This window comes from Vulpes lagopus, chromosome 16 (assembly GCF_018345385.1).
Source record: "Vulpes lagopus strain Blue_001 chromosome 16, ASM1834538v1, whole genome shotgun sequence".
In the NCBI taxonomy this organism is placed as follows: Eukaryota; Metazoa; Chordata; class Mammalia; order Carnivora; family Canidae; genus Vulpes; species Vulpes lagopus.
The window spans coordinates 6,683,514-6,755,602 of NC_054839.1; positions in this window are offsets into that span (position 1 = coordinate 6,683,514).

A 72,089-nucleotide genomic window follows, 5' to 3' on the forward strand; every position below is an offset into this window, starting at 1 on the left:
GAATTTTTTTTTTTTTTAACAGATCCTGCACTACTAAATGGGCTAGAAGCTTCTACTTCCCTGACTTTTCCTACCTATTATCTGAAGCTATGACACTGCATTCAAAAGCCACTATATTCTGTTCTTTTTTTGTGATAACACATTATAAAGGACAGACTCTCTAAACCTTAGAATAACTGAGAAAACAAAATACAAAATATTTATTATGAAGCTGAATTGTCACTTTTTACTCAATATGCTGCTGCAAATAAACCAGAGTCATTTGGTCAATGTAGATAATTTGTTATGCCTCAATATTTCTTATAAACGTTCACTGAATGTCTATGACTGTTTCCCTAAGAGTAGAATAATGAGAGAAGATGACTAAAAACCACTTTCTTCTGTTCCTTTTCTTTATAATTTTCCTCTTTCATAGACTAATTTGACTTTTTATTTTTTTTTGTAAGAATAACCATTTAAGTTTTGAGTAGTTATGAAGTTACAGAAAAATCACAAGAGTACAGAAAGCTCTCACACCCCAACCTGGCTTCCAGTATTAACATCTTACATTAGTATGGTACACTTATTCTAATTAATGTACCCATATTGATACATGATTTTTAACTGAAGTCCATATTTTACTCAGATTTCTTTACACTTTTACCTAATATTTTATGTTTCTAATGTTGTTCCAGGTTTCCATACAGGATACCACAGGACTTATAATCGTCTTGTGTCATTAGGCTCCTCTTGGCCATGACAGTTCCTAAATTTTTTCTTTTTTTTTTTTTTTTCTATGACCTACAGTTTTCACGAGGGTTGGTCAGGGTTTTTTGTTTTTTTTTTTTTTTTTTAAAGATTATTTATTTATTTATTCATGAGAGACACAAAGAGAGAAAGAGAGGCAGAGACACAGGCAGAAGGAGAAGCAGGCTCCAAGCAGGGAGCCTGACGTGGGACTCAATCCTGGGACTCAAGGACCACACCCTGGGCTGAACTGCTGAACCACCTGGGCTGCCCTGGATTTTTTTTTTTTTTTTTGCATACTTTTGTCACTATGAGATTAGGCTTAGAGATTCTGGAGAGGAAAATCAATGAGGCGGAGTACCATTTTCATCAGATCATATCACAGATGCACATTATCAACATGGATCACAGCTACTGATGTTAATGTTAATCTCCTGGTTGAGGTGGTGTTTCTCATGTGTTTCTACTATTATTAGTTCTCATTTCCATTCTGTAGTTTTTTGGAAGAAGTCACTATGAGCACCCATACTTAAGGAGTAGAAAATTATGCTCCATATTCTTGAGAACAAAGTATCAATATAAGTTATTTGGAATTCATCTTAATGAGAGATTTATCCTTTCTCCCCAATTTATTTACTTACTGAATCATTTGCTTATATTAATCTGGATTCATGGATATGTATTCTAAACTTTGGGATATAATCCAATCTTACTTTATTTCCCTTTGCTCAAATGGTTCCAGCTTTGGCCATTTGGCACTTTCATTCAGGTGCTCTGTCCTTTTGACATTATTGTGGATTATTGGGATGCACTTCCTTACTTTCTGACACTTCAGTATGCTCCAGGCTCATTTTATATATCACTAATCCCAGCCATTTCTCCAAGTTTGTGGAAAGTGCATTGCATCATAAATCCGCCATTGTAGCATCATACAAAGTAGTTTCGCTCCTCCCACCCCAAATCCTGTGTGCTGTCCCCTCTGCATGGAACTCTTTGCAACCACTAATCTGTTACTGCCTCTATACTTTTTTCCATCCAGAACGTCATAAAAATTGCATCATACACTATGTAGGCTTTTCAAACTGCTTTTTATTTTTTAAAATTTTTTATATATTTTATTTATTTATGAAAGAAACAGAGAAAGACAGAGAGGCAGAGACACAGGCGAGGGAGAAGCAGACTCCAGGCAGAGATCCTGATGTGGGACTCGATCCTGGGACTGTGGGATCATGCCCTGAGGCAAAGGCAGACACTCAACCACTGAACCACCCAGGCATCCCTCAAACTGGCTTTTTAAATTTGTTAATATCAACTTAATATTCATCTGTATCTGTGCATGTTCTGATAGCTCTTTTTTTATCACTGAATAATATTCCATTGCATGGATGTACCACTGTTTATTCATTTACCTTCTGAAGGGCATCTTTGTTGCTTCCACTTTTGAGCAATTATGAATAAAGCTGCTATATGTACTCGTTTACTGAGTTTTGTGTGAACGTAAGTTTTCAGATGAGTGGGTTAAATACCTAGTAATATGGTTGCTGGATTATATGGTAAGGTTATGTTTTGCTTTGTAAGAAACTGTCAAACGGTCTTCCAAAGCAGGTGGATCTTCTTGAACTCTTTTCAGCAGTGAACAAGTTTCCATTATTCCACATCCTTGCCAGCAATTAATATGCTCAGGTTTTTTTGTTGTTTTTCTATTTTAGACATTTAATTGTAGTTATTATTTCATTGTCTTAATTCTCATTTTCTCATGATAACACTAGATTTTTTGTATGCTTATTTACAATTTGTCTATCTATTTTGGTGGAGTGTCTATTCAGTAATTATGCCCATTTTTAAAAAATTGTTGTTTTACTTAATAAGTTTTAAAAGTTCTTTGTATAAAAAAAAAAAAAAAAGTTCTTTGTATATTTTATATGTCTTTTTTTTCTTTCTTTTTTTTTTTTCCTGCAGTGGAGCTCACTGCAGAACTTGAACTCATGACCCTTAGATCAAGACCTGGGCTGAGATCAAGAGTTGGATGCTCAACCGACTGAGCCACCTAGGTGCCCCTATACAAATCATTTATTAGATATTTGTTTCGCATATATTTTTTCCCAGTCTGTGGCTTGTCTTTATTTTCCTAACAGTGTCTTTCTCAGAATGTAAGCTTTTCATTTTAAGAAGGTGCAATGTATTTTTGTTGTTGATTGTGCTAGTGGTGTTATATTTAACCCTTATCACCAAATCCAAGGTCATGCTGATTTTCTTCTATCTTTCTTCTAGAGGTTTTATAGCTCACATCTTAAATATGTTTTGATCCACTTTGAGTTCATTTTTGTGTAAAGTCTAAGTTTTTTTGTTTATTTGCTTTGTTTTGGCATATGGATGTCCAATTAATCTCTTATCATTTGTTGAAAACTCTATCCTTTTTCACTTAGTCATCTTTACCCCTTTGTCAAAGACTAGTTGACTGCATTAGAATGTGTGGCTAAATGGGTTCTTTCTGTTTTGTTCTACTGATCTAGGTCTTTGTTTCTAGTACCATGTTGTCTTGATACCATTCTGTCTTGATTATGGTTGCTTCCTACTAAAGCTTGAGATTGGAGAGTCTGAGCCCTTTAACCATTTTCTTCTTCCTCCTCCTCCTTCTCATTTTCCTCTTGTTCTTGTATACTGTAATATTTAATCTGGATCTTTTGCCATTAATATAAACTTTAGTATTGATTTGTCAATATCAAAAGACAGCTTACCAGGATTTTTATTGGTATCACAATGAATGTATGGATCAAACTGAAAAGAATTGACATCTTAACAATGTGGATTCTTCTAATCTATGGACATGGAATATTTCCTCATTTGCTTGGATCTTCTTTGATTTTTTTTCATCAATGTTTTATGCACCTACAAATTATTCCATGTACAAATTGTGTGTATACTTTGTTAGTTATGTCTAAATATTTCATTTATTCCATGCTATTATAAATGGGGAGGTTTATTTAATTTCAAGTTTCAGTATTCATCTCTCATCAATAGGAAGGCAATGGGCTTTTTAAAATATTGACCCTGAATCCTACAGGCTTGCTGTGCTCACTTATTAATCCAAGGAGGCAGATTTTGGCTGTGTCTTTATGGATGAGGTGGCATTTTATCCTGTAACCTCGGTTCTTTGATGCATCCAGTAAAATTCACTGATTTTTCTTGTTAGGACAGGAGTAAGGAAGCCCTAGGTTTCACATGTTAGAGCACAAATGGGAAATTCTCAAATCTCACTTCCTAAAATTTCTTGTTTTCCTACTCTTATATGTTTTATTAATGTTTGTCCATGAGGTTTTATTTCTATGTAATAGAAAATTGACATAGGCAGATAATGAGCAAATATACATGATAAATCTTACAGTTTTAAAGATGATAATTGTGAATCTGTCCAGCAATAACAAAAAATGGATGTCAGTAGTTTGAAGACAGCTCTTAATTTAAATAATTATGGGTTTTCTTTTTCCTTTTTTTTTTTTTTTTTTTTTTTGCATGAAGCCCAGTATGATGTTCTTTGAACACCAGGGAGAAATTTCCTGTCAACTTCTGAGCTATTCCTGCTTTTAGAGTAGAAGCACAGCAGGGGACCAGTGGAATATATATTTGAAAAAAAAAGAAAAAGAAAAGTTGCTGGCCACATTTAACTGAGGACACTCAGGCACGCACATATGCATACTAAAGTGATTAGCGCCTTAGTTGAGCTCACATAAGGGGGACAAAGAGCAGCTCTGAGAAAGTGGCACAGTGGCAGGCTGCTGTTCATCTTGCCGTTGATATTTTTCTTCCATGTGGCCTGAAACATCAAGTTCTGTTGAAAAGAAAGGCCCATTTGCATGTAAGCCACATGACTAGAACACATGTATTTCCACACAGAATCTGTCCTAAGTCACACATGCACTGGGGCAGTAAGAATGACTGACTTTGAGTTGGGACCACATGGGGCAGATCTTTAAAACCTGTAAGTCAGGCACCTGGGTTGCTCAGTGGTTGAGCATCTGCCTTTGGCTCAGGTCATGATCCTGGGGTCTTGGGATCGACTCCCACATCAGGCTCTTTGAAGAGAGCTCTGCCTATGTCTCTGCCTCTCTCTCCGTGCCTCTCATGAATAAATAAATAAAATCTTAAAAAAAATAAAACCTGTAAGCCATGCACCATTGTCCCCTTAAAGTGTCCTTAAGTCCACTCTGGGCACTCGGCAGACTTTGCATCCATTGTAGCCCTTGGGAGAGAAGGAGCATCAAAAACGTGCATGTGGAGTGAGAATGTGCGCGTGTGTGTGGTGGGGGGAAGTTATGTTAAAATAAAGAGGTATAATTTAGTGATTCAGTAACTATAATGAAATTTGCTATACCCCTCATAATTTTCATGTGTGCATAACCTACCCCACTGTATTCATTGTTACTCTATTCAATCCTAATTACTTGGTTTTCAGACCTACAAATAAATCGTATAGACAAACATAACTATTGTAAGATCCAGAAATTCTATGCCAATAGAATAGCTAACTGGAGCTACTCTGATTTAGTTACCTATTCTAAAGTGATCAAAATTGTTGTAGTTATAAATCTTATGAGGGACAAAGTGTTCTTTTTTATGCGTTATATAAATAAAGTATATCCTAATATATTGTCATGATTTATTCCATGAATATTTCATGGATTCAACAGCATAAGAGAATTTCTTTACCCCTTCTCCTTATTAACCATGAAATGTTATGTCATGCTGGGGGCCTGAGCTCTGAGGCAGTGATAGAGAACATCTGTACAATGGCAGATTCCTCCTCTCACTGAGAGCAATGATTATAGAGTGACTTTTATATCTGAGTTATTCATGATCACAGCAAAATAATGGACTGGCTTATAGTTTGTCAGAAAGAAGGCAATGGCAATATAATAAAAAGGACACTGGATCTGGGATCAGAGGAGCTGGATTAAGTTTAAATCTAACCCTTATTGTTAGTAGTTATATTAATACCTATTGCTGCATAACAAATGATCCCCAAACTTAGTGTCTTAAAAGAACACATGCGTGTTATCTCTTACAGACCCTATGGGTCTGTAATTTAGGAATGGCTTAGTTGCATGTTCTTGGTTTGGAAGCTCTTATGAGGTGGCAGTTGAGCTGGCAGCTGGGGCTGTCATCATATGAAGGTTTGACTGGGTTAGAACACTGGTTTCCCAAATATCTCATTTGCAGGCTGTTGGTAGGAGAAATCTGTTCCTCACTGTCAGCTTGACTGCCTGCACACCTGGCAGCTGGCTTCCCTTCCAAATAAGAGAGAGCAAGAGAGAAACCACAATGTCTTTTAGGACTGAGTCTTAGAAGTCACAAATGATCGATCATTTCTACATGTTCCATTAATTGGAGGCAAGTCACTGAGGTCCGCTACCCTCCAGGGCAGGAGAATTAGGTCTCATCATTGGATGTGAGGAAAAGTATATGGGTATATTTTAATCCACCACAGGAGCTACATGATCTTCAGTAATATAGCCTCTCTGAACATCAGTTTTCTTCACAAATGAAAAGAAGAATATCTAACTAGGAGAATCATTGAGGCTATTAAATAACAGGATGCATGTAGCACATTTGTAAAATGTTACTTGTTTTATGTATGTAAGGTGAAAGCAGATCATAGGATCTGTACACTGTTAATGTTTTATCGTGGACTTGATATATGTTGAAGATGTCCAGCTTAATGTCCTCCATGTTGCGCAGATAGCAGTGCTGTGCAAAAACTCTTTTGGAGAAGGAAGCATGCCAAGTCAGAGTGTCATAGTATACAATACTCATGGACTCCTGTAACCATGGAGAACAGTCGCTTTATAATGAAAACTTAATTTGCAGAGAATGATGGGGTAGTTAAACAATCAGAATAATTTATCTTATTTTTTCAGTGGCTTGTTTTCTCCACATGATATGAGGTTGGTAACAGAGGCAGCTGTGAGCCTGTGTCCCATGCAAATGCAAGAGGGACAAGAGACAAAAAAGGTATGCTTAAGCTGCCCTGATTTGGGGTTTGTAAACTTTTGTTTCTAATAAATTTAGACTTATGGAAAAATTCTAGAAGTAAACATTTCCTGTATATTCTTTTCCTAGCTTCACTTAATGTTAGCACCATCCATACTAATAGTGTATTTAGTGAAATCTAGAAATTAACTCATTGCTATTAGTAACAATATAACTACCGTAACTAATAACTATGCTGTTAATTCATAGCGCCATTACTTGTTAATGTGGTGGCATTAATAATATAAAATAATATACAGTATACAAGGTAAAATATAGTGATACAGGATATTAATGGCAATCTTATTATAATTTTTAGTTAATAATACTACTGACTAATTTACAGATCTTATTATGGTTTCCCTATCTTGGCCAGTAATGTTTTACCAGCTCCAGGCTCCGTGAGGCCATTAGTCACTGTGTCCCTCTTTCTTTTCCCATCACACCTGTCCTTCTCTTGTCTTTTGTCACCTGGAAACTTTAGAAAATTCCTAGTCTGTTATTTTTATAGAATGCCCCTCACCATGTGTTTTTCTGATGTTTTCGCATGATTAGACTGAGGTTATGCGTTTTTGGCAAAAATCCTGCCAAGGTGACATTGTGCTTTTGTCCTCATGGTCTCAGGGGATCCATGAGATGTAAGCCTGCATTCCTTGGTTTTGATGGTGTCTGCTGTATTTGCATTTCAGTAGCCTGAGACCATGTTATGACAAAAATGCAACTACTTTTATCTTTGTAATTGGTAAGTGTCTTCTGGAGAAGTATTTTGAGTCTACAGAAATTTCCTGTGTTCCATCATACATTCACCCACTAATTTTAGCATAGGTGGCTTTTGCCTATAACAGCTCATGAGTTTTTGTTTCCACATTGTTTGTGTCTGTGCACAGTCACCCCTCCATGGTAGCATGGAGCAAGGACTCAGAATGTCTTGTGGGCCAAAGGAACATGCCCACAATCAGCCTGTGCTGGCTTCTATATGATGCTCTTGGAATGTCCTGCTTGCTGATTTGCAGGAGCAAGCAGGCCTGTTGTGTGGATTGCTCTTCTTGAGCTCAGACCACAGCATCACCAGGATGTGCCTCCAAGGGGATAAGGATGCTCCGTGATTATGGAGCCAAGTTGCCAGGAGGCTGTACTTACCACACCACAATATTCCAGATGGGAGACAGAGCAATCCACCAAGCCTGAATTGAAATTATACTGAGAGGTCTATTTATCAAGATAAGAGAATAAGATATGACTTATTTAACAGACTGTTTCTTTGTTTTCTTAATAGTGTATTTTTTATGGGTAACATACTCCTAAGTGTATACCAAAGATACCTAAAATTGCCACTTTAATTATTATGTTTATCACTCAGTGGCATTAAGTACTTTCACAGTGCTGTGCAACCATCACCAATGTATTTTTGCAAGACTTTTTCATCATCCCAAATAAAAATTTTTATACTCATGAAGCACTAGCTTCCTATCTTCCCCTACTCTAGTCCCGGCTAACTTCTCTATTCTTTATGTCCTTATAGATTTTCCTATTCTAGGTACCTCTCGTATAAGTGGAATCATACTACATTTTTCATTTTGTATCTGGCTACTTTCAGCTAGCTCGGTGCTTTCAAGGCTAATCCCTGATGTAGTATCAGAACTTCCTTTCTTATTTGACTGAGTAATGTCCCATTGTCTGTGGATACTACATTGTTTTGATCCAATCAACCATCAGTGGACGCTTGGGCTTTTTAGATTTTTTGCCTGTTATGAACAATGTTGCTGTGAACATTGGCCTACAGTTATCTGTTTGAGTCCCTGTTTCTCATTCTTTTTCCATTCCTCGGTATATACTTATGAGTAGAATTGCTGGGCCATGTGGTAATTGCATGTTGAACATTTTAAGGAACTCCCAAATTGTTTCCTCAGTTTTGACTTACACTGTTTGTACATATGGTACATGGGCCTCCATTGTATCTCTGGGGCCTGCAGATATGAGGGTTAGGGCCTGGCAGCAACTCAGGAGTCTGTAGATAGAGACCATCCATTCTTATAAATGTTGTTCACTCTTTCTTCTTTGCTTCCTACATTGTATACATAAGAAATCTGAATTTCCGTCCATGTTCAAACTTGGAAACTTCTGTGTCATCAAAAAAAAAAAAAAAAAAATCCAAGTCATGCTGTTTTGTGGTATTTCGGATCTGGCTGAAATGAGGAAGTGATAGGAATATGAAAAGAAAACTTGATCTTCTGAGGTTTTCTGTGCTAAGGCAGCTTGGATAAAAATTAAGCCTTTAAATTTTTTTGAGCTTCCTCTATCAATGCTACTGATTTATAAAAAATATTGTATTGCTTGCATCTTTAGAAAGTAAAGAACTCAGCTCTCCTGCAAGGCTTTGTAGAAATTCTTTGTCTTAAATAATATAGCTTAAAAAAATGAGTCTTTAAAAAAAACTGTGAAGGATTTTAGAAAGAAATGTGAAGAAGGGAGAAAAGCAGAAATTAAAAGAAAGAATGAGCACCACACTCGCAGGGAGACCCAATCCAAACTGTGTGGGTCCGTTCAAATCTTTTGAAGTTCATACAGTATTCTGATCCCTAAGCAACCCATGTTCTTGAAAAATTAACCAGGAAACTAGCGTGGCCTAAATGCCTTTATGTTTGAATTAGAAGACAGAGAGAGGAGCCTCTGCCTTCAGGGAAGGTTTTTAATCAGAATGCCTCTTCATCCTGGCTTCTGACCTTTCCTAACATTGGATTGTTTTTTTCACACTGGTTTTGAAAAAGCCTGTGGCTCTCAGCAAAGAAGGGATGAGTATTGCCATCTTGCTTAGCATGGTTTATGTCAAGATTTAGCCCCTGGGAAAGCACTGTGTGTGCTAGTGACAGGGAGCAAAGATGATTCGCAAGTGGTTTCTGCTTTTGTTAAACTTTCATTTCAAAACAACTGGAGAGCACATCTCATCACTGCTGTGAAAATTCTGCCTTTAATTTATGAGGAATTCTTTGAACTTAAATTTTCTGATAAAAATATATTTCTCCAAGTAGTTTCCTGCCTAGTTTTTAGGAAAGACACCATGCATTTTGTATCCCCAAGTAACTTCTCTGCCTCATTATATGTCTGGGAAGATCAAGTGGTATTTCCCAAAGACTATACCAGTGTAGCAGGAAAGTAGTCTGAATTTTGCATGGTGAGAACCTGACATGCCTGAAGGAATTCTGTATAACATCCTCAGATAAGCATTCGCAACCTGGAGGCCTCCCCACCTGCCTTATTCTTAAAATCCCTATCTTGCTCTTTTCCTGAGATTGTGCAACAACATTGAGATATGTGTGGGATTAATCCATCGGTAAATCTTTTATTATCACTTGACTTTAAGGATCTTGAGGGTTAGGACAATTGTCAATTTAAACATTTTAAGCTGTTTTATTTCTGATACATTCTATCCCTTGGCAGTAAACATGTTGATGTTGGTGACTCCAAAAAACAGAGTGTGGGCAGTAGCAAGAAGGGGGATTTTGGAGAAAGGGACACAGATATTCAGTTGTTAGCCACTTGTTAACCATGAGAACTAGGGCTGTTGGACTGATCACTCACTTTTCCAATAGATTTATTTATAAAATAATCACTGGAAAAAAATCAAAATTGTTCCAAGAGCCTGATTGTAGCTTTCATTTAATGTATAATGCCTAAGAGTAAGAAATTAGGACATTTCAGGTATCCCCCTGTCTGGGAGCAGAAATTATATATTAGATGTCAGGTGCACATGGACATCAATTAGTCTGAAAATTTCTGCAAACAAAGGCCATAATTATTGTTTTCTAATATAGCACACATTTAGGAAATTGCTCTGTTCTCAAATTCAAACTTTATTTTTCCAATTTTTTTAATATTATTTTCAATTCAGTGACAATTGGCTAAGCATTGTTGATATTTTACAGAAACACACACATGCATATGCATACACACACACACACATCGATCTTTTCTTACTCATCATAGGGGAGTAAATGGAATTTTGCAGTCTGCTATGGCTAACAATTTTACTGAATTTCTGACAAAAAAATACCTTTAAGTGAAAGTACCATTGAGAATTAGAATAATTTAAAGATCATTTGAGGGCATCTTGAAAATTGTGACTCCATGCAGATGGAAAAAGCCATTGGCCTTGGATAATTTGCAAGCAGTTGCCTTCTTTTCCCCATTCCCAGCTCCCATGTTTTATGCAACTAATACATTATGAATTACAGCCCTGTTCTTTACAGAAATGTGAATGTATAAAAAGCATACATTTTACATCATATTCACCTTTCTCACCTCGGTCTTAACTACTGCTACTTTCACTCACCTTCTGAAGCCACACTAGCCTGGTCTTCCACAAGATTTTTCCACCTCACCAAAGCTTTCTAACTTGTAACCTGCCACTGAAGTTTATAGTTTGGTTTTTCATCCAATGACCTTTTTTTTTTTTTTCTTCTTTTGAACACATTACTGGACAAATTTTAAAAGTCAGCTCTCTCTGCTGTAGAGTCCACCTTTTTTTTCCTACAATCTTTTTTCTTTCCCCTAATAAACTTTATTAAAAATAGCTGCATTTACTATTGCAAGTATTCACTATCCTGGTATTTTTCTTATAAAGTCTTCCTGAACTAATTCATGGGTGGTTAACTTAAAAAAAAAAAAAGCATAACATGATATTTTCAGTACTATCCCTGGCACTATGCCTAGTATTACCTATAATTCATGAGCAGAATACAAGTTCAAGATCATGCAATGCCATGAACTTCAATGTTGTCACAGTGTTTATGCTTAATAAATGATTTTTTGACACCTCTTTTTCAAATACACACATTCTATACTTGGTAGCATAGGCTAAAGCAAGTACAGAAGTTTTAGGTACTGTAACGATTAAATACGCAAAATACATTTTTGACCTAATTTGTTAATCAGACTATGGTTAATAAGAGGGTTGAAAAGACCAATTATGCGGGCCACAGTCAATTCAGCTGAAGCATGTTGTCATGGTCAGAGACTCAACAGGGGACAAGCTATAGCTAAGAACTGCAGGTGTGCTAAGACACAAGCTTGTTCATCATTTAAATCACTGAGGCAAAGTAGACTTGGAGTTTGAGATGTTTGCTGGAAGTCTCACAGGTCTTTCCCTTGGACAGATTGACCTGGTTCATAGTGGTGGGAATCAAGTAGGTTTTCTGTAATTTACTTTTGAACAAAATGGAGTTTTCTAGGAAAATGTTAATCAATCCTTAGTATTTGAGCTAAATACATCTAACAATGCTTGTATACTGTTATTTTAACACCGTGCCATTGTATGGTGCTTGCCATGAGGCTTTTGAATACTAAAAGTTGTGTCTTTTTTTTTAAGACTTTATTTATTTATTCACAAGAGACACAGAGAGACAGAGAGAAAGAAGTGGAGACATAGGTAGAGGGAGGAGAAGCAGGCTTCGTGCAGAGAGCCCAATGCAGGACTTGGGATTCCGGTATCATGCCCTGAGCCATAGGCAGACACTCAACCACTCAGCCACCCAGGCGTCCCTAAAAATTGTGTCTTGTTGGAAAATATCTAAACCAGATCCTGTGCACATTGACTCAAGCTTACATGATAGCTTTTCTGCAGGCATATGCCCAGAGGAGGGATGGAGGGAAGGGGAGGGAGCCGGGGTGGGAAAAGTCTATCAAATAAGCAGTATTTCCTATTGTCTGGGGTGGGGCACAGTGCACGGAGAGGGGGACATGGAGGACAGCCCCGAAGTCCTTCTCCTGCGCCTTCAAGAAGAGAAAATTCTGAGCGAAGCAGCGCACGACCCCGGTGTGTGTGAATTGAATGGAGATGTTTCTTTTCTCTCTTTTTAAATTTTTGTTTTGTTTTGTTTTTCCTTTAAGAAAAAGTTTTATTTTGTTGTTTCTTTTACTTTTTTGGTAACAAAAACTAAAAGAAGGAGTAGAAAAGCTGTTTTCAGGCCGACAGTCAATTAAGGGTAGTCGAGGCCTTGCATGGTGGACTAGGAATCAGGGAGGTCCAGTGAGTCTGTGTGAGTCCTTGTCTCATCATTCAGGGCACTGCTTTTTTATGCAAGGGCAAAAATCTTTGTATCTGGGGAAAACAACAACAACAACTTTTTTTTTTTAATTAAAAAGGAAAATAAAAGATATTGAGGTCTTCTGAGTGTTACTTAAATTAAGATCAAGGTAAGAAACATTGTAAACAAAATTACAAAAGTGCTATTTGTTTCCTTAAAACAGTGATTTCTATTAAAAAGGTGTCAGAACTGGAAAAAAAAAAAAAGGAGACGTTGGCAAGTCTGCGTTCTGAGAAGCCAACAGCACTATTTGGTGGTGGATCTGTTCGATCAGCTGCAGCTGGTGGATCTGCAGAGAGGCCTGTGCAGAAGTGTGTGTGTACACACGCCTACGATGTGCGTGCATCACGTGTTCACTCCCCACCCAAGACAGGAAGGACCCCTTAGTGAAACCACTGACTTGCTGACTTGCAGTGTTTTTGCCAAAACCAAGATTGCGAAGGACACCTCCACCTCCAGCTGGAGGGGCGGCCTCCCCGGCGGGGTGGACTCGCTTTCCTTCTCTGTAGCCAGACCTTGAAAAAATTGTGACTTTCACTGGGATCTGTTCCACAGTGGCCTTTTGCTATGTGCCTCCTGAGAAATTCATCTTTTTTGTATAAAAAAGTTGAAAATGTATTTCCTGAAATAAATGTCCAAAAGCAAAAATATATATATATGTCATATATATATAATATATAAATATATAAATTCATGTTTATATCCATAGCTGAAAGATCCATACATTGATACAGATATATAAAAACAATTACTAATGCTCAATAGTTTCTATTATGGTACTATGAGTTAAATAAAATATATGCACAATACAAAATTTTTTGTTAAGATATTAAGTATACACAAAGAGAACATTCTGGTGCTTAGAAGGATCTCTGGGAATAGAAATAATACTTTTTTTTTTTTTTTTTGTCAGGGATCATGTATTTAGGCACAGATCATTAACAATGCTTTGTTCCATGTTTATTCAGTGAATGGTACATGCTATGTTGGAAATTAAAATTTTTTTTTTTTTTTTTTTTTTTAATTTTTATTTATTTATGATAGTCACACAGAGAGAGAGAGAGGCAGAGACACAGGCAGAGGGAGAAGCAGGCTCCATGCACCGGGAGCCTGATGTGGGATTCGATCCCGAGTCTCCAGGATCGCGCCCTGGGCCAAAGACAAACGCCAAACCGCTGCGCCACCCAGGGATCCCGGAAATTAAAATTTTTAATTAGAATGTGAGATGCTCTTGCTTTCTTAAAATTTTATTATAAATGTGGCTACTATTGGATATATTTCATTTAATTTGGAGGTTCAGGGAACATCTGTTATAAAAATTTTCTCTATAGAGGGCATTTATCAGCGTCCTATCTTATCTCAGTTTTACTTTGGTTATTAAGTGCTGTGATAATTATAGAATTTAAACCTGAAATAATTTATATCTTTACTATTCTAAGTTTGGGAATATTACTTTTTTTAAATTTTTTTTAGTAGGCTTCATGCCCAGCATGTGGCCCAATGTGGGACTTGAGCTCATGACCCTGAGATCAAGATTTGAGTTGAGATCAAGAATCAGACACTGAACCAACTGAGCCACCCAGGCACCCCGGGGATATTACATTTTTAAATGTTTACAATTAAATTATCATAAAGCCTACAGAAATAATAAATAGCAGCATGCATAATTTCAGAAGGAGATACTACAATTTTTTTAATAACTAGAAGATGGGGCACCTGGGTGGCTTAGTCCATTAAGCATCTGCATCTGGCTCAGCTCATGATCCCAGGTTCCCACATTGGGCTCTCTGCTCTTTGGGGAGCCTGCTTCTTCCTCTTCCTTTGCCTGTCACTTGCCCTGCTTATGTGCTTTCTCTCTCTCACTCTCCCTCTTTTTGTCAAATAAATAAATAAAATCTCAAAAAAAAAAAACTGGAAGGTAATGGTGTCTGCTTCTTTGGGCATATTATTTCAGATGTGGATTAACGAACAAGTAGCATTAATGTGGTTGTCATATGATCATCTGGTTATCAGCATGCCCTGTGCCTCATTGGTGTTGTCATCTTCATGAATCGGGATTTACTAGGTTATACTGTGGTAACAAATGACTTCAAATCTTAACAATTTATGATAAGGTTATTTCTGGGCAGCCCTGGTGGCTTAGTGGTTTGGTGCTGCCTTCGGCCCTGGGCATGATCCTGGAGACCCAGGATCGAGTCCCACTTCGGGCTCCCTGCATGGGATCTGCTTCTCCCTCTGCCTGTCTCTCTCTCTCTCTCTCTCTCTCTCTGCCTCTCATAAATAAATAAACTATTTTAAAAAAATAAAGGTTATTTCTCACTAACATTATCTGTTCATTGCCAGTTGTTTTTACCTTTGCACCCACAACACCTTTACTCTGGGACTTCTGCATTTTCTCTTAGAAGGCTGCTGCTAATCAGTGAGAAACAACATGATGAAAACATTGGTGCTGCCTCTCAAAAGTTTTTCTTGGAAGCGACACATTACTTCTGCCCACATTTCCTTGGCCTGAATAAGTGACATGCTAACCCTGATGTTAATGGTATCAGAGCAGAGAGGAACAGTAAATATTTGTGAATCATACCACAATCTACCAACATAGCATCAAATGACATTAGAGTCAGGTATATTTCAATTAATGATTCTCAGTGTTTCTTATACTTGTTTTGTTTACATATCCTTCTAGAAGCTAGCATCAATTAATAAAAACAAAGTGAAACAAACAAAATGAAAAACTCGAAAAGCAAAAATAAAAACAAAGCATTCCAGTTTGTATTCTTGCATCTAAAATCAATGTCCTAAATTCCACTTTAATCAGAGTGTAGCAACATCAGATAGCTCAGGTTTTAATGGACTAGTACTTTTTGGTTAATTATTTGATATAATTGTTTATATTGATCACGTTTTCTAGAAGTAAAAGGTCTCCTCAGACCTTCCAGCACACACACCCACACCCCCAGAAGAATTAGAGAAGTTCTGAGCCTGAAAGATTTTTCTTAGCAGGTGTATTTCAGATGGGCAGGAGCTGCCACAGGTGTGCTGCTGGTGGCCTCTTTGACAATTTCTAATTATGTTATGCCATAGCTTTTTCAGAGCAATTAGCTCATCAAACATCTTGGTGGTAGTGCCTCTCCTGAGAGAGGAAAATAAAAATCTATGCTACCGATTACAGTTCCCTAAAATGCCCTTTTTGACTTTATGGGTGAAAGATTTTTGTGGGTCATCATTGGCCTCCCTCACACTCTTTAATTAAGATGTCAGAAAATAGTTTTTGTTAAGCAATGTATCAGAATTTAGCTGAGAATCATCCTATTATTGAAGCTGCAAAGTATTTTGCACTATAGTTAGGAGTACAGGAGTTATTATTGCTATAATTATTATTTCGGCAGTGCTAGTTCACATAGTTTTTCCTTTATCAGTCTCAACAGGTGAAATATTTCTTCCCAATTTTTTTAATGGAATCCTATTTAAAACTATGGCTATAAATAAAAGATTATTCAATTTTAAGCATATTTAATGGTTCTAGTTTTACAACAATAACATAACATAGATGATTCCATAATTTCCAGAATTGATTCCTTAGTCCAGAGATGAGGATTATATTTCCACTTTTAGACCTTCTGCAATGTCTGCTAACCCACACAGAAAGGGTTATCCTTACGTGGTGATGCAGTTTCAACTATGTAGTGTATCACATGCCATATCTTATTTCCAGCTGAATGTAATTATTTTTTAAACCAACTGTGGAACAAAAAATAGGGATGCATCGACACAAATAGACAGTGGTGAATTCAGAATGCAGAGTAGAGTGTTCAAATTAAAGCAAATGTTTCCATGCCCAATTACCTAATTTGTAATTGCAACTATTCATTGCACTTGATTCTTCTCTTCAACTTCCTCCATTCCCCTCCCCCTGCTCCTCCCTCCAGTTGCTGGATGGGAACTTAGTGATAAACCCAGAATGCTTCGTTACTTCCTCTCCAGTTCGTCCCACCTTCCATGGCCCAGGTTTGAGATCACTTGCTATAAAGACACTTTCAGTATGAAATGAGAATCCTTGTAACCCCATATGTCTCCGTGAAGGTTTTAGATGGAACAACTGTGTCAGCCCTAAGCAGAAGAGTAGTCGCTGTGCTCAGAGACAGGTAAAAGATAAATAATGTGTGAGGGGGATACAGAGGCAGAGAGACAGAGAGACAGAGAGACAGAGGCATCTATAGAGACAGATGCAGAGTATGTTGGTGCTAATGTTTATAAGATGTAGAGAGAAGGGATGAGGAATACAAACTCAATTCTGGCACCACAGTAGCACAGAAATCATAAATCCTTGCTTAGAAATTGTCATTTATTTACTGAACCCTGGTAGTACCTCGGATCTGAATGATCACATCAAAGATATATTCCAACACTTTGTATTACCTGGAGGGGACTCTTCGGGAATGGGGCAATGATTACCTTCAGCTTCCAGTGTATGCTGGTCTGCTCTGTTGTGTCCCACAGGGCCCTCGGGCTCTGTTCATTCTTGTTTAATATTTTCATTTCTGTTCCTCAGACTTGGTGATCCCCACTGTTTTGTGCTCAAGTTGGTGGGGTCTCCTGCTTGCACACATCTGCCTTTGACTCCCCCTGGAGAGTGTTTTATTTTGGTCCTTGCTCCCCCTCAGCTCCAGAGTTTCCATCTGATGTCTCTTTAGGTTTTGTCTTTATTGATATTTTCCATTTTATTCCTACATCAATTTCTTGACTTTTGCCCTATTTTCTCTTACCTTGTAAAACATCTTTAAGACAGTATTTCTGTTGTTAATGTTTGTCTAGAAGATGCACGATCAGATCTTTTGGGGGGACAGTTTATGCTGGCTTATTTTTTCCCTTGGATGGGCCATAATTTCCTGTTTCTTTGCATGACTTGTGATTTTGTTGTTGTTGTTGTTGTTGAATGCAAGACATTTGAATCTAATAATATGGTAACTCTAGAAATCGTATCCTGTCTCTTCTCCAGGGTTTGTTATTTTTGTTTTGTTTTTATTTTTTGGTCTGCTGTCCATTGTCTCTCTGCTAAGTATCAGCCTAAGTGTCAATCTAAAGATAAAGTAAGAATGAAGGGAGGAATTAAAGATACTGCCCCTTAAATCCCCTGGAAGTGACCCTAACCAGGGGGGAGGGCCTTGCTGCCCTGGAGGGAAGTACAACAGCATGGCTGCTGCCCCTGCAGTTCACTTCTATGATCAAAAGCAGCAGTGATCAGACCACAGGCCTCCACTGTTCAGCACACCAAGTCCTTTTCTGCCCACCCTATCTTTGTAAGCTCATGCAGGTTGCTCTAGGAGGAATATGTGCACAGCTGCCTGCCACAGAGCTGAGGGGTGGTGGGTGGGTGGCTGCCACGGTGCTAAGAGCTCATAGTGACCAAGATTAACCACAATTTATTGTTTCAGCCTCCCTCCAGATGCAGCAAGCCTTCAGCTGACTCCAGAGTTCCAAAATAATTGTATCAGATTCAGCCAGGGTAATTTTTTGTCTCTGGGCAAACCGATTTCCAGTACTTCCTACACCCTTATCTTCCCAAATCCTCTCTCCTCAAACTTTTTATAACATAATACCTGGGGTTGTAGCCCAATAATCTACATTGAAACAATTTCTCTAGGTGACTTTTTGCCTGCTTTAAGCTTGCAAGCCAGAGATAGGTGTTAAAAAACTCGATCTTCGGTGTAAAATGAAGGTGCTGTGAATGTACTCGCCACATAGTTTATTTTAGAAACCAGGACAAAATCGAGAGCAAAAGGAGTTGTTATGAATAAGTTTTCTAGTATAATAGTTGTGTAGTGGGACTGTCCAAGGCAGTTATATGAGGGACACTTAGATCAAAAAGTGCACTCTGGGAACTCTCTTTTAAGGGATGTTGCTAATATGCTTTGTCTCATTTTTGCATCAAAACTTGACTTTCATAATGAAGGAGCATCCACAAAGTCCAAGTATTCATATCTAATAACCCAAAGGCATTTCTTTGCTGTGAATTTTATATAGACCACAAAAGAATACCTTTAGATGTATTGAATCCACGTCGTATCATATGAGTTACAAAGAGTTTACTAGTTTGTTTTTGTATATTCAATGTATTTAATGTCTAGTAGGTTTTTGGTACTAACTTCCAATTCCTTTTCCCTAGCGGGCTGGGGAAACTTCTCATCCAGGGCATCATGTCTTATACCATCTGAATTCTATCAGGTGTCTTCCATGGGCCACTCATTGTTTGTTCCATTGCACATGGGCCTGATCTCTTACTTGTGATAGAATCAATACTGTTATTTTCAGAATGTCTTCGTTTTTACAATGGCACATGCTCAAATAAAATTTTAAAACCAAGTCTTTATAATTCTGTTGCCAACTTTGCTTCTTCTAATAATGTGTAGTTACTACATGGCAGTTGGTCAGTGGGATGTGTGTCTGTGTGTGTGTGTGTGTGTGTGAGAAAATGGTGTTTTAAATACTTTTTGCAGAAGAGTAACCAGTCTGGATTGAATTGAAAGTTAAAGTAGTTCCATTTGGAAAAAAATTAGATATTATAGAGATTCTTATATAAGAGCATTAAACAGCTCATTCTAAATGAAGCACCTCCAGGGATGGCATGATATTATAAAGTTTATGGAGGAAACATTTGCTCTTGGAAAACTTGGGAACTGCAGGAACTTGGAAAGGAATGACAACAAACATCCAACTAGGCCTCAGCAGGGAAAGCACAGTTATGTTCCTGGGTCGCTGGACTCTTGTTATGGATTACATTATCCAAACAACATAATCAGTCATAGATAAGCATCATCAGAGCTCTGTGAAATGTGAACGCTCCATTGGGGTTCAGCTTGTAAACAATACACCTCAAATAGATTTGATATCAAATAAAAGTTGTGGCTCCTAGCCTTGAATTAACATAAATTCTAATATGTTATTTTTTCCCCCTCAGATAGTAGGAACTAGCCATCAGTGCATTCTTGCCTAAAATTTGTTTTTTGCATGCAGCATCTATGGTAGCCTTTTAAATTTTGCTTAAAATTAAATTATGTGTCTGCTTTCCTTTCTCTATTTCCCGTTATTTGGTGTGCTGATAACTCCCTTGCAGTCCTACAAGCTGCATCAGACTGTTGACTGTCCGATGTCTCACACAGGTGCCCAGCATCATGGTGATGCTTTTCGCTGTGGCAAAAGTGAATATTTCCTCCATAAACTTTATAGCTATCATACCATCTCCTGAAGTGCTTTATATTTGTAAGCTGTTTCATGCTCTTCTACAAGAGTTGCTATAATGTCCATTTTTTTTTTTCTGAATGGAGAGCCACTTTACCTTTCAACTCAGTTCAGACTGGTTACTCATCTGCAGAAAGCATGGTATCAAGTAAGTGTTCTAGGTCGCTTCCACTGAAAATTGGTGGGCCCTGGTCTTCTGTGAAAGAGGAAGTGAGTTCACTGTCTTTCTTCACTGTCATATGCTGGGACATGAGTTCTTCATTGTTGTGCACTGTGACATTTTTAAATCACACTTCTTGATTTATTAAAATTTATCAGTAGATATAAAGCCATATATTTTGGTAAATTGAATATGAACACTTTATTTGCTCACCCCTGCTGCTTATGTTGTATTTGACAGATAGAAGAGAGATTGCATTAGACAAATATAAAAAGACATACTTGCACTAATATGAAAGGAAAAAAAAATATGTATCTGACAACAGACAGCACCTGGATGAACATTACAAAATACTGGCTGCCATCCAGAACATTTGCTTTATCAATATGATGTCAATGATGTAGATGTTTTCCTTATTCTCCATTCGGTTATGTTTGTTTTGTTTAAGTGTAGCTTTTTGGCCACTTCTGCATAATTTTAACAAAAAACAGAATTAACTGCAAAGAAAAATCCTAAAACCAATCTTCTAAGACGCATCTTAAAGCTCACATTATTCCTGATGATAGTATATTTTTGTAGTTATACTTTGAGCATGGCAAGAAGGAGACACTGGATCTCCTGCAAGGTACTGGTTACTACTTGTGAGCTCTTGGACTGGTCATCTAATCTCTGATTTCTAGTGCTCTTGGTAGCTCTAGCACCTGCTGTTTCCCAAAGCTATATCAAGCAGAAAGTGGAGCATGGCATTTTCAGTGCTGATAAAAGATATTATTTCCATGTAGACATGACTGTGAAATGAATGAGCACAGATTCAAACATTTCTTTTGTAGAAACTTAGCCTTTTGCTTTAGGGCTATGTATAATGAAACGGAATTTGGATAATGAAGTGAACTCAAACTAACAAAAAAAATATCCTCAAGTAATTCAAAGGTATCAAAGGTCCAAGTATATAACATATGTCTTTAATCCTTATGCTGGGAAGAGCAAAAGTCTCTGTTAAATGGCCGAGTGGTGACACTAAGTGTAGGGCTTGCTGTCTATGAAGCTAAACATTGTGATGTACACTCTGAAAAGTACTCAGGCTTATTTCTTGATCTCATTCTCCTGCATTCTGTACCTAATTACGTGTTTTTTTTTTTTTTTTTAAAGATTTTATTTGAGACAGCATGCATGCCCATGATTGGGGGGAGGGGCAGAGGGAGAAACAGACTCTCTGCTGAGCATGGAGCCCCATGCAGAGCTCCATGCCAGGACCCCCAAGATCATGACCTGAACTAAAGACAGACAGTTAACTGACTGAGCCTCCCAGGTGCCCCTGAATGTTTTTCTTTTTCTGTTTTCTTCCAGTGATTGTCCATGTACAATCATATCTTTATAAAGACTGACTCTTGTTTTTTGCTTTTTCTCAATTGAATCACCTTTCCTTGGTGGAAATAGAGTTTTAAAATATAACTGAAGCAAGTGGTATTAATTTAGAGGGTTAGTAAAACTGAAAATTAAGGAAATGTAGATAATACAAATGAATGATATCAAGGTAGTTCTTTTCTGTATTAGTATTAGACCTTTTAGGACTGAATGAGGCTGAGAATTCATTAGTATAAAAGACTTAAGGAAATAAGCAAAGACACTAAGATAGGACATATAATACGCCAGTTTGATTTCTTAATAATAGAACCAGCTGCTACTATACAGGGTTGCATTTCTTTTTCTTTTGATATGCATACAAACTCATCACAAGTAGAAAGAAAAAAAAAAAGAAGAATTTTTTCATCAAAAAGAGACTGTTTGATGATTCAGTATCATGAAGAAGTTATTATTGTATTGATCTTGACCTTGATCTGTAGCTCTTGACACTTAGCTCTTGCAATGTCTATTTTCTTGGCTGCTATTCTCCAGAGTAGAAACCCAACTTCTATTGTAAGGACATGCAGGTATGTAGGTGAACATATATGTTTATTTCCATAAAGTCAGTAGTTCACAAGGCTCTTTTCAGCCTGGAAGTTGCTTTGATGTTTTGTTTTAAATTACGCTTATATTCACATGTGTGCATTAAAGTAGCTTGAACGAATTCCACAATCACAGAATTTCATGGTAACTCTTTTCCTCCCAAGGTCCATGATTCTGGAGAAAAGGAAAGTTAGCAGTATGACAGTCAAGGAAAGTCTTTGTCAGAACCAGATAACTTTTTTTTTTATTATTTTTTTTTTAAATCCACCTCCCCTTTCACTTTCTGAGCTTCAGCAATCTTTGAAAAGAACAGAGTCAAGCCTTGTATTTTAATTAGAATTTTTTGGCACTCATGGCATTTAAGGAGCAAAAGTGAAAAAGAAATTGTGTGGGTATGTGTGGAAGAACAGAGGGCCAAGGTTGCTTTCTTTGTGAATAGAATTTATATTGTCCAAGAGTCGATGATAAACTTGAGATTATATTTGTAATATGGAACGAAATGAACTGAAAGGGAAGTACAGTATTTCAAGGTGGAGATATTAAATCAATGGCTCATGTAAAAGGACCCAGTCGATAGTAAAAGAATATGTAAGAGGGACAATATATCATCAGAAATGCTATTTCTAAGTAATTGAAACATCTGCAGTCAGGCTTGTCATGTGCCACCACTTAAATATTAGTCAAATCTAGAGTATAAGCAAGTTTTCTTTTTTTTAATTTTTAAGGGTCTTGGCAAAACAGGAGAGCTTGCCAATGAATGAATTGAATGACCCTCTCAAAGTCTTTATTTATAACTAAAATTTTAAATTTCCCATCACCATACTATGAAATATTAAAAGCATATTGGCATTTTGCTATTTATCTTAGTTATCTTTAAAATATTTCTCATAGTGGGAATGATATACTAATTAAACTTTTGTTAAGTAAATTTTCAACCTAGGCTGAGTTTTTAAATCAATGCTCATTTCAGTTAGAGGATAACTTTATTTTTCCTTTACTTCTTTGAGATCAATGTCCACATGATTTTTTATAGATTAAGTGTTCTATTCCCAAAATAACAATGAGCAGTCTATAATTTTAATATCACCAAAGTTATTTTAATGTCTTTATAGATATGAATTCAAACTTGAACAACATATGTAGATATAGATATATCCACATGCATATTGAAAAAAATAAATCCATCCCCAAAGACCTGTAGAAATATATATCCCATATGTGTAAAGCACATTAAAACTGCCAGACCACAAAAGATATCCTATATTTACAGATCTACTTAGGTTTCTGGGTCTGCCAAATTTCCACATCTTGTTGCTGCTATTTGTTTAACAAGACTAAAAGGAAATTTAAAGTATTTAGAGCATCCTCTTTAGGATCCATTTGGAACATTGTAAAGAGTGTGAAAATATTGATCTTGGACCTCTACATAGGCTTGAGAAAACTTAAGCTTGTAATGGTGTATTCTCTGTTGACTAGGACTATCCTTGAAGTTTGCTGCCCTGTAGGAAACAATACAATTAACTCTTATACCAACACATTTCTGTAAGGCTTTGCTGACAGGCTGACAGTGTGATTCTTCTCTGAAATGCTGAGGGGTGCTGGGAGGTGATATACCCTGACTCATCCAAGGAATGTTTCCTCAGCCCCTATTAGACCTGAGTTCCTAGAATCTTTATAAAAAAATCCCCTTCTAAAAATGAATTAATTCAGGTTTGATTATGTCATTTGAAGCTAAGTAACCATAACTTCTGCAATAGGATACCGCCTGCATCATGACACATGTATTGTGTGAGTGAGGGGCATATACCACCTCAGGACTCATGGCAGCAATCATGAACCAAAGATGACACACTTTCCCAGGGAGAACAGATGCAGCCTAGGGATCATTCCCAGAACAGAGCTCCAAGAAGCATTACACATTAATTTGCATTGGCATGAGAGGAGAAAACTGTTTTGCCATATAGTACATATTTTCTTTTGTCTCTTACCAGAGGTTCTTTTTAAAATTAAACTATCCTCAGCCAATGAGTGAAGGTGCTTTTTTGTGGTGACATTTTTTTTTAAACTTTTTGTTTTGAGATATCCCCTCCTCCCCCAAGGCCCAGCTACATAAAACAACAACAACAACAACAACAACAACAACAACAATAAGATAAGGAATATAAAGAGAAAATTTAAATAATCAAAAGCAAAATAAGCACATCGATGAGTCAGAAATAAGGAAGAAAGTGCACTGATTAAAATAGAGCTAAAGCCACAGGCTTGCCAGGCTTGTATAAGTAGTGGCGTGCTTGTCTCCTCTGGGGCCCTGGGAGCCATACCACATTCAAGATGAGTAACCTAAAACAGTTAACACTGCTGATAGTAATACACTGGGTTTGGGTTATCCAACTTGAGACATGATGTTAGAAAAAAATGTAGTGCCGACCATCACTGGGGACCATGGCTTAGGTAGTGAGGTTTATATAAGAAAGAGGAGGAAGCTGACAGCCATAGCGAGGATGGGGCCAAGTTGTCTGTTGGATGTGCTACAGGACTGAATATCACAGTGTAAAGGTTGGCAGTATTCTAATACATAGTTCTGGAGTAGGGACCTCAGAACAGGCAGGATGGAGGTAAAAGCAAAACTGTAAGATCCATATCCCTAAGGAGAAAGGGCAAGATCAGGAAAAGGAGAAAGAGAGATTAATATACTTCAGTAAAATAATATAATAAAATAAACACAAATGATTCTAGTATGAAAATATGTTAATATCTTTTAAAAAAGACATAGCATCAGTGTTAGTTTTGTGTTGTAGTTGTAGTAAATCATCACAAACTTAGTGGCTTAAAACAACACATTTGTTTTCTTACAGTTGGTTAGAAGTCCAAATATGGGTCTCTCTGGGCTAAATTAAAGGTGTCAGTGGGTCTCTTTCCTTCTGGAACATCTAGGGAATAATTTGTTTCCTTTCCTTCTTCAACTTCTGGAGGCATCTGCATTCCTTGGCTCAGGGCCCCTCCCCCTGTCTTCAAAGTGCCTTGCTCTGACCCTTGCTCCCATCACCTCCTCTAAACTTCTCTCACACTCCCACCTCCCTATTGTAGGGATTCTTGGAATTACTTTGGACTCACTGAGATAATCTTGGGTAATCTTCCCATTTCAAGATTCTTAATCACATCCAGGATGTCCCCTTTGCTGTAAAATGTTATATATTTACAGGTTATGAGACTAAGGCATGGACAAGGTTGGAAAGTGGGGGATAGGGGGGATATTGATTTGTTTACCACAGCATCCATATAAAGAACAAAAAAGGTTAGAAAATAACTAAGAAAGACAAACATGATATGATTTCATTCATGTGTGGAATCTAAAAAACAAAACAAATGAATAAACAAACAGAAAACAGACTCAGACTTCCAAATACAGAGAACAACCTGAAAGTTTCCAGAGGAGAGGGTTTGGAGAGGGGGTGGGAAAAATTAGAGAAGGGGAAGAAGAGATCCAGGCTTCCAGTTATGGAATGAATAAATCATAGGGATAAAAGGTACAGCACAGGGAATACAGTCAATGATATCATAATAGTGCTGTATGGTGACAGATGGTAGTAACACTTGTGATGAGCAGAGCATAAGAAGTTGAATTACTATATTGTCCTGAAACTGTGTGTCAACTATATTCAAAAGTTGAATGTAACATTGTGTGCCAACTATATTCAAAAAAATAAAATAAAAAATAAAGGTCATGAAATAAACATATACAGAAACAAATTTGTGGCTACAGGAAAAAATAAAGTAGACATTAGAAATGAAAGATATTGTCAGGAAAATATTTGATAGTTTCTAAACTGGACATAGGAAAGAGTTCACCCAGAATGTTGTGTAGATAATATGCTGAAGCTTACACTATGGAATTACATGCACATGTGTGCATACACAATTATTGTGCATAGAAGAGCAGTTCAGAGATAGAATGTAGTGGAGAGACTCAACATATCCCTAAAATAAGAGGAGAAAGACAATAAAAGGGAAGCACCCTTTGAAAAAAAAGTGGAAATGTTTCCACATTTGATGGAAAAACATGAGACTTCAGGTCAAATGTGTGGGACCAATACTGAGAAAAATAAATAAATCCACACAAAGGCACAAAGTAATAAGTTGCACATCAAAATATATATTCAGTAAAGCTACAAGAGAGAAAAAGCCTTGCCCACAAAGAAATTACAATTAGACTTCTCTTCTGCAATTGAAGTAGAAAAAATAAGACAATGGGGAAATAATTTCAAAATGCTTTGGCCAATAAACAAAAAAAAAAAAAGAAAAATGAAAAAAGGAAGTGAAAAACATCTGTGAGGGGCCCTTAGGTGGCTCAGTCACTCAGTTTTTGGCTGAGATCATGATCTCAGGGACCTAAGATCAAGCCCTCTGTTGGACTCTGTGCTGGGGTTGGATCCTGCTTCGGGTTCTCTGTCTCCTTCTCTTGACCCTTCCCCAATAATCCTCTCTCTGTCTCTCAAAAACAAAACAAAATAAAACCCACATGTGATCCTAGAATTCTATACTCTGACAAAATGTTGGTGAAAGTGCAGGATAAAATCAAGTATAATATGTCTTGCAGTCTAGTTTTCCCATCTGGGTTCACTTTTCTTTTACAAAAGCATATTGTGTAGTATTTCTTTCAGTAACATTCTGGGTTTTTGTACATCTGAATCTACATATTTCTCTGGTAACTTATCTGAGGTACAGAAGGAATGAAAACATTAATGATAGAAGTCTGGCCATGAGAAGAGATGAGCCACCACTCTTTCCTGTGTCATGGAGGTCTTGAGTTGACTAGAGACTATTAGATAGATCCTAAAAGATCTCTTGACCCATGAGACTAAATTTACATGAATCAAAGGAGGTGTGTAGCATTAAAGAACCAAGGTCATGGCCCCAAGAATTTCCATCTTATTAGAATGAGTTTATGAGATAGTTATTTTTAGAGGAGAGTTGTCAGATAAGGAAAACAAAACAAACCTTATAAACAGCTTGATTTCTTTAACTTGAAAGTGCTGTTGAAGACTTTGTGTTTCTTCGTTGAAAGAAAACATGATGGATGTTATTATGGAGATAACAATAGAAAAGTTTCCTTTGGATCAAGATCAGGGCACTTTGTATGTTCTCCTGACAATCTAAATGTTCATTATTTATCCAAGTTAGTGTCTCTTATAAATATTGTAGAGACATTAAACTATCAAGTAAGTCTTCACTTAGGAACCAACTCTAATCACCTATGAGTGGCAAATTGGAGCCCTGGTTTTGGAGAGATTTTTATGTGTCATCACAAGGCAAAGTCCAGTGGAATTTAGAATCAATGATAGATACCTGTGACCAACTCACTAGAATGGAAGGAATGACCAGGGGCTTCCTGCATTGTGGCCTCTGCCATAGTTGGCTGTTGAACATTTAACAGTGGTCTCTCATGGTTGGTTGGGAAGGTCTGATTTATAGCCTTTGCCAATTTCCTTGGTATAAATATTCTGACTGTGGCTGATTTAAATTTACGCATAACTAATGACATTATTAAATTCTGAGCACAACTGGTTGTCACTAGCTGATATGAACTGGTTCTAGCACATTACTGGGCTGGCAACTTAAATCTAAAACTCCATATCCAAAATATTATCTGTTAGTCACCCACAGGTTCTTCTAGGTGAGCAAAATATGGAGATGAGAAGAGTCTGAATTGTGGTAAAATTTTATAATAGTTTATTTGTTTATTTTAAAGATTTTATTTATTTATTTATTCATGCGAGACACACACACACACACACACACACACACACACACACACAGAGGCAGAGACATAGGCAGAGGGAAAAGCAGGCTTCTGGCAGGGAGCCCGATGTGGGACTCCATCCCAGATCCTGGGATGACACCCTGAACCGAAGGCAGACCCTCAACGGCTGAGCCACCCAGGCATCCAGTCCCCCACTTTATAATAGTTTAAAAGAAAACAGTGAAAATGGTTACTGTCTTGCATGAAGAGTGGTTGAAGAAATCCATATGCTTTTTCCAGGAGAAGTGGCAGCTGAATGGTGATTTAATGATCTTTGTGTTTATGGAGATTTTTTTGTTGGTGGTGGTGGTGGTGGTTTTTTTGTTTGTTTTTATTTATTTAATTTTTTAAAAAGATTTTATTTATTTATTCATGAGTGACATAGAGAGAGAGACAGAGAGAGAGAGAGGCAGAGACACAGGCAGAGGGAGAAGCAGGCTCCATGCAGGGAGCCCGACGTGGGACTAGATCCTTGTGTCTCTGGAATCCAGCCCTGGGCTGAAGGCAGCACTAAACCGCTGAGCCACCGGGGCTGCCCTGTTTTTTGTTTTTTTTTTTTTGTTGTTGTTGTTGTTGTTGTTGTTGTTTTGTTTTTTTGTTTTTAAAGATTTTATTTATTTATTCATGACAGAGAGAGAGAGAGGCAGAGGGAGAGGGAGAGAAGCAGGCTCCATGCAGGGAGCCTGACGTGGGACTCGATTCCCTGTCTCCAGGATCACACTCTGGGCTGAAGGCGGCGCCAAACCACTGGGCCACCAGGGCTGCCCCCTGTTTTGTTTTTAATAGAGAATTGTTTCCAGTTTTTTTCCATTGCTCAGGTTCAAATTCAGATAAACATCATCAGAAACCTTCCCATTTCCTACTCAGTTATTATGCATTGCTTTAAAAAAGATTTCAGGAAAAGTATTTTTCTCAAAGATAAACATTTTTATTTTAATTGGTTGTTGGTTGATCATGTCTTTGCATTTTAAATCCTTGTAGCCCTTTACAGTATATGGAGAATTATGCAGTCAAGAGACAGAGGTCCAAGGATGTCCAGTTACTTTGAGGTCAAATAATTCAGCAGAGTTTGAAATATGGGAAGGTGGTAGTTATTTTACCCAGTCACCTGAGCTAGGAATTCCTTTCTTAATTGTCCCTTCCTGCTCCCTGGTATGAAATCCATCATACTGCTGTTTGAATTCTAGCTCCAGAAGTTCTCTATAATTTTCCTTAGCACTTCTCCTATCACTAGTCCACTTTAAGCTATTCTCTGTAAGAGTGTGTTGTATTTTTGTTTCAGTTGAAATAAGCAAGTAGAGAATTGTTGGCCAGATGTATAAAAATTTAGTACCAGCCTGACCATTTTCCCTCAACTAACATTCTGTCTTAAACTGTGCTTCTTGGAAGGGGAGGTGGGGTGATTGTACCTCAGTCTGTGATGTTATAAATGTAAGACTGAATATCTTCTGCACAAGTTTCTATTGCTGCAGTCTAAAATATTACACCATTTTAAAGACGTTACCAGCTATGACCAGTATTAAAATTCTGGTGTTTCAATATTCTTAGGTTTATCTTTTAAAAAATATTTTATTTACTTATTTGAGAGAGAGAAAGAACAGAAATAGTGGGAAGACACAGAGGGAGAAGCAGGCTCCCCACTGAACAGGGAGCCCTATGTGGGGCTCGATCCCAGGATCCCGGGATCATGACCTTAGCAGAAGACAGACACTTAACTGCCTGAACCACTAGGTGCCCCCCGATGTTCTCAGATTTAATTAACTCGAGTCTCTTTCTTAAAATGCAGATATAATTTTTGTGAAAAAAGACACTCAAGCTTATATGACACTTCTCAATTATTTTATTTCTTTTTCTCTAAGTTTTAGAAATAGCTTATACTTGTTAGGTGTGTAGTAAAATCCCTAGCGAGAAAAATAAAATTTACAGTTCACACACTAGGTTGAATAGGCAAACATCTGTCAACTTAAAAAATTATGTCTCAAATAATAAGTTCACAAATGATGAACTGATTGTATTAATTACTTATTAATTAATCTATATCCAACTCTTTTTAAAAGAACTACTTTGAATAAATCATATGTGTGAGGGATATGCTGCGGAAAAGCCCTAACAGTTGATGGTCTCCTAATATATGCTAAGTGCTTTGAATTGTTATATTTAAACACAAGTATAGGACAGATAACACCGGTCTTTTTGAAATGAGGAAATTGAGGCTTAAATAATTTATTTGCAGGATTTCAGTGTGCCACAGAATTCAAGTGCGTAGTAACAATCTGAATCCACCTCTTACTGCCTTCAAAATCTTTCTCTGATTCCATGTAGCCTCCTGCAGAGAAGTATAACATAAAAATATAGTGGATAGCTCTTGTTTTCAAGAATTTTAGTCTAGATGAAGAAAAAAGACACACTTGATTACCAGTATTACTTAGAAACAATGTATTTGATTTAAAGTATGATTAAAAATAAGTAAGTGATAATGAAAATAATTTTTTTTTAGAGTTCAAAGGATAGAGAGATATTATTTTCATGCTAGGGAGTTTCAAGGATTTAATTGTATTTGCTGCCAGTACTGCATCCATCCATCCATCCATTCATGTATCTATCTGTTGATTCATCCATCCTATTGTCTTTCCATGTATCCTCCCATCCATCCTTTCATCCAGTGGTCATGTATCACTATTTTTTAGGAAGAAGATGAATTTATTCAGAATTTATACAAATAGAAGTATTCTCATATTAAAATATGGATATTTATAATTTTATGATTGCTGCTTCTTTCCAAATGTATGCAAATCATGTATTTCTAAGATTTATACTAATAAAGATGATAGAATATATAAAGAAAGGTGTATTTTAAGGCTGCTTTAGATTTACGACACACACATACACACATACAGACACACATATAAACAACTAGAAGGAAAAATACTTTAAAATATTAACCTAAAATAAAAGAGGGGTTGGATCAGTAGGGCAAGAAAAGCATTAGTATGTGGGATACTAAAAACACTACCAAGATCTCAGAGACTTAACGCCACAAAAATGAGTATGGTTCACACACTGAATACTTTGGGTTCCAGAGATCCAGCAAGGGAATTAATCATTACTGTATCTCAATTTGGATAACCTGGCTGCAGCAGTCTGTGACATCTGCATTTCAATACAGTGCTTTAAGGTTCAAGGACAGGGAGCTTGGATAATCAAGAAGTGGCTCTTAAATACCCTCTCTTAGAGATGGCATACATCATCACTTCCACTGACATTTTATTGGCCAAAACACAGTACATGGTTATACCTAAGCTTACCCTTGGGAAGGCAAGGAAGGGGATTCAGCAGTCTGTCCAGGAAATAAAGGGAGATCCACGAACATCAGACCATGCAGTGAGCACTCATATCATCTACCGTCTACCATGACACAAAAGTGGCAAGCTGCTACTGTTTAAAACCCAAAGAGATACTTAGCAAGGTAAAAAATATGTAAGACATGAAAGATATTTGCCAGGAGAAAAACATAAACCTGGAGGTGAAATTCCAAGTAGCAGTATTTTTTCACTTTTCCTGAAGCTAACATTACTGTATTTCTAAAGCTAAACTCTCTCCATCAGTACTAAGTCCATTCAGTCCATTATCCATCAGTACTAAATCCATTCAGTACTTAGAGTGTGTCTTGGAGAAGAGAAAAGGAATCATTGTATCATGCACATACATGTTTGTATATGGATGTACATACTACCTATATATACATTTATTTACTTAAGTAAGTGTATCTTATGTGTGTGTATATATATGTATACAGTAATAATAGATATGCTGCTATATATATACATATTTATACACACATATATAGCTGTGCATCTATTATTGCTATACTAGTGCAAATTTATTATAATTTTGTCTCTAACTTGTGGTGAGAAATGTTTTAAATCAGTTGTTAATAAATATTTTTTAAAAGTACTAACTTCTCTTTTTGGAAATGAGAGTAGAATAAAAACATTTTTACTGTTGACAATTGTGCCCTCAAGTGTTAACATTATTCACAAGTGTTTAAGAGAATAATTAGCTTCATTTTACTTTATCATACTTGAACTATAATTATAACATGCCCTTTGTTCTATTTATACATACAAGTGGTATATTTTAGTAGGATTTTTTTAAGAAGAAGAAATCCTTGATAATAGCCTAACTCCCTAACAGTATCATCGTACATGGGTCATAAGTGACCTTACCTTGGAGAAAAATTAAAAGATACCTGCATTAGAGATCAGCTTCTTGATTTCCAGTTTAAATTCATCATGCTGAGCTATCCAAGGACACTTTCTTGTCCTACCATTTGATGGAAATGATTTCCATGTGTTTTGTGATTCAACCCCATTCTGCCTTAGATAAAACAGTGACATCAAACATTTCAACTCCTCAATTGACTGGCTGACTGTGCCTTATAAAAATGGCTTTTTATTGTCACAGTACTCTAAATTGTAAAAAAGAAGTAGACAATATATTTGGGGCAAAAATAGTAGCACTCACATTTCGAAGTGATTTCACATTTCAGTGTTATTTACAAATATGACATTAAACATTAGTGCTTTTATTTCATTTTTTATTAGAGGGATTCCAAATACGATGTGACAACCTTAACTCTGAATTTCCCTGTTTTTGTCAGTTTAATCCATATCTTCACTGTGCAGTTCTAAACACTGCTGTGCTCCTAGATTTTAAATAAGAAACAGGTGGTTAAATATGTATATGCAACTCTGACAACTTGACACGTAGCTCTACACCTAATATTTTGGTAATGCCTACATCATGTTAGTAGTTGTCCAGAAGCATCTTATTGTCTCTTTATCAGTTCCATTAAATAGAATATTAGCAAGTAATAATTAAAGCTGGATATTCATGAAGTCTCAACTCCCTAACCAGTCTGCTCTTAAAGAACAACATTTTCAGTTTTGCTATTGATTTTGTGTTAGTCACATCCACAGTCATTGGGCAGCTGTTTACAGGATGCTTTGAGATTCATCTTTCCTGACACACCTCCATTTGCATTGGAGTCATTAATGCATGAACTGTAATTGTGGTCCTTGAAAGTTATTGTCAGTAATGGGATTCAAATGGTACCCTGTTTGATTTGCATTAACTCCTTGGAGCTCCAGAATGCTCACTAGTACTCCAGAAGTCACCAAGGAGGGTTTTTTTGTTTCAGTCTTAGGGGATAATTTGCTTTGAAAATTCCATTTTTCACACTCTGAGTTACCACCTAAATGCCCACATGTTTCCTAAGCCCATTTCAGTCTCAATTCCACCACTTGTCTCTAGAATGGAAATAATTTAAAAGTAGTAACTTCAAAAATCAATCTCCATCAACAAATAGGAAGACATAGCACCTACATTCTCTCACAATTACTGGGCTGGCTCCAAATCAGCATCATTGATTGTATCTATACACTTTCCTGGAGCTCATGTTTTGGTATTCGTCTCTTATGGGAAGCTGTGGGTTCCAATAAAACTTTCCGCCTCACCCCAGGGCAAATTTCTGTTTGCTTCAGATGTCCCTGACTCCTCCCTCCTCTGCGCTTTATGTAATGAGTGGCTTTGCTCTCTGCCTAAAACAGAGAATGTAGGGGAGAGAAGTAGAGGGCTTTATGAAGGTAGCGGCCATGAGGTTAGGATGGAGGACCAAGAGGAAGAACGGCAGAAGGACTCAGAACAAGAAGCACAGAGCACTCTGTGACCTATCTAGTGTTGGGGTTTTAATGAAGACTTTTTCCCTCTTGTAAATTACGAACCTATGGAGAAAACACACTGGTGGAGATGAAAACTCCAGGTTTGCTGATGAAGCTGAATTGAAGAATGCATCTTACCACTCTAATCATATAACTGGGCTTTCCAATTTTTCCTCTTGAATTGATTATATTATTATTATTATTTTAAATTTTATTTATGATAGTCACACAGAGAGAGAGAGAGAGAGAGGCAGAGACATAGGCAGAGGGAGAAGCAGGCTCCATGCACCGGGAGCCCGACGTGGGATTCGATCCCGGGTCTCCAGGATCGTGCCCTGGGCCAAAGGCAGGCGCCAAACCGCTGCGCCACCCAGGGATCCCCGAATTGATTATATTATTAAATTGACAGGCTTCTTTTTAATGACTGAAGTACTGGCTTTTGGAGGTTTATGGCATTGAGCAGCAAAGAATGTGAGTGTCCAGTGGACACTCCTCTCTGGAAAAGAGAGAAAACCACTGAATCAGGCAGACCCTATTTCGTCTAATGTGGACATTTAAAGATACAGATTTCCCTCATATGACTGATTTGGTGCACCCCTCAAATTGCATTCCTCAAATTTTGATATGTTTTATTCATTTTCAATCAACTTGAAGTATTTTCTGATATCCCATGTGATTTCCACTTCAATATATAGTTATTTAAAGTTACATTGTTTACTTCCCAAACACTTGAAAATTTTTTGAACATGGTGTTTTTTTTTAAATTTCTAATATGAGTACTGTAATCACAAAATATGCTCTGTATGTTTTCAGTTGTTCTTTCAATGGTTGGTTTCTGTATTTTGAAACTTTGTTATTGTGTTTACTCACATATTTAGTTATTTTTTGTTTGTTTGTTTAGTAATTCTCTTTTATTTGCCCCGATTTTACCTTTCTGGGATTTTTCCTTCTCTTTCAACTAGTAGTTTACTTTTGAACCTTAAAAAATGGTTTTTTCTAGCATTTCTTATAGAACAGATCTGCTATAGATAAATTATCTCAATTTTTTCTTTTTATAAAAAATTATAAATTTAGTGCTTTTTAAAGACATTTTTCTTAGGATATATAATTTGCTTTTGATACATTTGTTTTGTTTTGCTATATTTTACTACTATAAAAATGTTCCATCGTCTTCTGTTCCCCATGGTTCAAATGAGAGGATGACATTTCTCATATATAATGTGCCTTTTTAAGCTTTTCTCATTCCTTTTAAGATTTTACATTTATATTTGGTCTTCATCATCAATTTGATTATCATTTGCCTACCTGTTGTTAATATTTGAATTTATTTGCTGAGCTTCTTGGATATGTGGGTTGACATATTTCATCCAGCTTGGAAAATTGTCAACTGTGAACTCTTCAGACATTTCTTCTGTTCCATTATCTGCCTTCATTTTCCTGGACCCTTAATAAAAGTACGTTTGGCTACATGATATATTCCACAGATGTCACATGCTTTTTTTCCTTCTCTCTCTCTCTCTCTTTTTCTCTTGGGTTTTGTTGTTGTTGTTGTTGTTTACTCTGATATTTTTAGTATTTCACTGTGGATAATTTCTATTGATCTGTATTCAAGTTCACAGATCCATTCCTCTAGTATGGCCATTCTATTGATAGGTTACTAACATTAATTCTTCCTCTTATTATTGTTTTTTTATTCATTTTGTTTGCATTTGGCTTTTTCTTTTCCATTAAAAAATATTTTATTTATTTATTTATTTATTTATTTATTTATTTATTTATTTATTCATTTGAGAGAGGGGGAAAGAGAGCATGAGCAGGGGTCAGAGGCAGAGAGAGAAGCAGTGAGTCCAAGTGAGGCTCAATCCCAGGACCCATGAGATCATGATCTGAGCTGAAGGCATCCACTCAACTGACTGAGCCATCCAGGCACCTCTACATTTAGCTTTTTCATTGTGCTCATAGCTGTACTATTTCCTTCTTTTTTCCACACAAGTTGTCTGTAGATCAATTATGTTAGCTTATTTAACATACCTATCATATTTATTTTAAATCTCCTGTGTAATAATCTCAATATCTATATTGTGTAGGTATGTTTCTATTCTCTTTCTTCTCTATATCACATTTTATTCTTATATCTTAACATTTTATGTATCTTGTGGCTTTTATTCTAGGATGACTGTTGTGAATAAAATATCATTATAGATGGACATTAATAATATTTAGTTCCAGAAAAAGATGCAGCTCTTTTTCTTTTGGCCATGTGTTGGGGTGAGGAGGGTTACTCCATCTAACATGTATTTGATCTCTGATCTTTATTTTAATTTTCATTATATTATGTTTATTACTCCTTCAGATTCAACAAATCTTGAGATCTAAGGAGATAATCCAGATTTCTTTTTGTACTTTATAACCCAATTACTGGTTTCCTGAAGAGAAGGGCATCTCACTTTTTCGTTTACTTCCTTGTTTCCATATCTGGGGCTCTGATAAGTTCTTGTTGTTCTTCATTTCCACAACCAGCTTTTTACATTCAGGACATCTGCCTTGATGTTCTCTGTTTTGTTTTATTTCTTTGTTGTTTGTTTGTGTTTTTTTTTTAAATTTTATTTTTAAGTAATCTCTATACCCAACATGGACTCAAACTTGTGGCCCTGAGTTTAGGAGTCACACGCTCTACCAACCAAGCCAGCCAGGTGCCGGCTTTCTGTTTGGAGCCTACAGAAAGCCATGTGTACACAGTGACGTCCTGGGGAATCTTGTAGGTCTTTCTTGTGGTTTCCCTGACCTAACCCCAGTTTTTAGCAGCAGGCTTGCAGTGGGTAAAGTTTCAGAGCTGTTCAGAAGGATTTCTCCTGGTTATTCTGACCTATTCCCAGCCTCAGGTGTGCTCTGCAAAGCTCAGTGAGGATAATTTTTAGAATTTTTGTGTTGCCCCCAAACTTGGACATATAACTTGCATGTACCTAGTGAAGGCCATTTGGAAATAGAGGTAGGTCAGTGTAAATCTTTCTTTCTCTGGGCTTCTACAGGCATCTGAACCACTACGTTAAACCTTATAGGCTGAAAATTTGGCCTGTTTTTTGCACCCTCTTCCTGGGTGGATGCAATTCCTTCTTGCATCACTCAACCCCGTAAGAAGACAGCAGCCAGTACTTCTCTTTTAGGAAGGATTCTTTACTCTGTATTTTAATTCATTTAGGTTTTGTTTGTTTGTTTTTAGGTTGTCTTTCTTGCTCTTGTTTTTAGGTTTTCCACAGCTTTCTCATTCCCAAACCAGAAGTGAAAGCTGCTAGTTGTTATTATATTGCTGTCCACTTCTCTTTATAGGGGTCATATATGAATCTAGTGAAGAAAGGACCAGGAAAAGAACACTAACAATAGATATCACACTATCATAAGGCATACCTTGACTTTCCCACCTAAGTTGTGTTGTTCATTCAGTCTCATTGTACCTGAACCTTCTCCTCATGTGAGTGCTTTTATTCCTGGAGTGTCACCCACGAAACTAAGCTTCTGGAAAAAGTTTTTCAGGTATCTCAAGACATGTCTGAATTCCAGTTTAAGATCCAGCTGGAAATCTCAATGCCTTACTCTTTCCACACCTCTTCACTGATGCAGTGTGTTTACAAATTTGTAGATCAAGCTATTGGGTTATCAGGGAATTTACATTGGAATGAATTTCACAATCTTGTTTGGTTTTGTCCAGGAGGATCACTACTGGCCAGTCTAGATAATTGCACAGAAAATACAGGCAAACACCTGACTGATGAAACAAGGAAAGACCCAAAGAAAAGAGCAATTAAGGAGACATCCCAAATGAGCAGAGGTCAAAATAATGACTAGTGATCCTACAGAATGGGAACGGCCAAGAATAACTATTTGAGCAAGGTCTATACACTCATAGTACAACCCAAGTGGGAAACCACTGAGCAAAATAACTAGTAGAAATAAGAAAGTACAGTAAAGTGTAAATAAATATGTATATTTCCAACCTAGAAATCCCTGAAAATTTCCAACTAGCTATAATAATCCTTCCCTTTTATAAGGTAGAGATACAACAATCACCTCCATTCCACCACCATGTTGCAAGTAGGCTGCATGGCTTCCCAAATCCTTTGTGCCATACCTTCTGCAATTGGCTCATGTTCTCATGGGCACTTCCTGTTCCTACTTCTTAGATATCACCTCATCTCTATAGTTTGTTTTCAGCGTATCATCTGTGTTCACTTCACCCTAAGAGACTATCTCACTAGCTATTTTGGAGCAACCTTCCTTCTTTCTTTCTTCCTCCCTCTGTAGCCAGCACCGGTCCTTCGACAAATCCATTAATGCATCCAGGCTTTACACACACTGAATCTCCCCTCTAAATGAGAGTGCCAGCAAATCTGTTTTGTCTAACAAAAGGAGAGACTCTGTTTCTAAAAGGAATCCAATCTTTCTTTAAGTTGATCAGTTCATGCAAATACCAGCTTTTTAAAATGGCTGGCTTTTTTCTTGTCTTTCTAATTGTGAATACAATAAAGTAGTCACTGTCCTAGGTGTTATACATTTATTAACACATTTAATCCCCCTAAATACCATGTAAGTCAGGTACTTCTACTTCTAGCCTGTGCCTAAAGATGAGCAAAAAGGGAACTGAAGAGGCAAATAACTTGCCTGAGATCATGTGTAATTAAGGGTCTGACTCCCGAGCCTAAACTCCTGACCCCTTTCTGATGTCACCACTTAATCGTGAATGAATCATTAAGCAAGCAGTGAGCTACTGTTCTCTTTAAGAAATGGCAGATAGGTATTTCATTTAGTACCTAGGAATAGCTTATGTTTTTTCTAAATAATTGGCTTTTATAAATGCCAGAGACAGTATACCAGACTAAGAGAAATTTGTGTTTTATACAATATAGCCATCTTAAAATTTCTTAAATTCTGATGGAAGATAAAACTCCCTCTCTCAAAAAAAATGCACCTTCAAGTAATGAAGCCACCCCCCACAAGTTCTGTGTTTTCAGGACACGATCAAAGTGATATGATAATAGTCAAATATAAAATTATGATTTTACCATAGAATTTGGTAATGATATTAAATCTACTAAATAATTAGTTTTCCTGTGTTTCATGAGGCAGTTTGCATGTGAGTCTACCTGAAACAAATATCAATTCTGATGTGATCTGTGATGACTGGATTGTGTAACTGTCGACATTTTTATAAATAGATGAATGCACAATACTTCTTATAACTTTGTAGCTATGTAATTAAAACTATCTATATCAGTTTGGAAAGCGTTCAATTACAAGGAAAAAACAAAACAAAACCTGATTCACAGTGTTTTAACAAATGAGGATTCATTTTTCCCAGGATGCAGGCAGATTTTGACATTAGATGACTAACAATGATGTGAATGCTATCATATCCTAATTCCCTGTCCTTTTCTGTAGGACTGAAACACAATGGTTTCTGCTGATTGGAGACTTCATGCCTGAATCCAAAACAAGAAGAGGACGGGAGAAAGGATCACTGATTTTTCCTCAACAGGAAAGCAAAAAGCCTTCCTGGCAACCCCCTTAACAGTATTCCATTTATATCCCATCTATATCTTATTGGCAGAACCTGGGTCATTTGGTCATGCCTAAGAGATAGGCTTGGAAAGTGGCAGCATGAGTATCATATGTGCTGGGCCACTCATCTTCCATTTGTTAGGTATGTGTGTGGGTGATATCAGGTAGAAAATAAACAGTCATTGTCACTCCACCTATATGCTCTGAAATGTATTACCTGATTCTGGAAATTTGCTATGAAAAGTTGTTTCATATTGAAGAGCTGTACTGGCAGTTCAATCCAATATATATGCTTGTTGCTGTTTAAGGGGTAAAAATCAATTTAATATCTTTAGCAATCTTTTTTTTCTATGTTCAATGGTAATATTGTCTATCCTTTAAGTCTTCTATTAATTTTGTTGTATTTTTATCAATTTAGAAAAAAGTAAGAGTCTGTTTATTTTCTGACCCCTAAGGGAAATTATAGTAAAATCATCAGTGTTCCTTTCTTCATCTAATTCCCCTCCCTCTTCCCACATGCATATTCAGGAATGGGAATAGTGTTGACGTTCAGGGAACTTAAAGCAAATACCAATGCCAATCATGTCTAAAATATAAACACATTTCAAATTTATGTGAATTTTAAACAATCTGTTTTCTTTGGCTAGTAGAAAAATTACCAAATAGCATATTGCATTAAGAACAAAATGTTCTTTAATCAGGATCAAATTATAATCTTACGGTAGTAACACATAATTATATAGATGGAATATTGAAGTTTATAATCATATTCTTTAGACAAAACATCCAAAAACACCAATGTTTCTTTGTAAAAAAAAGCTATTTTCTAGTTCACTGAATAAATGTAAATACAAAGAATTTGGTTTTATTAACTTTAATATTTTTACTTCTGGATGCAAAGCATAGAAAAAATGATGACTACATCTTGGTTTGATGGTATGAAAAGTCTGGCATAATTTAAAAGCAACTTTCGATCAATATGGCTGGCACAGTAAGCAAATGGAATTAGGAGAGACTTGGTGTCTGTTTCTTGATCTGAATGATTACTAGTATGGTTTCTCTGGTTTACTTTTATTACTGTTTTTATTTTTTGGTATATCTATATGGATATGCAGAAAAGGTTAATTTCTATCCTATTATGGCTTAACAAATAAAAGGAAATATTTATATTTTGGATATACTCTTGTGACCTACTCCACAGCCTCCTTTTTTCTTCCTTGGCACCCTCCCCCATGTAGCCATGTGTTTGTGGAAGAGGACGTTATCCTCAGTCCATGGGTAAAATTCAACTACCTGAAGCCATTCAAGAAAACCCTTTTTCTGGAGGACTTCGTAGAAAAGATTCCTTTTGGCAAGTAGAAGGACATAGCAGGGGAACAGTTCTTCTGCAGATAATCATGTGCACATGGAATGGCTAGAAGTTTGGAGTCCATTGACTGAGAGCATGAGGGGAACCAAATTCTGCAGTTGGCAGTGCCAACAGGCAACATTTGAACCACCCTACTTAGGTTGTTTTAGTGACAAGATGGGATGTATTTTTCTCATTGCTACATTGTTTTCTATTACCTGTAGCTTAGTGCATCTTGACCAATACAACTGATGATATTCAGATATTCTGAAATCCATGACCATTCAAGTGAAATGTAGGTTTTTGTTGTCCAGTGATTAAAAAGTGTCTCAAGCAATATTGTGTGTAAATGTGTGTGTTAAATTCTTAAGTAATGCTTGGAAAGTTTTGCTCTGGATTATAATGTTAACCTTATATCCTATTTGATACATTTTTTAGGGTCTAATAAAGTCACACTAAATTTATATATGTATGAATATTTGTCCATATGGACATACAGACCTTTGTTCATAAGGTATATATGTTAAATTATATAGTTCTTTTGATATTGATATTTTGTAAAAGATGTTTTTTGAGTTGTTAAATATAAAGAAAATATTAGAAATAATCAGCTTACTATAGGGTTTATAGGTATTCTTGATTATTTTTTTCATATTGTTTCACACCTCATAATAAGTAATTATTAATACTTTTATCAGTTACTCCCTTTTTTCTGAGGGGTAGGAAGATATTCTTGACCAAAATACTAGTACAATTTCTGGATAACCGAGTCTTATTTTCAAGTATTTCTAAAAGCCTTAAGATAAAAAAAAAAAAAAAAAAAAAACTTTTAAAAATATGAATTGATGTAATTTTTACCTAAAATGGAAGATTTGGAGAAAATGACCTTAATATAGTATTTTAATGCCCAAATTTTTACATCTGAAATTAATAACTCAGTACAATTCATAACCCATGATCAATCTTATGCCACACGTAGTCCTGGAAGTGTAAGAGCACATTGAAGTCATTTCTAGTGGATCCTATTTATACCCATTAACCTTTAGGTTACTTTTCACAAATGCTACATAACAAGTGTCAAGCCACCTTGGGATTTGTGGGTCGAGCTACATCACCATGTTTTCTGGGGATTCTTTTGAAGAATTCATAGAACTGTAACTTGTCTTAAGACATCAGAGATCAATGCTGAGAAATATAAAAAAAGAAAAGAAATTCAGGTGCATTCTCCACTGCTTTATGGAAAGGTTATCCTCAACCTTGAGTAGAGGGGGAAGGTGAACTGACTCCATTCTCTACATCTTTCATGCTTGGTCTTGACATTCCTTTGGGATCAGGAAATTTTCCCTTTGAAGCCACGATTGTTCACATTCAAGTTTAAATACATTTCTTCCTCTGCCATCAGTGAGGAGACAGCACAGCTGGTCACCATCTTCTACATGCTGAACCTTCCAGCTTTTTCTTTAGAGGCAATGATCCTACTTCATGGACTCATACAATTAGAAGCAACCTTGGAGTTGTTCCCTCCTTTCTCTGCCTTTAGACAAGACTCCCCTTTAGCCATCCCCAACAGATGAGCAAATCCATCCTATTTTTAAAAGAAATCAAAAGAATCTAACCAAAAGCCTCCAACATGCACACATTTTTCTGATGAAAAAACTTTCACTTTCAGAGCATTATCATCATCATCAAATGGCATTTTCTAAACACCCACACGTGCAAAATATATGTGTCTATTCAGACCCTAACAAGGGCCCAAGAGACCTAGAAGAAAGAGGGAAGGAAACTGCACAAGTGCCCAGTCCACATGAGGCTCTGCTCTAGGCATCTTTCTCTAGGCAGAGAAAGTACAGCTTATGGCACAAACAGACCTACCGGCAAACTCATCAAAAGGAAATTATTTTTAAAAGACAATCCAGAAACCCCAGAGGATTTTCATTTTTTATTTAGGCAAAGTGCCTCATATTTAAAGGGTAGAGCTATTTAATTTCCTTCTGTTTAAATATTGGGACTTGGTAATTACTGTCAAACTCCATGTCTTGTAACTTAAGAATGAGGAACATAAGAATGCAGTGTAATAAATCTGAAACAAATATGCATTAATTTAAAGTCATTACATGTACAGCACACATAATATTGAATTGATTGCTTCTATTATAAAGGGAGGGGAAAAAGCATCTTTACAAACTTTCAGTTCTCTTCTTCCTGTTTCTGGTGCACCTTTCATGCTCCTGAGAGCCAGAGCTCAAAGGCTGCCTTCACCAAAACTCCCTGGCCTGGGTTCAAGCTCCATGTTGGGAGTAGAGCCTACTCTAAGTAAGAAAATCCTAAGCTGCCTTTAGGGACACCTGGCTGGCTCAGTCAGTAGAGTGGTATAGCATGGGTCTCTTGATCTTGGAGCTTAAGTTCAAGCCTCACCCACGTTGAGCATGAAGCTTACTAAAAACAAAAAACAAAAAACAAAAAAACAAAAAGCAAACAACAACAACAACAAAAAACCTCTCTGCCCCAGGCTGGAATGTCCACATGTCCTTCAACTTCTTTTCCAGTCAAAGGAATTCCCATTCTCAGAGTGTTACTGATTTTTGCTGGGTTTTAACCGAACAGAGCAATTAACTTGCCAGTAAGCTTTCTCTAATACGCAAACATTTGTTAAAGGAAAAATTGTTGACTCATATTTACCGGTCCAAAGGGCTGGCTGTTGAGGTGGGAAGATTTTGAACCAGGGTGGTCCTCCAAGTGTAAGCCCACCCCACCTTTCAGCCTTCTGTCTGGGAACGAAGCACACTGACTGGACTCACACATCATCCATATCCTCCCCTCTTACCTTTGTGAGTTTCTCAGCTACACCCCATTGCTTACCTTTGTGAGAAGCCCCATGTAACTGTGAAAGCAATCACAGGGCTTGGAGTTCAGGGGCTGGCATAGCTCCTGTACCTCTTGAAGGGTCCCTAATAGGATGTGCATTGCACCCCAGAATGTTTGCTACGCAAGCAGGAAAATTTGTTTTGATGACAGTTGCTATTCATTGTGATTTGCACCTCTGAAGTGAGCAGCCAATTCACTGCATAGTTTCTGTACCATGAGTGGCTGGTACTATGTAGCCAGACTTTACCAGAAACATAAAATATATTTATAGAACATGCAACAGTATTGGCATATAGCTACTTTTATTTTATAATAGATATGTCCATTCTGTTCCTTAAACCTTACTCAAAGCTGAAAATTTTTGCTACCAATGAATAAAATGCCTAAATCTTTTGGAGAAATGGTTGACCTCCCTATTCATAATATTGAATGTCTCTTATATTTGACGGAAAAGAAAATAACACTGGATACTTTCATATGTTATTACATTTAAACTTCCTAATTGCATTTCAAGGTAAGAATATTTATTCTCATTTTTCCCCCAAGAAACTAAGCCAGGGAGAGGATTCCTTTATCTTAACCTGAAATCATATACAGACATCTCTGATACTGAAGTGTGTACATGTATAATCATGTGATTAATTTGGTCTAAGAATCTTGTAAACTAAATAAATATAGATTTCTAGAATTTATCAAAAACAGGCAGCCCCCTCAGCAAACCCTGAGAATGCACTATTTATTATTTCTCAATTGCAATATGCAGGATAGATGTTTTCATTTCCAGATAAAATCAGTACATTCTCTTTAAAAAAATTTTTTTTAAAGGTTTTATTTATTTATTCATGAGAGACACACAAAGAGAGGCAGAGACACAGGCAGAGGGAGAAGCAGTCTTCCTGCGGGGAGCCCGATGTGAGACTCTATCCCAGGACCCCAGCCAGGATCCTACCCTGAGCCTAAGGCAGGTGCTCAACCACTGAGTTACCAGGTGCCCCAAGATCTTTTGATCTTGTGGGAGATTTTTTGGTTTTGGTTTTGGTTTTGGTTTTGGTCTTGGTTTTGGTTTTGTTTTTTTTACAGAAGTACATCTGTCATTTAACATCCTTAAATTCTTTACCTTGGCCTTTAAATGCCTCCCACTGTTCATCAGTACTCTTTCTCAGTCTTGATCACTCTCTCACTCTATCTAAAGGCTGTCCTTATCAGTGTCTGTCGTATTAGTAGCATATGAAGTCCCTTATCACAGTCTGTCAGTGTTACTTCCCTCTGTGGCATAGGCTGACCTATATGATCCTTTCTGCAATTCCTCGACAGCATCTAGACATCGGGGAGTACTACTGCTTGTGGAACTTCTCCTAGAGCTGGGAATCTCCACTTAGTCAGCTGCACCTGAGCATCTGGGCTGGTGTTGCCCACTTTACCAGGATCAGAAAGCCCAGGTACAGGAAGGAAGGGAACCACACCTGCTCTGTGACTAGGTCCTCCTAGAGACTGTCACTGCCTATTTCAGACAACAAAAGAGGTGCCCAACTTTTTGTTTCTTTTGTTCTATAGGTAGAAATTGTAGACGTAGAGCAAGATTAAATTATAACTTCTGTTTGATCTATTTAGGATCCCAAAAGTTAAATCTGTACGTATCTATGAAGAAATTTACATAAAAAGATTTTAAAATACAGAATATTGACAAAAGGAGTTCATTATTCTTGGTATAGATAGCCTATTTTCCATATCATAATTATTGATCTTAACTATTGGCATCAACCTCTGTGAGAAAGAAAAATCATTGCAAAGATATGGGACTTAAGATCCACTTGAAATTTTCAAAAGGATACTCCTTAAGGTAACATAATTCCATGAGAAAAGTTTAGTGTTTATTTTCAATATTTTTATTAATCTATATTGTTGATATAATTATGATTTATCATTTAGCTCAGGTGTTGCTCCCATAAACCTGAAGTACATTGTCTAATTCAAAAGAACAGAGTTGATTCAAATCAGTTCCGGTACTTTCACAAGATTAAGCAATTCAGAAAAGATTATAAGAAATATGAAATATTCTCTTCTAAAGGAACAGGTAAGTTCATGGGTACAGCTGTCCCCCTGAATTCTATAACCTGTGGAAAATACAAGGAATTCTCATCTTTGAGAATAAATGGGTTGAATGAATTCAGGTATTTATATTGTTCAGTTTGCTTATCAGTTTTTTTATTATAAAGAAAAACAGTGGCCATGTTCCTTTAAACAGTTTCACAAATTAAAAATCTTAACCAAAGTAATATCTTTTTTTTACACAAATGTACCTAAGCATGTGAGATGATATTATTATTATTATTATTATTTATTATTATTATTATTTTGTTCCATCCTGTTAATGATTATAAAAGGACTCCAAAGTATACATATCAGGAGAATAATAAGTCATTGTAAATTCAGGTGGCTCCCACAATTTATGTAGAATGATATTAAGAAACTTCTCTCATTCAGTGTCAATCAGATTGATCATCATGGTACTCCAGGTCTGCAGAGCTGGAAGACAGTTTCTCCAGTTTCATTGTTATGTAGAGTCTCCCTGGACCTCAGTTTAATCAGCAACTGGGGCTGACACCATCCATGGAACAGAAAGGGTGATTGGAGTCTTCTATATGTAATTCTGAAACTAGACCCCTGTGGTCTTCTTGGACACTTCTTAAATGTTTGTGGTGAGCCAGGATAAGCAGCACAGAAAATCTGTGGTCAGCCGGTGTAATATTCCTGTGCAAGAAGTGCATGCTCTTCTTGTACTTACACTAACGAAGTATAATTTGGACAACTGATATGTTACGTAGGAAGAGTGTCTGGTGGGTTTTATAAAATTTCAAGGCCTTAGTCCACTTAGGTTGTTTTAGCCATCATTTTAAAAGCTTCTTTGGTTCTTTTGCCATCACTGCATTCTTGTAAAAACTGGATTTGTGAAAGACACATTTAATTAATCAAATCCATGAGACCGTCAAGGCATTGCTTCTCTTGCAATGAAAAGGAAAAGAATTATATCACAAGCAAACAGAAATGACATACGTAACTCTGTTTCCGAGTGGGCTCTGGTATATGCTTAGTCTTGAATTTTCCCAGCTTGAGAGGCTCTCAGAAATGGAATATAATGTTATGAAGCTCCATCGAAATTCTGATTTTGACAGGTTACTTTCTATAGTTGCACATACCTGGCCTTCAAAATAGGGTAAACTAAAACCCACTGAAGAAGAATAAAAAGGCTATCATTACAGTCCTTGAGGACTTCAAAAATCAATGATCCTGCAGAAGGAGAAGAGGTCATTTATCATTACTCTGTCTCTTTGATGTCAAGGGAAAAAGTTGCCCTAAAAATCTCAGCTGATATTAGCAGCTTTAGAATTCACAAAGCATTTTTCCATTCCATATTTCAATTAATTCTCACAATGTCTTTGCAGTCAGTGTTAATATTGCATACTATGATTGACCCATTTGAAAGCTGAGAAACTGAGAGTCAAACATGTATGTCGTCTTCCCAAGGACAAGCAGCTGCTAGGTGATTATTCTAGGATTCCTTCGTGAAAAGATTGAGAGTTAAATCTATTTTCCATCCCATTGCAATGTGTGTCTAATGTGAAATATAATTGTGAATTGGGGAATGATCTTTATTTAAATGGCTGCATTCGGAATATATCTAAAAAGTTTCTAAAAGTGGTTTGTAAATACTCATATTTAAGTAAAATGAAGAGTAGAATGCATATTTTTATTTGCCCAATAGAAACGAATACAAACTCTCTGGGTCAATACTTTCCCAATGATTCTATAGTTTAAACAAGATTATTCCAGAATATTTGAAATTGGGCTTGATTATTGAGTTGAGGCAAGCATGCATTATGGTTTTCATTCTTCACACTATTGACTTTGGACTCGATAAGACTTTGTGGTAAGAGACTATCCTATGCATCATAGAATTTGCACATTCCTGCCCTCTACTTACTAGATATCAATAGCACACCTAGTTGTGACAATCCCAAGTATATTCAGATGTTGCCAACTCACCCTGAGTTGAGAATCATTGGTCTACCTTCATGCAACTGCCAGGACAGGTGTTCTGCCTTAATATTACATTGGACAACTGGAAGGATTCTCCTAAATTAGCAGTGGCATTAATCTTTTCATAATAATGTTACGGTAGATACATTTTATGCTATATAATTTTCTAATCTAATTCTGCCTATACAGTAGGTGAAATCAACACAGTTCCAGACATCTTTTCTAATCTTGCTTCACTCTCACTGAAAGTGATGAGCTTTAGCTTGTTCTGCTTTCTCTGGATATATTCCATTTAGAGACAACTTATCGCTCACGTTTTTGGACATCTTTCGAGTCAGGCATTGACTACCCTTTTGTTCTGGACTATCTTTTCTTTTTTTTAAAAAAAGATTTTATTTATTTATTCATGAGAGACACTCAGAGAGAGGCAGAGACATAGTCAGATGGAGAAGCAGGCTTCCTGAGAGCAGCCTGATGTGGGACTCAATCCCAGGACCTAGAGATCATGCCCTGAGCCAAAGGCAGACGTTCAACCACTGAGCCATCCAAGTGTCCTAGGACTATCTTTTCAAAGTTGTTTATGTAGTTAACAGCCTGAGAAAAGAGAGATTGTGTCTCCTTGTGGAGCAAAAGTTAGACATGCTTCATATACATTATAAAAATTCAGGTTCCCTGAACTCAGTTCCTCTCCCAAAACGTGAATCTCCTATGAATACTGGTTCCATCTGATCCTCTTCATATTGTTCTGTGGGACTCATTGTCTCCTCTCCACAGCTGTACAGCTGTGGACTGCTTCAGTGTTTAATTTGCAAGTTATTCAAAATCTCAAACTCCTCACATTTCTTGACAATCTATCCTTTGACATGAATGGACGATGAAAGACTGTTCATGCCTCAAAATGTTAACTTATGCTTGTATCCTTTCAATATACTCTTCATGATTATATCACATACAATTTCTTTTTGCACCTATTTGAATGGGCATTCTTAAGGAAGTCATTCCCTATAATACATACATTTTCCTTTTTACTAACCATGCTCTCATTATAAAGGAGAGGTTGTTCTTTGTCTAAACAAAGGTTTCATTTCATCTTATGGATATCACAAAAGATCTGATTCTGTGCATTTCATCCTTGCTATATCTTTTAGGAAATGAAGGCTTCCTTTTCTCAGTCAACCCCTAGCAGCTGCATTGTCTCATTTGGTAATAATGTTTGGTGTTAATCTTGCCAAAGATTTATTATTTTTCTTCTTTTTAATAATAATTGGACATCTGAGGAAATATAATTAAAAATATATGCCAACCTTTTAAAAGGTTCACAAAGAAGTTACCTTGGAAAAGATTTTTATTAATGAGGGGAAAAAGAGAATCACTTGAGTGGTTCTCCCATATATGTCTGTGCTGTTTCAAGATCCCAAGATCTTTTGTCTTTTTGTTGTTGTTATTAGGGCTCTAGGTTAGGAGAGAACTCATTTGCACAAAGATCTCAGGGGGCTCCTGCAAGCATAATAACTCTGATCTTCACAAAGTTTGGGAAATTGATGGATTGAAGGTGCACGTGACAAAGTAATTCCAAGAGTATAACCCAGGGGCTTCAGGAGAACTCACCAAGAGCGTAACAAGAGTCCAGAGTGATACTTGTTTCAATATCTGACTTTCCTTGGAGGAGGCAAATTCTGGTCCGTGGCATTGCTGACTCTGGAGAATCCAAGGACCACCCACTCAGGCAAGATACTTTTCTTTGAAAGATAAATGCCTAAGCAGTTGCATGTGCATTGTTACAATTTTGATTGTGGAACCCAAGTATGTGGCAACTCTTAAGCTGTGGGAGCAGAAAGCCAAGTGATCTTCAGGTGGTATGGATTCACATGTTCAGTGGAAACAGTGCCTGGCGGGGCCAGAGGCCACTGGTAAAGTAGGTAAAGATAAAATTTCACTACCTTTTCTGTCTTAAAAATGAATGATTGTCACGGAATGAGTTGACCCTGGGTTTCTTGTACATCAGGGATCTTTGTTTGTTTGGATTTGTTGCTTGGTTGTTTGCAGAGAAAAGATAATGATATCAGGTAAGAAAAATACATTGATTTTTTAAAATAGAATTAAAGGAATACAACAATGAACAACAATGCTGATGTGTTTTAAAATTTCTACCCTATTCTCTCATCTCTTTATTATATTCTTTCATGGAGTTTTATGTGAGCTACTTTAAGCTTTCATAGATCGAGCTGCTTTATTAATTAAATGACTCTACTACTACCTATAATATATATTAATATATTTTTATATATTTGGAATGACATTAAAGATTTTGGTAAATGAATTTGACCACTGCAGGAATATATACTATATCTATCCTAAAGACAGAGTATTTTCATTTGTGACCACATTATTGTCTGACTAAGGTATCTGGAAAAAATCATAAATGTAATGATTGATATCTTTTCAGAAAGGATTCCTCTGTAAAAACACATTCACAAATCATGATATCAGAGTTGGATAATACTCCTCAAACACACTGAAGGAGAATTATCAATACTGGCAGTTGTTAACGATCATCAGTGATGTGAAACAACTAAGTAAAATCAAGAGGGAAAAATGACCCCATTTAATTGATACTTCTGGGAAGTTCAGGTAGGTCTCTGAAGTCATTGAAGGCACTGGGCAAGTTACCAGGTGGTATAATCTATACCTTTTGCATTTATATAAGCCTGAAATATATGGTATTTGAAATGTTCCCTTTATGTGTTGCATTAAATCAGGAAGTTATATCTTGGTTTGGTATGCGAGATGGCAGTGCAAACAGCATTGTGGTCTGAGTGCTGGGTGTTGTTGGTTATCATGTATCTATGACCCTGAAATACAAGATCCTGCTTTGTAGATAAGGGGTATGTCAGAGAATATAACATTTTCTCAAGATATTTTTGAATTTTTGTTGATTTTTCACTCATTATTTGTATCACCTACTTATTTTATCAGTCCTAAACTGATGAATGCTTACATTTATAATGAAAATTCAGTAACAGAAAACTTGTACTAGTTTTAAATAAACTTTGTAAATCAACTCAGAAATGAAAACACAAATAGTAAAAACAAAACAAAACAAAAGAAAAACCAGAAAGGTCTTAGTGTTGGATATGACCCAAAAGGACCATTAAAGTTGTAAATTTTCCCACTAAATTGATAACAATGTAAGCTGTTCTATCAGTGGAAATGCTCACATAATTCTGAGTAATAACATCCCTTCGGAGTGGCCTTTGATACTTTGATTCTGGCTTTCATGAGCATGAGCACATTTTTGATTTTGAGGAGCGTGTTGATAGACGGTACTGAATTGGAGGTTTACCCAGTTCTAAAGAGATCCTTTGCTGCTTCTGGCTGTTATGATGCCTTTTTGTTCTCTCAATTTTGCTTACCTAAGATAATGAACTTTCTCAGCAGATATACAGCCTGAGTGAGTTGTTTTTCCAGCTATAATAATGATCATAGAGCTCTACACTCAGTTTTGTTTGATGCCCTTTATGACCATTCAAACATAACCAACAATAGGAGCAGAGTGATTTCCTCTTGGTACAAATTGAAGCTGAGGACAGAGCTCCACTCTCCATGAAGCTGCTGGCTCCTCTGGTAAGGACTTCTACCCTCATACTAGGGTTCTATGGGGAGGTGAGAGGAGGGCACTGTAGGACTATGTACTATGCTGACTCTTGACCAAACTCTGAGAACACAGGTGCTGACTTTGTCACCCACACATTCAGGGGACTCACAGTGTAATATTTTTGATAATCCTCAGCCACTTCTTTCCTAGAAAAATATGTGAAATCACCAAGCAAAATGAAATTTTCAGTAAAACACTAGTATTCCTTCCTTCTTTTAGTTTGGATACATTGTCTCTTCATTTTTATTGCTTTTATATTCTTTTCTGTTCTTTACCTTATATCACACACACAAAACACAGAGCCACAGGTATTTTTATAAACTCTTTAAATATGTTCATTATAGAAATCATGACCCTTTCTCCCTAAACACTTTGATATTTGGGGCCCCTGGGTGGCTCAGTCAGTGAAGTGTCTGCCTTTGGCTCAGGTCATGATCCTGGGATCCTAGGATCGCGTCCTACATCAGGCATCCTGCTCAGTGGGGAGTCTGCTTCTCCCTCTCCATCTGCCTCTCCCTCACGTTCCTGCTCTCTCTCTCTCTCTCAAGTTATTAAAATCTTACTTATTAAAATCTTGATACTCAGAAGAAGAATATGCAGTTAGATAATCAAAGTGCTTTTAATAACACATAAGAAAATCAATAATAATTTAATGATGCCATCCAATATACACATTTATTCATAGGTTTATTTTCTTGTTTGTCTGTCTGTTTTGGATCCAGGATGAAAATCAAGGTTTATGCATTGCATTTTTTGTTTATTTATTTTTCTCTCGTTTTACTCTCTTTCAGTCGAAAATGGATTTTTATTTGTTTGGTTTGGTTTGGTTTCCAAAACATAGACTTTCTGAAGTCTATAATAGTTGTTTTTAAAGTGTCCTGTATTCTAGATATGTCTCATTGTGTCCTTATGTTTACAGTTACAGTTGGTAAGAATAGTATATAGGTGATATTATGTACTTAGGACATTGTAACAAGAGGTACATAATTTCATGTTGCTATACTGTTGGTGGAATTGTTAAATTTACTTGGTGACTCTAAATTTAATGACATGGCTACAGTGGTGGTTTCCAAGTGTCTCCATTGTGAAAGTACATTTTTTTGAGGGGGGGAGGCAGATAATAAGTCAAATGTTGTTGCCTTGTGGCAATGTCCTTTATCCCAAAAACTTTCACTCAGTGGTTTTTAGCTTCTAATGATTGGTCCTTGCCAAAAAAGTTATGGATTGCAAAATGTTGATATTTTTTTCTTCTTTTAAAATTTTTAATTTTTATCTTTAAAGTATTTAAATACTTTAAGGCATTTTAAAATTTTTAAAGAGATGTACTAAAGTAGGATATTTTCTGTAATTTCTATGAACTTATGTCTTGGTAAACATAGACAAATACATATTACATGAAATCATACAAAATATTTTAGTTTATAAAAATGTAATTTTTCTTTTTTTCCTCAAAGTGAGTCTTATTAAAAGTAGAAAGTGGAAAAAAAAAAGAGAAAAAGTAGAAAGTGGTAAATCTACTGTGCCCTGAGTTTCAATTTTCTGTTCACACTAAGCATTGGATGTCTACAGAAATGAAGTATTCTTTCAACCTTTCGAGAGGACTTGCTATCATCAAGGCATGATTTTGCTGTAAATCTGATGAAGCTTGTATTTTTATCTCTATTCATTAAATAGGAACTTAAAAATATATAAAGCATATTTTATATATACATACACATATGGCATATGTATACATATATAATTTATGATACATGATTATATAACACACACACACATATGTATGTGTATTTCCCTACAGTCATATGGGCTGAAGGCCAATAAACACATAATTCTCCTAGTCACAGGAGACCATGTCACCTGCATTTTTATTCATGGAATTTAAATGAAGTTTTAATATCAGAAAGTCCCGTGGAGATCCACATGATTGAAGATAGTACATTGTACACCCAATAGGTTGATTTTTTTTCATTGAGAATTGATCATTTCCCTTGAAAAAGTTTCTTTCCATATAGTTTAAAACATAATTTTAATTAATGAACAATAAAGGTATTTATACCCATCCTACAGTATAGTATCTACTTTCCATTGAACTTACATGACAGGATTTCCTTGAAATAACATAATAAATACAGGAGAAAAACATCATCTCCTTATTTGATTATCTTGTTAATATTATTTTGCAAAGTATTTTGGTATCTTTTTGGTGGATTTCCTGAATGAGTTACAAGAATTTACATAGCCTAATCTAATAAGAGATATTTATAGTGTATGTAATAATAAAAATATATACTTTGGGACTTTTACAGTGATACAAACTCTTGTTTAGTCAAATACATAGCAAATGTAGCACATGGATATTCTCATTCTAGAATCTCCAAGTGTTACATGGCCTTAATTTTCTCTCCATGATGTATTAGCTCTGTGATTTTGTTAGGTTGCTCAGTTTCTGTGAATTTCAGTATTCTCATCCATTAAGAGAGGATGGTGATGTATAATGAATATTTTGACAGGCTATTAAAAGCTAGAAATGATATATATAAAGAGCTTGTCCATAGTAGGTATATTAATCAGGGTCCTTCAAAGAAATAGACCCAGTAAGCTATGTTGTGCTAGCACCTGTGAAATCTGCAGGGCAAGCAGGCAGAGTGTAGACTCAGGGAAGACTTATAGCTGCAGCCTGGGCCCTACGGCTGTCTGGTGTTAGGATTCTCTCTTCCTGGGGAGATGGTACTCTTTTTCTTTTATGGTATTCATCTGACTGGATGGGGCCTGTCTAGGTTATGGAGGGTAGTCCCATAACTGATGCGACATACAGTTATCTGTATGTTATCTGATCTTAAAAATACTTTGATAGCAATATATGAATTAGTGCATTTGGTCAACTTTCTAGGCATGTTGCTCCAATTTAACATATAAAATAAACCATCATAGTAGTAGGTCTGCATTTGTAAAAAGTGCATAGAATTCTCCTTACAGATCCTGAGATGTGTCTGGAGAGGCTCAGTCCCCTGCAGATTCTCTTCTTTTTCCTAGCATTTGCTTGAATAGTGTCTCCTATGGACTCTTCCTACAATCTTTCTTACTATCTTATTGTAGCTTCTTAGATATTTCCATATGAATAGCACTGTGTAGGACACTGGTGCTGTTGACTCCTAGCATTGTCCCACAGCTACCAGACTGAGGGCAAGTGACACATGACAATTATCACAAGCAGGGAAGGAAAAAAAACTCCTCCCTCCCATTCTTTACTCCCTCCTTTATCTTGTGTGCCCTAAAATAGCACTTATTTGCCAGAGACTCAGAAAAGAAATCTATCACAGGAGTAGCCACTCCAAATTTCTAATTTGCACTTTCTCTCTGTTGATGCTCAAAACAGTCCCTAAAAAAAAAAAAAAGACAGGGAGGGCTTCATTACTTTTACTTTTGGATCTCTCCTGGTGCCTCAGACTCCTTTATGTGCTCTCAGACAATCCTCTCTCCCAACAAAAGACCAACATATGGCATAATTCCTCCTGCGAGCCCATCAATGCATGCAAATAACTTTAGAAATGAATGACCCAAAATTCCCTATAATCAAACTCAAATTCTAGCTGAGCTCAGTTGATGTGCTTTTAAAAATAATGATTCTATTTATTTTACAAATGTCAGGTAAACTGAGAGATAAGTACTGGTATTATAATTCACTTTAAAGACTTGATTTTGAGGTACAAAGCAATTTGGACTGTACATCCATACCCTTTACTTACAGAATTCATATTTCCTCCAAACTTTATCTCATTCCACTCAGGAAACCAGCTGGATATCTTCATTTTTTCCTCCCATCCAATGTTTTTATTATCATGTTCAAGGCTTTTGATTAAGCTGGCATTGTGAGAAACCTTTTCTATTTTCTTTCATGTTTTTCTTGACAAGTCTGAATCAGTAATTCTGGCTGGTATTACAGCCTCATGTTTTTGGGTACATTCATTTATTACACAATGAGTCACTTTGGTGTTTCCTATCCACTGTACTGGAGGGCACCCACAGAAACATTACAAGAATGCAGGGTTGCAGCAGATAAATTTTCATGCCGGGTCCGCACTGTCTCTCCACAGCTGATCTGCCCTATAGAGCATTGTCTTTGAACAATAGAAGGTAACAGCTAGGGATACAAGTGTGAGCTCAGATAGAATGATGTGATGATGTTCCACTACCCCAAATATCCACTTGACTTTTAATCTGAAGACAAATATTCTCACAAAGTTATTCTTTGTGGCCTCTGCCCTTGCCCCCTAATAGTGAACTTTTTTGTAGCTGGTACTTCGTTGTTTTTTATTGTTTGCTAGCTTTTCCTATTTCCTTTATTTTAAATTATAAGCATCTGAGTATTCTGTTTATAAAATGAATTCTCAATTTCTACTTTCTCTATGCTTTCTTAACCATTTGTGGTTTTGTTGAAAAGGAAGAAGAATCCACAAAATATGTTTTCATGAAAGAAGAATCTTTTTACCACATTATATAGAAGTATAATAAAATAAAATTAATTATCGGTATACCTGATGTACTTTGCACAGTGAGATTCATTCATTTGAATATGTTTGTATAAGTCAACCACTAGGAACAGAAATGATATGCCATTTCTGACTCCTGTTTCTCGATTTAAATGGTAACAGGGGACCCGCTATCTGGAAAGTCTAAAGTTCTTCACAGGCAAATGTAGGAGCCGCTCCAAATGTCTATGAAAGCAGCATAATTTTTTCAAATCACATTTTTCTTGGAAACCTAACATAACCTAACATACAAACAAAAGCATGAGAGGGAGCTTTCCTAGTTACAGTGTGGGAGAAGGGTAGTATATGCTACCCTAACTCATCCACCTCTTTACAAATACCAAGATTTAACTCACAAGTGGGAATATACAGAGAAAATTATCTGTCCACTGCTCTCTCCCCTACCTACTGAAAATCGTGAAGGGTGGTCTTTAAATCAGCTCTTGGAGTCTTTGGAAGGATCTCAACAGAGGTTCTCTGGTAGGCACTTTCTGGCCAGTGCCTGGAGATGAGCTGGGTGTATCAAACACTGACCTGAATGAGCCTGCTCCAACCTGTGCCCATGTTCTGGCACAGAGGAAGACCAAGGAGAGAAGGCTGCTTTTTCAATTTGTTCTCATTAAACACACACACACACACACACACACATGCATGCACACACAAAAGTATAAGTGATTAAGTCAAGATTCTGTCTGGCTCCAGTTATTTTCTTGCATTTTGTGGATATTCAAATGCCTAAGAACAAAATTGATGGCCTTTCCTCCCAAATTGTTGACTTCTGGCTTATAAGGTTAGTGGAATTGAGAATGTACATTCTTTATTCTGAAGGCAGACTTTTTGTATCTGTAGGGGTAGCATACTTTATCCTACTTTCTCATTCTACATGTATTAAATAAAGATCACTTAAAAGTTTCCTCCTATCAATAGAAATTACTGACCTACAGATTGGTTGTTGAAAAGTTTATAGGCATATTATATCCACAAGAGAGATATGATTTTTATTTTTGTGGAATAGCACAAAGGGACTCATAAAATAGATCTGTCTACTAATGAACTGAAATAATTTAAAATTTAAAAAAATAATTGAGTTTCTCACTATTGGGAATATAAAATGACCCAGTGGCCATTGGTCATTGATATCAGTGAGCAAATTGCTATATTGAAAAGGAATCTAAGCAAGGTAAACCTCAAAGTCCCTGCTAAATTAATGGTTGTATATAAAAAATAAGTAAACACATAATCTGGTTTATCAAAAAGAGTGCAAAGCAACAGATTTACTTATCTGAAGTCAAGATTTTGATAATTTTTGTATAACATTTTGTTGTAAATGTAATACATTAACTCTGTTGTGGTTAGCAAATTAAATTCAAGTCTGTTGGGATGCCATTAATTATATAAACACTAAGAACTGGCATGTGTATCAAAAGGCTGAAAAAAAGTAGTATCGGGTTCACATAATTTTTTATAAAACTGATATGTGGAATAATCTTCATGGCGACTCATAAATTTTGTTACACACACACGTGGAATAAAAATTAAAAAAAATTTCTTCAACATTATTTAATAAAAGCTTAGTTTGGAAAAATCTAAATACTTGGCAATAATTTAAATTTCTAAATTTTCTAGTGTACTTTATATTTAGTAGGTTAGCATAATATTGGTTTTAATAGATACTCTGTTTCTTACTGTTGTAAATTCATTTAAACAATAATCTATTTAGAATCCATTTTGATTGATGAGCCCAGTGTGCCTTCTGTCTGGTTTTCCCCAACTTGGGGTCAGTAACTTTGGTAGCTGCATTAGCTCTTCCAGGACATTGGGAGACCCACTTAGTGAACTAAGTTTAAGTGGTAGGTACTCAAATAAATGAAAGAATGCAAGTGATTTCCAATAAAACTAATTTATAATTGGGGATTCTAAGAAACCATTTAAAACAAAATTATTGTCTTTGAATGAATTAGCATAGAACTCCTAGTTTAAAATCTCCTAATAACACAGTTTTGTATTTTCTATTTTGCTACATTTTAATTTAAACATTTCCCCCAAATATTTGTGAATACAGTCATTTGATTCTTTAAAAAGATTAGAGTAAAATATGCAGAAATCCCTTTAGCAATACATTTTTAAATTGGAATTGTAATTAGTCATAAGGGGAAAATCATTTTGGTGGAAAATAAAATTCAGAAAAGCTACACATTAACTGCTAAAGTTTCTTTCTTCCCCTTGCAAATTCTTTCTACATGATATCATTCTCTATATATTTTTGAATGCATATTTCCAAAGAAATTACGTTTTTGCTTAATATAAAATTCTAGGCAATTAGATGCAAAAGTGTAGTAAAGCAACATTAAAGTTGCCAATTTAAACACAGGAAAGCAAAACAGTCCAGGAGTTAAAGTTCTGACAGCTATGTTAACTAGCACACTTGGTAATGCCCACTAGGTAGACAGACACACAGGACTATTTTCATAGTCACTGAAGAGCTCTATGTGAAATAGAGTTGAATGTACCTATAGTGGAAAAACAACATCATTCCCAGATAAATTTCTGACTATCCACACCTGAAATATTTTGCCCAAGTGATGAAAAAATATGAATGTGCTCACCAAGATTATCTTAGATAAAGAGTCCATGATGCTTCATTTAGGCATTTGTAGGCATGGAAACTTGAGAGTGACATTTGATGATAGCCATATTCAGGGATACAAAGGGTTGTTTGTTTGTTTATCAATTTAATAAATGTGCATTATTAACCAAAGAACTTTAACATAAAAAAGTTTGATAAATATTAAAGACACCAAACTGTTCCCTGGAGTACTTCTTTCAAACTTCCTAGTAAAGTCTAGAAGAAGTGGAGACCTAGGTACACTTGGCAATGTGATTTTTTTTTTTTCCTAAGCAGAGATCTTCATGTTTGTTTTTTACTTTTAAACCCCGAGTTTCCATGTAGATGAAAATAACCAGACAGATCTGAGTTTAAATCTCAGTTTTCAGTAAGGATCTGTAGGACAACTTATTTCTGATCTTATTTCTTCATCTCTAAAATGGAAAGAATATATCCTACATTGTCATAGTCTAGTGAAGAGTAAACATGATATTATGAAGTATTATGCATGTCTAGGATCTGATATCTGATTACCAAGTAGGTGGACATTCACGTTTTTGTAACATGGTTTGGAAATAAAGTGCATACAACACTCTCCTATCCCACTGTTAGCCTTCAGTTTTCTCTTATTGCATAGATATATATTAATTGTCTCTATTCCCAGCTTTCTCTCTCAGGTTTACTAAAAAATACCTATTGATGCACCCAAGTGGAGAATAAAGTGGTAAAGAAAATAAACACAATCCCTGATTAATGGTGTTTACAAGATAACAGATGTAATGGAGGACGTTCTTGGCTTATGTCTTTGTTTATTTCATCCAATTAAAAGAGGGAAAGATAAAAAAAATAAAAGAAGGTAAAGGGGTATGTGAAAGATAAAAAAAATTTCCTTCTCTAATTATAATAAAATGTTAAAGAGATGGGGGTGGTGAACAGAAAATGGAGGCATTATAAAAACCAGAAAGCTATCCAAGTCCAAACTAAAACTATCCAAAGTTATAATACAAACCGATAAAATAATCAGAAAAATAGAATTCACATGTATTTACCCAGGCAATCATCAAGACCCAGAGCTGACAAACCTGGATCCTTAGGGCTGCTTCAGAGGGAGCACAAGACATGAGTAATGCCCATCACACCCATGCTTCTTCCCTCCACACATCATCTGCCAAGTCCATTTCCATTAATTCATATGTTCAGAAGTTTTTGTATCATGACAGAAGAAGAATGGGAAGACTTCAGGGTAGAAAGATTTTTTTTTTCAGGATAGAAAGATTTTAAGGAATTACTAGGGCAAAACTGAAGGGAAGTTGAACATAGAAACTGCTGTTGCCATGGTGGTAGTCCTGAACTCAGAAAAATTTGAATGTTTGCACTGGGTGATTTATAAGACCAGAGGGGCAGAAATTTCCATCTCTCAAAAGTTGGAGATTCTGATAGGAGACCTTACCCAAATTAAGCACAAAACATAAGCCTCTTCTCTTAGCTAAGCCTCTATCAAAAGTTAACCAGAAGGGGTGCCTGGGTGTCTCAGTTGGTTGGGCGTCTGACTTCAGCTCAGATCATGATCCCTCGGTCCTGGGATGGAGCCCTGTGTCAGGCTCTCTGCTCAGCAGGAAGTTTGCTTCTCCCTCTACCTCTGCCTCTGAGTGCTGCTCCCCCTGCTTATACTCTCTGTCAAATAAATAAATAAAATCTAAAAAAAAAACCCAAAAGGTTAACCAGAAATTTGCAACCCAGATGCACATTGCCTTCAGTAGCTTAGGGACTCTCAAACTATAAATTTGTTTAATGTGATCACTGATTGATAATGCCTCCAACCTGAGTGTGACAGAGGCAAAATCAGTTAATCTCAGAAACAGGGCACTTTTATTGTAGGCTACCCATTTTTCAAATAAATTTTTAAAAGATTTTATTTATTTTATAGGGGAGAGTGAGCATGTTGGGAGGCAGGGAGAGAGATAGAATCTCAAGCAGACTCCCCACTGAGCATACAACCTGACACAAAGCTTGGTCTCACAACCCTGAGATCATGACCTGAGCCAAAATCATGAGTGGGATGCTTAACTGACTGAGCCACCCAGGTGCTCCTCAAATTGTTTTTTTTATTTTTATTTTTATTTATTCATGATAGTCACAGAGAGACAGAGAGAGGCAGAGAGAGAAGCAGGCCCCATGCACCGGGAGCCCGACGTGGGATTCGATCCCGGGTCTCCAGGATCGCGCCCTGGGCCAAAGGCAGGCGCCAAACCACTGCGCCACCCAGGGATCCCCTCAAATTGGTTTTTAAATATGACATGCAGCAACAGAGTATAAGTTAATCAAGTGTATGTGTTGAATTCTCTGCGAATGAAAGCCAGCAAAGACAACCTACAGAGTGTATGAACACAGGAATTATCAGACAGTAGAAAACAACGTTTACTAACTTCAAAGGAAAAAAGGCAAGTATATGTAAGGAAATGTGAAAAAAATATAGGTGATCTAAAATATTTAAAAGAGATCAAATAGAACTTGTATAAATGAAATATAAATAACTAAAAAAAGTCAGTAGACAAAATCAACAGTCATTAGAAATACATGAAGATGGAATTACAGGAGAGAAGTTAAGAAACATGGTGAACAGAGCTATGTTTTGATGGACACAGTTTTCTTTGTTGGGTCACAGCTTCCTTGAAGGAAAAGAAAGAATAGGTTGAAATTATCCTTGAGGAAAGAATTATTGAGAATTTTCCAGGACTGAGGAAAGACATCAAGACTCGCTTTCAAGAAATGCAAAAAATCCAAGTGTATAAAGGTATAAAGGCCAAGAAATTTAGATGTAGACATATCAGCATAAAACTGCAGAATGCCAAAATCAAGTGAAACATTTTAACATGTAAACAGTAAGAAGGGGGAGAGAGAGAGAGAGAGAGTAAAAGAAACATAATCGGTTGTTGATTTCTCAACAGCAGCAATGAAAGCTAAATGAGGAATGCTGTCTTCATGAGCCCAATAAAATAACTGCAAACCTCAGAACTCTATACTAAGTTAAAGTTATTTTCCTGCATTACAACAAAAGCTAGATGGTGTTTAACAGAAAGACGCTAAAAGGATTTCTCACCAGCAGGACCTCATTATGTGTAGTTTCATATTACAAACCAGAAGCTGAAGGAAAGCTAACTCTGATGGAACGTCTAAGATGGAACAAGAAAGAACAACCACCACAAAAAGTGGGGATAAATATGGGCATGAATCTAAGTAAATTTTCATTGGAAAACCAAACATATTTCCTCATGAAATAAATAAAAATAAGCAAAGTGCAGAGTTAAAATATTCTTTCCCACGGCATTTTATTCAACTGAGGCATAGAAATAAGAGTTGTTACAGCATTATGTTATTCAGGAGGAGTATAAAGATACCAAATTTACTGTAGATTAAGATAAATTAAGTATATGTGATAAAATTTCTATCATATAGGGACACTTGGGTGGCTCAGTTGGTTAAGCATCTGACTCTTGATTTTGGCTCAGGTCACAATCTCACAGTTGTGAGATCAGACTTCACATTCAGTGTGGAGGGTGCTTAAGGGTTCTGTCTCCCTCTTCCCTCTGCCCCTTCTACTTATACAATAAATAAATAAATATAATCTTTTTTTTTTTAAATATAATCTTAAAAAGAAAAAAATACAACACATAATTCACAAGTTTTGAAAATATTCTTGCATGAGACAATATTATTCAATCAGAGAAGTAGGACCGCTAGAGAAGGGAATACCACGAACAGGCTGAAATCCCAGGAGCATGGGCTTAAGCTTGATGTCTGCAGGTGCAAAAGGAAGAATGGAAGAGAGTAATTGTAAGCACAGCTATGCTTGGAGTCTCTGACCTTCAGGGAGGACTTTGTCTTCCTTAGCAGAGTCTCCACCTGATTCAACTGGCCCAAGAAGACGATATCCCACTTCATCAACTCAGAATCAACTTCTATCCTATCTACAGATCCTACATCATCATTTGATGGAGTAACAAGAAAAGGTGCATGCACACCACCAAATGGTAGCGGCTTTCCTTTCCCTAATTCTCCCCAAGAGATCACTGGGAGAATTTCCACCCTGATGGGAAGCATAAAAGAGATGGAATTCTAGAGACTGTGGTTCAACAGCATCAGCTTGCACATAACAAAGGCATCATAATATCCCATCTTAAGAAATTCTAAGAGCAAAATAAGTAAAAAAAAAAACTAAGAAGAAAAATACATATAAATGCAACATTAAATCACTGTACTTCATTACATTAATATATTAATGATAAAAATTATTCACACCTTAGTAGTTGCAGTAAAACTGATCACATTTCGTATCCAGTTATGATTTTTTGAGAAGTCATTTACCAAACAGGAAAGAGAAGATAATTTCTATTCTGTAGATAAAGAGTATTTACAAAAAAAAAAATCTACATCAGGCATCACAACGATAAAACAGTGCAAGTTTTCTTTGAGTTCAAGAAAAGGGAGGATGTCTATTTATCCCTCCCATACTCAATATTATAATGTGCTAGCTAGTATATAACAAGGTGAGGAGTGAAAAAGAAAATGTATAAGGAATGGGAAATAAGAAAAATGTCCTTGTTAACTAAGTACATAATTCGTTGATAGAAAATGCAAATGAATTTGTATCTATTTTCTAAGAATAAATGATTTTCACAAAGATATTAAGAGAAAAAGAAAAAAGGAAGTAACTCAAAAATTGTGAAAAATACAGAGTAAATAAAAGTGAAGTAAACTTACTAGATATTATTTCATTTTATAAGGCCGTAATAAGTAGAACAATGAACAATTCAAGTACATGAATATATTAAAAGTGAAGATATATAATATAATTACCTATGTATTAAATATATGGAGCAATTTATTAAAAACCGAATATAACATTTCATACAGTGGGAAAATAATTATTTAATGCTAAAAATAAAATAAAAATGGAAAAAAATAAAATGAACTTCTACTTCACACCTTACATCTATATCCCCAAACATCAAAATATCAGTATAAACAAAAGTATAGGAGAAAACCATGGGAATTGCTATTTTTGTTTTTTGTTTTCTTTTGCTTTGTTTTTAAAATCAGGTAGTAAAGAAGGAAAGCCCTTTCAAGTAAAATACAAAACAGCATAAAAGATTGATATATATCCGACCACATGAAATTAAACATGACTATGGTGAAAAAAATATAAAATCTTAAAGTGACAACTGGGAGAAATTGAGACATGCACAAAACAAGTGTCTGATTTCCTTAATACTTTAATATATTAAAGAGAGTCTAAAAATCTAGCCAAAGACAAACAATTCACTTGAATCATGGACAAAAGATATGAACAGAAAGTTTCCAGACAAATCTGTCAAATACATAAAAGGGTGCTCAAGCTTTCTCATACTAGAGAAGCAAGAATATTTAGGCAAAAATAGTTAACATATTAGTTGGGCAAAAAGTAAAGCCACTCTGTGCCAGGGTTGTGTGGAAACAGGTCCTTATGTATGAGTGTAAATATTTGTAATCTCTCTACAGGACTCTTGGACCGTAGCCATCAAAACTTGAAGTGACTATTTACCCATCAATTCTACCAGTTAGTATGTAGTCCACAGGTATGGGCCAACATATGTAAAATTAGAGAGGAACAAGAATTCTGCAGCCTTATTTGATACTGATGTAAAATATAGGTGATTGGGACATCTGTTCAATGAAATATTAGATATCTCTTAAAAAGACTAAGGCAGCTCTTCTATATCCATATGGAGTTTTCTTCCAAACATAATTTTAGTGAGTGCATTGCCATTTGTGTGGGGAAAATATATGTGTCCACATGCATGCATAGACATGTAAAATTTTGTGATTATCTCTGGAGAAATACTCCAGGAAAATGATTGTCCATATGGAGGGAAAGCAGGTGCTTGGGAATTAGTGGCCAAGGCAGTGAGAATTGATATTTATTCTATGCTGTTCTACCTTCTAAATCTTGCCTCATATGTATTAGTCTTCAAAAAATAAATTTTTAAAAAGTTGATAAGGTACTATTTTTTAGTTACAAACATAGCTAAAATAAAAGCACCTCTGTAGTTACAAACTGTGTGTATTAGACAGTGCTGCTAGGAAGTATCTTAATTTTATAGGTGGTTATATTAAAGTTTTGAGAGCCTAATTACCTACCTTCGCCACATCATCCAAATATTGAGTGAGAGAGTAATAATTTAAATCCAGATCTCACTATAAAATCCAGCCTCCTCTAATGTTTTGTACTTCTATACTATGTTTTAAAAATCTATATATTTGAGTTTCTATGAAATGTAGTGATAACAGAATCCAACAGAAAAGAATTGACTAAAAGGATGAATGAGAGAATAAATGAGGGATCCCTGGGTGGCACAGTGGTTTAGCACCTGCCTTTGGCCCAGGGCGCCATCCTGGAGACCCGGGATTGAATCCCACGTGGGGCTCCCGGTGCATGGAGCCTGCTTCTCCCTCTGCTTGTGTCTCTGCCACCCCCCTCTCTGTGTGACTATCATAAATAAATAAAATTAAAAAAGAAAAAAGAGAGAATGAACGAATGATTCATCTTGCCTTTGAAGCATGCCATCTGATCTGGAATTCACTTGAGATTTATTTTTATATAGTTTCATGGGCATATTATCTGACATCAGGATTGTTTCAAATCTGAAATTTGATACATATTGTATTTATTTTATGTAAATTGCCAAATTAAAAAATCTTTTTCTCTCACTGTCCATGTAAATTGTTAGAATATGTGATCTCAAATTCCAGGATAATATTTAATTGCATTAGACACTATATTTATAGATACAGACATCTAGGAACAAGATGAATTATTTGAACTTTTTATCCAGATCTTATTGAAATTGTCACTGATTTTTACTGTGAAGGTGTAGCAACAGAACATTACCTTCAGCGGGCTTCAAAGCAGCAAAAGCATGTCACAGATCCAAATGCAGCTCCAAGTGCCAAGAATATAGCTAATATACATGGGAATTGTTCCAAAAGAGCCATATGGCAATGTGAGTTGAACATCTTTTACAGCAGCAATTCCCTTCTAACCTAAGTTCTTTCCCTGAAATAGCACCTCTTTTATTTCCTGTAGTCAAACTGGCTGTACAATCCCCACGTTTGCCAAAACCTGTGTCTGGGATGTGCATCTCCAGGAACCATAGTGCTAAACCTTGCTTTTTGCAAGACTTCTCTGCCAAAATCCATCTTGACACACCTTAAATTATATTAGATCAAAGGCCGAAAATTATACGCCATCAAAAGTAGCAAGATAAAATGTTTATCTACTTGCAGGAGGGGTGTGGGATGTTTTTAAAGCATTTGAAGTTTGAGTGAAACGTTATTAAATGTCTTTGCAGTGCAACATGGCTTACTTCCTTGCAGTATTTGATGGATATATTGTAATAGGCTGGTGGCAAATTCAAAGTGGCATATTCAGTATGTGTTTAGGATGTTTATATGTTCCCTGATTTTTGTGGTACTCAGTCTAATTGGAAATAAGGTTTACGTGGTGAGAGCAGGGGAGCAGTGACATGCAGTACCATAAAAGCTAGTCCTGCGCTGGCACACCATCACTTTTAATGGATTTCTACATATTTGGAAAGTTTTATAATTTCTCCTTAAAAAATAAACCCATAAACGTCAGGAAGAATATTTTTCCTCTTAATGGAATTTGCGTGCCAAGTTGACTTTGTTGCAGTATCTGTAGGTGGGCTGGGGTAAAGGCCAGGAGAATTGAAAGAATTTTCTGAAATACGTTCCTGTTTTGAAAGGACTGTTTTCTTAAGTAAAATATAAACAAGTTGCTCTCCACCCAGGTTTCAAATTGGTAAATAGATAATGCTATCATCAAGCCTACTTTTTTTTAGAGGATCTTTGATGGAAATCACTGAAATGTATAAAAACAATCCACTACCCACTCTCAACTGTGCATTGAGATAACAAATTATTTGTGTTGTTGCTGAAATTAAAATTTTCTGGTGAAACTGAAATATTATATGTCCTTGGTATCCTTTGCAGTTTTAATATTTTTTTGATTACTGTGTTGATTTAAAAATATGTTAACCTTTAAGAATATTTTATATGTCTGAGTACTACTCAGAAAATACTTCTTAAATATGGAAATCATGTAATATTTTCTCTTGCATGGTTTCCTAGTAGGAAACTAGAAGTACAATTTTTTTAACATAATTAGATTAAATATCAGGAGATAAGAAGTTATTTTGGCATGCAATTCTCTGAAAATTCACTGAAAATAATTCTCATTAACTTGTATTCCAGTAGAGAAAATTGAAATTAGTTTATCATTCATTCCTAAGAACATTCATGAATGTTCTTAGAATTTCTTAGGAGGATAAACACATTCTTAAGGTTGTTTTGTAATCACATATGTAATGGAGAAATCCATTTTTCATTTTTTTTAAATTCAATATCTAATTTAGAAAATAATTTTCTAAATAATTTTCTTATCCATTTATCTACTTAACAATAGAATTAACTCTAAACATATGTTAAGTCCTATATTATGCACAGGGGATTAAAACAATTAAAGGTGACATGGTTCAGGCTCATTCAAGACAAATAGCACTGAGATCTTATTCTATAAAATTCATTATATTGCCTAAAAGAAATAAAGCCCACTCAAAATTGATAATTGAATATATCAAACTTTAAAAAAAAAGCACCACCACTATATGTTTAGTGAGTGCCTTCAGTATGAAGCTTTTTATGTTACATTGCGAAGGATGCTGACTGCTGGTAAGGTGCTTGCAATCATGTGAGGACAGGAAATAAACACTTAAATAATTTCAGCAGCATGTCATGCATGCTCTGGGGTTGTGAATAAAGTGCAAAAGGACACGAGTTATGCCTGCATAGGGGAGCTAGAGTAACCTTCAGGGAAGACTTTCAAATGTGGGTCTTGAAATTCTTTCTAAACAAAGAAATAGCATGAGTAAAGGCATAGAAGTTGGTTAGAGTTTGATATGTTTTGATATTTGGGAAATGGGAGAATTTTGGTGTGGTTGGAGTCTGTTTTGTGGAAGAAAATGGCCCAGGGTGAATGCAACAGGAGTGGTTAGCGGCAGGCCTTGACCAAAGTTAGCTGGAGAAGTGACAGATTCCATTTTGGTTTGGAGAGATAATTCTGCCGATTGTGAACAAGTAGGTTGTAATAGAAAGAATCAAGAAGATGTGGATTTCAGTGGTCCTTGTGAAAGATGAGTTGTGATTGGGAAAAAATGGCAAGGGAGCATTTGCAGGATTCATTGGCTAACTGGACATCAATGATGATGTGGGAAGAAAAGTCAGAGGATAATGCTCTGGGTAGTTAAAATTTGGAAATTTCCCTTTGATAGGATGTATCCAAGTGAAATTAACCATATGAAAATTCAGCCAAAGAGCTGCTACTCCAGAAAACTAAAATTTTTAAGAACCAAAGATAAAAGCAGAAAACCAAAGCCGTAACTTTGGTCCTCCCTATGGAAGCTGGTTTCAACAATTAAAAAACAAACATCCCCACCTCCTGCATATGTAACACATTATTGGCTCAATTTAAATGATTTCTCTAGCAGATACTAACATTGTCTTTGATAAATTCCCAGTTAATTTGTTTTCAGACAGCTCAGCAAGGGGTTGTCATGCCTGAAGGGATGGAGGGTTGGACAGAGATGAAAACCAAGGAAAATGAAAGGCTAGAGACAGACAGTCTTGAGCGAGCGGAAGCATTGAGACCAGAGGGGCAGAGGGCATGAAGTGCAGCCAAGGCTGTGTCCTGGCTGTCACCACACGTAGTAAAGAGCTGAGATGGGAAGGCTCCCAAAGCCATCTTCCAGAGGGGCCAGTCAGTGGCACTAGAGAAATACAGCAAGATAACTGGGGGCAGGGAGCACTTGAGAGAAATAAGTGCGTGCCGTAAATATACAGCTGCTATCATAGAAACAGCTGTACACAACTGCCAACTGATGGTGGGTGGGAGCTGGTGTCTTCCTATGAAATGTACTCAACCTAATTACCTCACTACAAGGTACTTATGCAAGTGCATTCCCATTGCCTAGGAAGTTCTTACAAGCCTCGCCAGGGGTATGATCCAAAATAGGGAGAAGGGTGGGATTTGAGGTGGGTGGTGCTTCAGTTATCTACAGATTCAATTCTTGAAGACCTCTCTGGTATCTGGATTGTGGAACTATGAGGGGCCATTTGTCTGCTGCAGGCAGAAGCTGACCCTTCTTCTCTGGGGCCCTCTGGAGACAGCACCCTGGGTTTTGTCCTGTGTACAGAAGAAACGGTTCAGCATTACAGGATCCTGGGTAACTTTTTTTCCTTATGCCTATCTACACTTCTAATTCCTTTGCTTATTAATGATGAAAATTTCCTACTAGGCTAGGTCTTGCTTTATAGTCCTAAATGTGTTAAGCCTATCTGTGGGTCTCTGAATTATCCTCAAGTTTGCCCCGTGCCTCTGATGTCATGGAGATGGTCTTCTAGAGATATTCCACCTGTGATATTAACCAAATTTAAAAATCAAAAGCAAACAACTAGACCAGAATTTCCGAACCCTGAATTGTCAAAACTCCTCTTTGACCTTTTAGTGAATAAGAGTTATTCAAATTAAAAAATTATTTATTTGCTGTTAAATGAATTATTGGATAAACAATTTGGTTCTGTAAATGCAGCATTGTTATAATTCTGTGTAGCCAACTCTGTGTTTCTCTGGAATTCTGTCCTTTGATTTTATGAGTTTTAAGATGTTTACTTACCTTTTTCCTATCTTACAATTTACTTGATTCAGGCAGGCTGATCCACAAAAGTCACATTCAAGGAATTCTTTATTATTATTTTTTTTGAAAGAGAGATCTCTTTCTCAAAAGGGGGAGGGACAAAAGGAGAGAGAGACAGAGAATCTTTTTTTTTTAAGATTTTATTTATTTATTCATGATAGACACACACACACACACACACACACACACAGAGGCAGAGACACAGGCAGAGGTAGGAGCAAGCTCCATGCAGGGAGCCTGATGTGGGACTCAATCCCAGGACTCCAGCATCACGCCCTGGGCCGAAGGCAGGTGCTAAACTGCTAAGGCACCCAGGGATCCCCGAGACAGAGAATCTTAAGCAGACCCAAGGCCCAGCATGGAGTCCAACGTGAGGTTTGATCTCATACTCTGAGATCATGACCTGAGCCGAAATCAAGAGTCAGACTCTCAACCAACTGAGCCACCCAGTTGCCCCCACGCATTCACAGATCTCTGAAGAGCTATTTAGTAAGACTTCGATTCCTGGTAATGACTGCCTTGAAAATCAACCTAAGATTTTTGGAGCTGCTAGTGAAATGAATGGTCTTTAAAGGATTTTACAGCAGTTACAGAAAGCTCTATGTATGACTCACTCTGGTATTGAGAAACTTCCTCAGAATCACTCCCCAAGAATGGAACATGTGTACCTATGGTTAGTGTTGTCTACACTGACAAATTTCTTTCTTTGTGATTCTCTGTTCTTTGGCCTAGTTCTTCTGCTTCCAAATCTACATTGACATACTATATTGTTATTCAGACACCCCTATTTCATAACTTCTTTCTACTAAGATTATTTTCTTGTAACTAGCTCCTCTGAAGTGATACCCTAAGCTTTTTAACCAAATTGGTTCATGTTTTATTTTGAATAAATAAAATATTAGAAGCAGGGGAAAGGACCCACATTTATAGTTCAAAGAGCAGAGTTTGAGTTCACTTATCAACTGGTGAACAAGTTCTATATTATTGTTTAACAAACCATCCCCCAAACACAGTGGCTCTAAATAACAGCCATTTTCATTATATTTCTTAGTTTTGTGGGTCAGAAACCAAGCAGGACTTAGCTATGTGTTTCTTTTGTTCCATGTGTTTTCATGGAGGCCACATAGAGATGCACAGGTGGTGGGTAGGCTTCTCTGGAGGGTGCAACATGGGATGAATGCTGAAAGGCTGGGCTGGTCTGGGACTGCTAACCACTCTAACTACACATCCACTCTCTAGCATGGTGGACTCAGGTTTTCCTATAGGCCAGTTCAGCATACTCAGTGAGGGTTTTCCAAGACAGCAGATGCAAACCTGCTTATGACTAATACTGTAAGTCCCAGAAAGCAACTAATGGGGAATTCCATTGGATAAACAAGCCACTAAGGCCATTCCAAGCCACTAAGGCCTCCCCAGAGCAAAGAATCTGCACCATCTCTAGTCTAGCCCCTTGGGCCATTTTTGCCTAGTATGAATTTTTTTTCTGATCTCATTTTCATGATTTCTTCAATGCGAGTAAAATAGTAAATGCTAGCCTCATAGAATAGTATAAGAATTGAATAAATTTCATGAAATTATTTTATAAGTTGTTATTTATGTTTCTTATCAATTTGCTCCTATTGAAAGTAATTTTGTTTCTGGTCTCAGTTTTAATTATTCATTGTTCTGAATTTGGATCCCATCTTCAGGCTGACATTACTTTACTCCTTATGAATGCCTCTATTATGTCTCAAATTTAATAAAATTCTTTTGGATGCTATCTTTACTGAGAGTGGTCTGTAAGATCCCCTGGTGGGTCTTAGAGTTCTAATTATGTCTGCCCACAAATTAGGCTTTTGTCTCCACTTCCTCTTAAAAATATGTCATTTCTATTACATAGAGAGTAATTGATGGCCTTGGAACATGCTATTGTCTCTGGAAGAAATTCTCTTCTTTCCAATATCAAATCTGTCGCTCTTCTACTCAGATGTCTACTCAAAAATTATCTTATCTGAGAGGATTTTTTTGAATATCTTATCCTAAATGTAGTCAGTCCCCATGGTCTGTTGGGGCCTATCCTTTTATCCTGCTTTATGCTTTTTATTTTTTTTAATGTACCTGTCACCGTTGATATAATATGGATGTGTTCATTTATTGTACATCTTTACCAACTGAATAGACACTTCATGACAAACGTCAAACACAAAAAGCTAAAACATATTGCTAAAAAATTCTTTTTTATAGGCCAATGGTTAACAAGTTACTACTTATAAAATTTAATTTCATTGAATTTGATGTATTTTCAAAAGAAATTTAGATGTGTCCATTTGAACCAGATTATAATCACTCTCTCTTTTTCTCTCATTTTGACTCTTTATCATCTTAGCCATCCCTGCCGCCACTCCAGAGTTGAAGTACTTACTTTGGGATGTGATCTCAGATATTCCCTCAGAATGGTTGGTTTGGTGGTTGGTTGCCCATCTGGGTTATAATTGCAATTGACTTTTGAATGTTGTAGGTCAATCTTGGACATGGCTAATGATGGTTCTATAGACAGCAACCCTCATTAGAGGAGTGACCCTAGTTGAGATGGCCAGGCCTCATTCAAGGTAAAGTGGTCAGTCTTCTCCAGCCAAGAGCTGAGCAGACACTTCTGGGAACTTGCATGGGGAAACATTTGACTGACCAGTTTTGCCACCATAATGTGGGTTTGAGTCTTCTGTTTGGATATAAAGTAAACAACATAGGCAAGAAAAAAAAGAGTGAAACGAGCACATTTGATCAAGACATGCTAATGGTTAGCTGTCTTTAATAACAACATCATCCACAATTTACCTTTTCATTTTCAAATTGGTTTTTGGTTGTCTTGTAGACAGAGCTCCTCAGCTATAAATTAAAAAGTAACGATAATTAACCACATGTTCTTCATTCTGCCAAGGGCTTTGAATGTTTCTCCTCACAGCTAGTAGACATTTCAGCCACATGTAGGATAAGGAGCTACAGGATT